We start from the raw sequence: 66,927 nt of genomic DNA, 5'->3' as shown, positions 1-66,927 counted from the left end.
ATGCGCAGCACTTTAGCCTTTTCGAAAAACTGCGTGTTTTGAGAACTACTCCAGGTACATTTGTAAATACCTTTAAACGTACACTCTTCACATCGACAGTTTTCAGTTTAGCGTGTCATCGGTGTATAATCGTATAAGCTTAAGGTGAAGATGAGCCGAAGCCAAACCTCAAATTTTCAAGAGCACAAACCTGAAGAACTTAACACCTGTTTAAGCTGAAAACTTCTCGCATAACTTATGATCTCGCCCTAAAAGCCATTGGTAACCATGTGTGTAGCTCATTGTTTCTAAGAATTTGAATGGATATACACGTTGTTTTACAACTCTATGGTGAAGAAAGGATCATTATCTACCTACCAGTGATGTTGGTTTGGATGTTTATTCCTTCACTTGCTCAGAAACAGCGAGCTACACACATGGTTACCAATGGCTTTTAGGGCGTTATCTCAGAGTATGCGAGACTTAATTGATTGGTTACCACCAGCTAGTGACCAATCAATTAAGTTTTCAGCGTAAACGGATGTTTGGTTCTCCAGATTCGTGCTCTTGAACATTTGAGATTTGGCTTCGATTCATCTTCACCTTAAAATTGTTGAGGTAGTTCCGCTATCAGATGTACACTAGCCCAGGGTTTCTCAACCGGTGGTCCGCGGACCCCTAGGGGGCCGTGAAGAGTTTCCAGGGGGTCTGCGAAGCATTGAGAGCAAATTTTCGTTTCTCCTAATTGATGAATAAATCTAGCGTAACAATTCAAACGGGCTTATCATCAGATCATGGACTCAGAGAAAATTCGAAGTGAATATTGTTAACCACATTTTCGATTCCTATTTCTAAGTATTTAAATCAATCTATATGATTTCAACATGCTACCACTACAGGTTAATAATCGAGGTTATTTTGAAACCTGCTAAACTATGTGAAAAAATACAAGTTTCAATGCTTGGCCCATTTTCGATTTTCAAGCGAGCATTAGTGTGCAGTGGCCCAAAGCCCTTTTGGTTTTTAACGAACGAGCAATAGAGAGTTCTAGGACTCATTGTAGGTGTTCTTGATGAAGAGAGATCCGATCATTGGCCGTTTTAAGCAGGAAACCAATGAATGATTAGGAAAAAAGCAGTTTCGGCCGTTTCAAAAATCGGGTTTATAACAGTAAGTTTCATGATTATGTTGACAATGTTTGCATAGTTTGTGGATGTTGGGAGATAGTATCGAATTGTATCAAACCTCGATTTGTTACAGTTTGATCATTGGCCCTTTAGAATTGTAACGCGAGAAATAAGATGAATCGATTGTGCGATATTTGCCAGAAAACCATTCGCCAGAAAACTATTCGCCAGAATGACATCCGCCAGAAAGTACCATGTGCCAGAAAACCATTTGCCAGAAAGTACCATTCGCCAGAAAACCATTTGCCAGAATGTACTAGGGCGCCCTCCACAGTATAGAGTCCTTCCTGTGCTACCCGGAGCAATGGTGCAGGTGACCTTGTGTTTCTCCGAGATAATCGGCTGCCCTTCTTCAGTCTCTATCCTGAGGCTTAATAAGGGTGGGATTATGAATATGTTGACAATTAATTTAAATTATCACCTATATGGATTCGCATTATGCGTTTTACACAGTGTATTCTGTGCTCTTTCGCCTTTGGCGACTTTAAATAGATACCGATCTGGTTTTTTCGTTGCTGTTCTTTTTCGTGCTGAGATTGCAAAAAGCTTAATCCTGCCTAGTTTGGGTAGTGGCTACGGTTAGGTTAGCTCAGATCAATCTTCAGCATAAAAGAACAGCAACGATCAATCTTTGCAGACTCATGCAAAATGGTGCAGCCCAAGTGGCGCTAGTTCAAGAAACCTACTTTCGTAGAGGAAACTTCTATCTAGGTAACCTTGTGGACCCAGTTTTTGCTACTTTCAGCAAACTTGAAATGGCAAACTCGCGCTCCATGCCCCGCGCATGCGTGCTCGTAAATAAAACAATCGTTGCTACACTCATTTCTGAGTTGACGACCAGAGATGTATGTGCTGTCACAATTGATGTTTCTGTTGGTGACCTCAACAGGAAATACGTCTATTGTTCGGTATATTTACCACATGATGAACCATCCCCAACGGATGACTTCAAACGAGTTGTCGTACACTGCGTAACAAAAGGCCTTCCGCTGATTGTGGGCAGTGATGCCAATGCTCATCACATCATCTGGGGCAGCTCAGATATCAATTTGAGAGGCTCCAGTCTGATGGAATACTTGAGTAGTACAGACCTTGGATTACTTAACATAGGCAATCGCCCAACCTTCATGGTTTCTAATAGAGAAGAAGTGTTAGACATAACGCTCTGCTCGAATAGAATCAGTCACGAGTTGACGAATTGGCATGTATCAGATGAGGAATCATTATCTGATCATCGCTACATCTTCTTTGAACATTCAAATGTAACTGCGCAGACTTTACGTTTTAGGAATCCCCGGTCAACAAACTGGGAACTCTATATTGAATTGGTTGCGACAAAATTTCATGGATATTCTCCGTCCATTGAAAATCCAAGTGATCTGGATGATGCCGTTGATACTACAACATCCTACATTATGGAAGCTTTTGAAGAAGCATGTCCTCTGCGGTCTATGAAGATTACAAATTGGACCCCATGGTGAAATTCCGATCTGACTAGTCTCAGAATACAATGTACAAAGAGTTGGAATAGACGCCGTTCAGCTGGATCAGAGTCGTTCAAGTCGGCTCGCAAGGCTTACAAGAAGGCTGAACGATCCGGCTGGAAAAACCTTTGTACAAATGTTTTCAGTTTGAGTGAAGTCAGTCGGCTGAACAAAATCCTTGCAAAATCTAAGTGAACGAAATTCGCTTACCTAATGGTAACTTTACTTCTTCCGATGAAGAAGTTTTAGAATGTTTATTCAATACACACTTCCCCGGATGTGTGGACATAGCATCTACGGATGAACCAAATGTCTTTTCATGTAGTTACGAGTCTCTGGCCTCGGCTCGCAGTATCGTAACTACTGAATCGATTCAATGGGCACTTAATAGTTTTGCTCCTTTCAAATCTCCAGGAGCGGATGGGATTTATCCTGTTCTGCTCCAAAAGGGGTTTGAGTTTATCAAGCATGTTTTGAAAAAGCTACTTGTAAGCAGTTTTGCTACCGGGTATATTCCCAGATCCTGGCGCGATATTACTGTAAAGTTTATCCCGAAAGGAGGACGTGCGTCGTATGAAGAAGCGAAGAGTTTTAGACCACTCAGTCTGACCTCTTTTCTTCTGAAATGTCTGGAACGCATTATCGATCATCACATCCGTGATGTTTATTTGGCAAACATGCCTCTTCATGTGAATCAACATGCTTACCAATCTGAAAAGTCCACTGTGACTCTTTTACGCTTCGGCCAACTCAAGGTCGAAGCTTGTTATCGCATGTCGAACTCAAATTGAGGAACTGAATTCAGTCAACTCTGTAAACCTTGTATGGGTACCTGGCCATTCTTCCATCGCTGGAAATGAATTGGCTGATGAGCTAGCTCGCGATGGAGCATCGCATGACTTCATTGGCCCTGAGCCGGCTATTCCAATTTCGAAGTGCTGGGTAAAGCTTCAGATAAACTCTTAGGCGGCAACTCAGCACAAGCAATATTGGAATAGTTTGGAGTCATGTCGTCAAACAAAATTGTACATTACTGAGCCATCTCCAAGGGTGGCGAAGTACTTAACAAATCTGTCAAAGCAGAATTGCAGTCTCTTGGTCAGAGCGTTGACAGGCCACTGCCGACTCAACTATCACATGGCAAATATTCAGCGTGCTGAATCATTTGTGTGTGATAGTTGTGACTCCGATTATGGAACTTCGTATCACCTGATATGTAACTGTCCAGTTTTTGCGCAAATGCGATTCCAATTACTTGGTAAACACTTATTAAGTGAAACTGAATTCAGAAGCCTGAATCTTCAGGACATTCTGTTATTCTTAACCCGCTGTGGTAATGAGCTATAGGCTCTCTTTACACTCATGCGTTTTGCAGTGCCCTTTTTAAGGCGCTGTTCGAACCCATTGTGGTATGGAGCTATATACTCTCATTTCGCTTATGCGATCTTCCCTCTTCAAGGGACCCCACTCCTATTTCCTCCCATCTTTCCCTTCCCTTTCCTCTCCCATCGGGTAGATGATGAAATAGGCTCAAATATGGCGTTGGCACAAATCTCCCAACTGGTGGGGAACGTGCCTTTGGAGCCGGCCTTCTGATACCTGATACCATTCGCCAGAAAACCATTTGCCAGAATGTACCATTCCCCAGAATGGACGATCCCCAAGCATTTTTTTTATTTTTTTTTTCAGGTAAATCAAGTTTGCAATTGTAGGAGAACTAATCAAGCCACAGCGTTAAAACAATTGGAAGATTATTGTTGTTTGTATACTCAAAAAAGTACAGGATCTCTTGGACACCATCTCCAGTTGACTCAGTGAGCCAGCTTCGAATATCCATTATGGATAGTGTGGTTCTAGTATTCTAATTGATGGACTAGGTACACATGATTTCTCGAGCGTTCAACGATCAACATCAACATTTGAGTCTTTATAAATATGAATTGAAGAGGCAGCGCTTAATCCTGAGAAACCATGGAAGTAGAAAGAAGAAAACGTACCATAGAATAACAATTTCATTCATTAAAAGCTGCTCCACTATGTATGAAAGATACTGGCAATAAAGTAAGGTTGTTTATATTATATTTATTTCCCTGTAAAATGGTATTATGGTTTGGAAGACTTCACAAGAGATTCGCCCTTCTTTTCAGCATAAGCTGTTCTTCAAAGTTTTGTTTGCTTTTTATGGACTAATTCATTGAATATTTACGAGATTTCAATATACGTTGCAGCTATTGTTATACAGATTTTATAACATGAGATTAAACTTTTATAATTCGTGAATTCCATATGATTTCCTACCTGAATTTTTCAGTTTCAATTAAATGTTGTTTTTTATATTATTAAGTTTTATAGGGAATTGTGGTTTGAAATATATCACAAGTGGTTCTCCCTTCTTTTTATCATATGCTGTTCTTTAAAGTTTTGTTGTTTTTCAAGGACTAGTTCGTTGGATATTTACAAGATTGATTCTAATTAATGCCTCCACTCAAAAATCAAAGTTACATTTACTATAACTACTTTGAGGAGCATTCAGATAAATAAGACAGTTGTAGAATTAATAAGAACATTCTACATATGAAGAATGGAGAATTCTTATTTACTCCAAACCATATCAAGTAGCGATAGACAATGACTCTTTTTTGAATACTTTTTCATGTACTGAAATTTAGGCGACCATTATCACTAAAAACCTTTTGGTCTATTTTTACCCGAATGTTGTTCCCTCGAGTATCATTTCCCCGAAAGCCAGTTACCCGAATGACACTTTTCCACGCAATCCATTCTCCCGAATGACCTGAAATTAGTATGGCTCGTGGTACAGTACTGACCCGATTATGTCAGCTCCCGATTTTATCTACCCCCGATTTTAGTATTGGAATGGCCGTAGGTCGGATAGACTAATAAAAACACGTGTGTGTTCTATGAACTACAACGGGAAAGTGAAAATTTATTTTCTAAAAGCTTAACGCTAAGCGCTACATGCGCGTAACCATAGCAACATGCTTTAATTCAAATGTTCATGGCATGCTGCGTTCAACGTCGTCATCTCCTACACTCCTCCTCGACGGAAGGACCCCAGCAGCTTCACGGAAACCCCTCATTTTTACGGACTGCAAAGGCTTCGTCATCATATCCGCAACCATCGCATCAGTCGGACAGTAACGAATGTCGATTTCACCATTCTGCAGCAAATCTCGAACAAAGTGGAATTTCGTCTCGATGTGCTTCGAACGGCGGCCAATGGTTGGTGAATTCGATTGTTTGATCACCCCTTGGTTGTCTTCGTATACCACCACTGGTGATGTCACGTTAACGTCGAAATCGCTCAATATTCGGCGAACCCAACGGAACTCTTGGAGGCACTCGGCAAGTGCCACGTACTCGGCTTCGGTGCTACTGAGTGTGACACAAGTTTGCTTCTTCGAGCTCCAGCTAATCGAACCACCAGCGAAACGGAACAGAAAACCAGACGTCGATTTTCGGTCACTAGTGTCGCCGGCCCAATCAGCGTCGACGTAGACCTTCAGTGCTGATCCATCTACTCCCAGGACCAACTCGTCGTTCAGCGTGTGCTTCAGGTATCGCAATACCCGTTTTGCTTCCAGCCAGTCAGCTTGCGTCGGGCAGCTGGTCTTCCTCCCCAGAATGGAAACTGCAGCTGCAATATCCGGACGCGTGTTCACGGCCACGTACAATAAACCACCAATCAAACTGGCGAATTGGTGATTATTTGGCAATTTGTCGGCATCTGTCTCCTCCTTTGATTGTGTGTGACCGGGACTGAGAGGAAACTTTGATGGTTTGGCATCCGTCATTCCGAAACGCTCCAACAGTTTTCGGATGTACGTTGACTGATTCAAGCTTACGCCTTCACTGGATCGGTTCACCTCGATGCCCAGGAAATGCTTGATGTCTCCCAACGACGTTACTTCGAAATGCTGGTTTAGCTCTCGAATGATTCGCTCATACTCTTCTTCTTCTTCGCAGGCAACGACCAGGTCGTCAACGTACACCACCAAGTAGGTGCACTTCTTCCCGGCTCGACGAATGTAGAGGCACGAATCGTTTTTCGATTGCTCGAAACCCATCTTCTTCAGGACTGCATCGAACGTTTGATTCCAAACGCGGGCGGATTGCTTCAGGCCGTACAAGCTTTTTCGAAGCATGCACACTTTGCCCTCGTCCTTCGTAGGTAGACCTGGTGGCCTACGCATGTACACGGTTTCCTCCAGAACCCCGTGCAGGTAGGCTGTCTTCACGTCGGCGTGTTTGACGATCATCTTCTTCTGGCTAGCAACCGACAGCAGAACACGGAAGGTGACCTGCTTGACCACCGGGGCGAACACCTCGTCGAAATCGGTTCCGTACTTCTGTGTGAACCCCTGTGCCACCAGTCGAGCCTTATAGCGCACAACGTTGCCACGTTCATCCAGCTTGCGCTTGAATATCCACTTGGATCCGATAGCTTTCCGATCGGCGGGGAGGTCAGTCAGCTCCCACGTGCGGTTTGCACGAAGCGATTGCAGCTCCTCCTCAATTGCAACTTTCCACAGTGCACTTTCGGGACCGTTGAGCGCTTCTTCGTACTGTCTAGGTTCAGGTGGCAAATTGTGTACCAAGCTACTGGTTTCGCGGTACCGAGCAGGAGGTACACCCTTGGTAATGCGCTCCGAAACGCGCACCGGAGTGGCTGGCTCATCAAACTCCTCGTCGAAAGAATCTTCACCGGATTCATATTCAGCATACGAATCGGCATCGTCATCATCAGGTTGAAGCACCGATTGCGTATCACGCGGCAACGGTGAATCGATCTCGATAACATCGGTTGGCTTGATCGATTGCTTGACTGGCTTCTCTCCATCTAAAAACGTGCATCTCGGCTGAACACCACCTTATCGGTGGACGGATCGATGAAACGGTACGCTTTGTGCTGATTAGAGTATCCCACCAGCGTCATCTTCACCGCTTTTGGCTCCAATTTGGACCTTTTCTCCGACGGGATATGCACGTACGCTTGGGTGCCGAAAACGTGCAGGTGGTCGAGATTCGGTTTCTTGCCGTACCAGGCTTCGTATGGAGTCATCTCGGTCGATCTCGTGGGCAGAAGGTTTTGCAGATAAGCAGCGGTGTTAACCGCCTCGGCCCAGTATCGGTATCCCATCTCACTGTCGAGCAGCATACAGCGTCCCATTTCCACCAAGCTCCTATTTTTCCGCTCTGCAACGCCGTTCTGTTGCGGTGTGTAGGCGGTCGTGAATTGAGGCGAAATTCCTTTCAAACGGTAGAATCGTCCAAGGCGTTTGGACTTATATTCGCCTCCTTGGTCGGACCTGATGACTGTTGGATACCTGCCGAAACGCGTATTCACCATCTCCACATACTCTTCGATTTTCTCGGCGGCTTCGGATTTGCGCTTCAAAAAATACACCACCGTAAACCGACTGTGGTCGTCGATCAACGTCATGAAGTAACGAGCTCCTCCTGGCGTCACGGTGTTCATCGGGCCGCATATGTCGGTGTGAATCAAATCCAGCACCTTGGTGGACTGCGGACCAGATTGCTTCGGAAAGGGGAGCCTCGCCATTTTGCCTTCCAAGCAGCATTCGCACGTTGCGGTGACACCACAATCACGTACGGAAACGCCAGTCGCGAGCCCCTCGCGTACCAGCCGTTGGATCGCCTCGATATCACGGTGGCCAAACTTGCGGTGCCAGTCGTGCAAGCAATTTTTGGTGTGGTTTGTCGCAACGGTCTTCGAATCGTGGCTGCATACATTCAGGTGGTACAGACCACCACCCTTGTTTGCCACTGCCGCCACGCGATGGTTATGCTGAATGACACACATGTTGGCGTCGAATGTGACCAACGCACCCATATCGGCCAGTTGTCCCACAGAGACGAGATTTGCATCGAGCTCTGGAACGAGGAGCACATTTGATAAGATAATTTCTTGTTTCTTACCTTTGTCGTCTTTGCAGAATAGATGGCCGGTTCCTTTTCCAGCGACATCGGCCACGCGACCATCGGCAAGAGTGACGGACATTCCCGAGATTGGCTTCAGTCGGTCGAAGAACGATTTGTCACTGCACATGTGACTCGATGCACCCGAATCGATGATCCAGTTGCTTGTTGATTGCATCGCAGTAGGCTTCGGGTTGGCTGCGAACGCAAACGGCAACATCACCACCCCATCGTTGCCCTTGGCAACCCGCGCTTTCGGTTTTGTTTGCTTGGCGTCGTTTTTCTGCTTCGCGTCGGTTTTTCGGCCAAGCGAGGGGCAATTTTTCTTCATGTGCCCTGGTTGCTTGCAATGGTGGCACGTGATGGACTTGGCTTCGACGCGCAAAATGGACTCACCTTGGCCGGATCTCTCGCTTCGCTTGAGGGCTTCATCCAGCAACTTCCTTTTTACCATGTCCATCGTCAATTCGTCTTCGGGGCGGCTCTCCAATGCGGTCGTCAGAGTTTCGTATGACGCCGGCAGGCTTCGCAGAATGAGCACAACCGTCAGTGTGGCTCCCAATTCCAGCCCGGCGTTCGCCAATCGTTGGAACAAATCCTCCATCTCGTGCAAATGGCGTTCCATGTCGTCGCCGTCCGAGTAGGTGAGGTTGCAAATCCGCTTCAAGATGGACACTTTCGATGTGAGGGAGGTTTTCTGGTGATGGTCCCTGAGCGTCTCCCAGATTTGCTTGGCGGTGGTACACTTACGGATCAGTGACTGCTGCGTGATTCCGACGAACAACGAAATCGTCCCTTGCGTCTTGGCGTCTCCGTTTGTCCACGCCTCGGTGACTGGTTCTGGCGCGTCTGTGGTCACATACTTCCACAGTTCCTCCCGCATCAGCAGGCTTTTCAGCTGAAAACTCCAGCACTCGTAGTTGTCGCTGCCAAGTCTCTCCATGCTGAACTTCTCCATTTCGTCGGTGACCGGCAAATCCAATTGCGGCGCGTCCTCGAACAAAACTTGTGGTTTTCCGGTTCTCACTAACCGAAAAAAGAACTACTTTTTCTCAACTTCCGAATGGCCCATAACCTATTGGAATGGCCGTAGGTCGGATAGACTAATAAAAACACGTGTGTGTTCTATGAACTACAACGGGAAAGTGAAAATTTATTTTCTAAAAGCTTAACGCTAAGCGCTACATGCGCGTAACCATAGCAACATGCTTTAATTCAAATGTTCATGGCATGCTGCGTTCAACGTCGTCATCTCCTACATTTAGCACCCTTTTTGACCCGATTTTGTCAGCCTAAAATTTATATTTATTTTATTTAGACTAAACACATCAATACTAGCAATATTCGATGCATAAAGTCAATTATGACCTTGGCCACGTCTATACAATTATCTAAAGGTCGAAATTTTGAATTTTAAAAATTCTTAATAATTATCTATGAAACTTATCAATGTTACCTTGGATTACGGTACATAGAAAAATGGAAGTAAAAAATAATGTTTATATTAACGAAATCATAAAACTAAGTCCCTAAGCGAAATCATAAAACTAAGTCCCTGAAGCGTTTCATACAGCTATCGAGTACTCAATCTTTGTTCATAATTATCATAATTCCGACTACTATGACTTTGAGAATTTCTTTGATTATAAAAATGCCAATTATAACGGCATCAAACAGAAATTGAATAGAATAGATTGGCAATCCGTTTTGAAAAATCAGGAAGATTTGGAGTATGCAGTTACGGGTTTTTATTCAATTTTGTCGGAAATTATTCAGATGGAAGTTCCACTCTTGCGGAGACGTCGTAGGAATGGGTCAAAAAATCCTGTTTGGATTAATAAGCAAATAAAAAATTTGAAAAATCGTAAGCAAAAGGCTCATAAAATTTACAGACAACAAAAAACTCAAGAAAGTTTAGAAAATTATTTGTATATTGTCAACCAACTTAATCAGGCCATATCCACTGCACTTGAAGAGTACAACACAAAAATTGAAAATGATTTAAAATCTTGCCCTAGGAATTTCTTCAATTATGTTAAAACTAAGATGAAGTCTAACAACTTTCCATCTAAAATGACATTGGATAATAAAGTAGCAGATAATCAAAATGACATTTGCAATCTCTTTGCTGATTTTTTCCAAGAGACTTATACAAACTTCTCGGATAATGACCGTGATTTTGAACACTTTTCAAGTTTTCCTGATTTTACAACCGATGTCGGCGTTAGTCAAATACAGGTACAAGATATTTTAACAGGACTGAAGAATTTAGATTCCACCAAAGGATCAGGGCCTGACGGAATCCCACCTGCTTTACTGAAAAACTTAGCCAATGAATTTACAGCACCATTATTTTGGCTGTTCAACATGTCACTTGAGAAGGGCAGATTTCCAAAAGAATGGAAAAGGTCATTTCTTATACCCATTTACAAGTCTGGTAAAAAATCTGATATTCGAAATTATCGTGGAATTGCTATTATTTCATCCATTCCAAAACTATTTGAATCAATCATTAATAAAAAAGTATTTAGCCAAATAAAACATAGGATAACGAATGTACAACATGGTTTCTTTAAAGGTCGTTCTACTACAACGAACCTTTTGGAATTTGTTAATTACACTTTAAATGCAATGGATAGAGGTAACCACGTCGAATCACTTTACACCGACTTTAGTAAAGCATTTGACAGATTAGATATTCCTATGTTGATTTTCAAGCTAAATAAAATGGGAATTGCAATGAAACTCCTCAACTGGATTGAATCGTATTTAACAGATCGCCAACAAATAGTAAGATTTGAGGGAAAACTATCCAAACCTGTTCATGTTACATCAGGAGTTCCCCAAGGTTCACATTTAGGCCCATTGTTATTCATATTGTTTGTTAATGATATTTCATATGTGATAAAACATGTTAAAATTCTTATTTATGCTGACGATATGAAACTTTTTATGGAAATCAATAGCAAAAAAGAGAGCGACATTTATCTGAATGAAATAAGTATATTTGATAAATGGTGTAGTAAAAGCTTACTTAAATTAAACGTCAAAAAATGTAATCTAATCACATATAGCAGAAAACGTAATACACCACAGATTACTGTATTTTTAGAAAATCAAGACGTTCAAAGGTGCGATAAGATTAGAGATTTAGGTGTTATATTAGATTCTAAACTTACATTTACTGACCATTATAATACTATTGTCCACAAAGCAACCAATATGTTAAGCTTTATTAAGCGTTTTAGCTTCAATTTTCGGGATCCATATACGATTAAAACCTTGTACATTGCTTATGTAAGATCAGTTTTAGAATATTGTAGTATTGTGTGGTCCCCACATATGAAAACACATGAGGATAGAATCGAATCAGTACAGAAGCAATTTCTTTTATATGCCTTACGCAAATTAGGCTGGACAATGTTTCCACTGCCATCATACGAGGCTCGATGCATGCTTATTGACATCCAAACTTTAAAGGAGCGTCGCGAATTAGCCATGATTTCATTTGTCAATGATATAGTATCGCATCGTATTGATTCCACCAATCTCTTATCTAGTTTGAATTTCTACACGCCCGCCAGACAGTTGAGGAATCGGAATTTGTTCGCATCAAACAATCATCGAACTAATTATGCCAAGTTCGGCCCAATAAATCAAATGATGTCTCTTTATAACCAGCATTACACAGAAATTGATTTGACCATGTCGCGAACGAAGCTTAGGCAATATTTTAATTCCCTTAGATATAATACAACATAGTATTAAGCAAACATGTAGTCTACAATTTGATTGACGAAATAAATAAATAAATAGATAGAAGTTCTCCAAGTAGGCGCTGCAATTCTAAGTAAAACTTTCCCGATTTTGTCAACCCTAAATGCAGCATAGGGCTGAAAAAATCGGGACATTACTGTATTAGGATAGGACCAACCACCTTCTACCCCCGGTATGTTCAGATCTGCTATGTAGATATGCCTGGACGAGGGAGTATTTCCAGATGCGTGGAAGAGGCAGAGCCTGTTACTATTGCCAAAGGCGGAGAAACCACCCGGTGACCCGTCGGCGTATAGACCAATATGCTTGATTGACACGGTGGGGAAAGTGCTCGAGAAGATCATCCTCAACAGACTGTCGAGGTACACCGAGGGCTAAGCCCTCGTAGGTGGAAGACATCGTACTTCAATGACGAAGTACTTAGGGAGGCGCTCCGTCTCGAGCGTAACCTACTCGGTCTAAGCGGGGACGAACTGGTAGCGGTGCTTTCGTGTGCATGCGATGCGACCATGCCTAGGAAAGTCCACCCTAGAAATGGGAGACCACCTACGTACTGGTGGACTCAAGCAATTGCGAACCTGCGCCGTGCCTGCCTACGGGCCAGGAGACGGATGCAGCGAGCACGTACCGAGCAGGAGCGTGAAGAACGACGGGCGGTGTTCATCGCTGCCAAAGTCGCGCTGAAGTCCGAGATAAGGGCAAGCAAAAAGGCCTACTTTGAGGGACTCTGTCAGAGTGCCAACGCGAACCCGTGGGGTGATGCCTACAGGATCGTTATGGCGAAGACAAGAGGTGCAATTGCTCCTAGGGAGCAATCTCCACAGATGCTGGAGAGGATCATCGAGGGGCTCTTTCCGCGCCACAACCCTAGCCCATGGCCTCCTTTTGTAGGACAGCCGGGGATTGGGGCTGGCGATGAGGATAGAGTAACCGATGAGGAACTTGTAGGGATTGCGAAATCCCTAAGCATAGGGAAGGCACCAGGTCCGGACGGAGTTCCAAACCTGGCCCTCAAAGTCGCAATCTTGAAGGCTCCCGGTATGTTCAGATCTGCTATGTAGATATGCCTGGACGAGGGAGTATTTCCAGATGTGTGGAAGAGGCAGAGCCTGGTACTATTGCCGAAGGCGGGGAAACCACCCGGTGACCCGTCGGCGTATAGACCAACATGCTTGATTGACACGGTGGGGAAGGTGCTCGAGAAGATCATCCTCAACAGACTGTTGAGGTACACTGAAGGTGTAAATGGTTTTTCAAGCAACCAGTTCGGCTTCCGGAAAGGGAGGTCCACCGTAGACGCTATTCTGACGGTTAAGAAAACCGCTGAGATAACACTCCAGCGTAAGAGGAGGGGTATTTGCTACTGCGCAGTAGTGACTCTGGATGTAAGGAACGCATTTAATAGTGCCAGTTGGGCGGCTATTGCTGATGCGCTCCTGCGTCTGGGGATACCCGAGTACCTGTACAAGATTCTCGGAAGTTACTTCCAGAATCGGGTATTAGTCTATGACACAGAGGTGGGTCGGAAGTGCTTTCACATAACCTCAGGAGTCCCGCAAGGTTCCATCCTGGGTCCGGTGTTATGGAATGTCATGTACGACGAGGTGTTGGAGGGTGTGGTCATCGTTGGCTTTGCCGACGATATTACGCTGGAGGTCTACGGTGAATCGATCGAAGAAGTGGAATTGACTGCAGCCCACTCGATCGCAATTGTGGAGGAGTAGATGAGCTCCAGAAAACTGGAATTGGCTCACCACAAAACTGAGGCTGTTGTTGTCAACAATCGAAAGTCGGTGCAGCAAGCGGTGATCAGTGTAGGCGTGTCCCGGATGATGTCCAATAGCTCTGCGGTGTACGCCAGTAAGCGCAAGCTTCTGGCCAGTGTCGCCTCGTCCATACTGAGGTATGGTGGCCCGGCTTGGGGCACGGCTTTGAGTACCGATAGCTACCGTAGCAAGCTAGAGAGTACTTATAGGCTAATGTGCCTGAGGGTTGCGAGCGCGTACCGTATCGTGTCACACGATGCACTCTGCGTCATCACCGGTATGGTGCCTATTGGTATCTTTATCATGGAAGACATAGAGTGCTTCGAAAGGCGCGGCAAAAGAGGCATACGCAGGACTGCCAGACTGGCCTCCATAGTCAAATGGCAGCGTGCGTGGGATAGTTCCACCAAGGGAGTGTGGACTCAAAGGTTGATTCCGAGGTTAGATATCTGGGTCAATAGGCGCCATGGAGAACTAACATTCCACCTGACACAGGTCCTTTCGGGCCATGGTTGCTTTAGACAGTATCTACACCGTTTCGGTCATGCGGGTTCTCCCGAATGTCCAGTTTGTGCAGGTTAAGAGGAAACGGCGGAACACGTTTTGTTCGTGTACCCGCGTTTCCGCACAATGCGTGACCGCATGTTTGCCATATTTTGGTCCAGAGGATGTGTGAAGACGAGTTTGGCTGGAATGCTGTTTCATCGGCTATCACCCACATCGTCTCGGAACTCCAAAGGAGGTGGCGAGTGGACTCGAGGAGTGACTAGTGCAGACGCTAAACAACAGGTGGTCCAAGGGTTCGCAGTCGGCTACGTAGGTCATACTGGTGCCCTACGGTCAAAATCGACCCTTACAGCGATTAAGTGGCCGCGGGGAGAACATCCTGGTAGCGCTGCTATCGTGGCGCCGGCCTACTGGGTTGGATACGAGCCTCTGGTTGTTCGGGGCAGGTGGAGGCCCCTTCGTCAGCAATCCCAGCTGGTGCTAGCTGATAGGGCCTGAGCCTTCAGTAGATCAAATTGCGAAGCCCGCAATATTAGTTCTTGATTCCTGCGGTGCAGCTGGGCGCGGGCGTAGTGGTCGACCCTGCCCGCCTTCAGCGGACAATGGGAGGTGAGGACCACCTGGGAAGCTGGCAAAGCGCCAGCATGCTACCTTGGTGGACCCCCCTAAGCGTGTCATTGATGTTCGTTGCTGCATGGCTACGCAGCTAACCTGGAGGCAGTGCCGTAGCGTGCGGTTGGCCAGGTTGGCACCCGCCAAGGGCGCCAGCCTACAGGGGGCGCCAAAATGCGTGAAACACTTGGTATTTATTTTGAAGATATTAAATTAGGGAATATTGAATATTGAAAAAATCTTATCAGTAATAATTTCAAAAGAATTATTGGACATAATATACAAAAATATGAAAGTCGCTTGCGCTACCTCAAAATCTTAATATTTTTGGATCATATTTGAGGTATCCCTTTTCACGTGATTCAAATCCAGAAGAGCACATGAATTTTTGGTTTTGAGAACTTTCGAAAAATAAGCCGCACCCTAATGTGCATGAATCTAATATAATCCTGAGCGGGATCCACGAAACTCTGGGCAGATTTTCAACAGAAAATTGGTCAAGATTCTCTCAAAATCAAGGACAGGATTCTAAGCAAAGCTCTCGCTTCGTATTGATCGGTCTTACACATAATTTCAAGTGTCATTCTGAAAAAATGTTGAGTAATTTTTAAATCTTCATTTGATTTTTACTGCTCGAAAATTCCCACAGCAGACATAATTTTAGAATCTATAATACATTTTTAATAACCAAAAGAATGTTCTATACAAGCTGAAACTCGTTTGGTGTTCCATAAAAGATTGTAGTAGAATGGTTGAATGTTACTTTTCACACCTCTTCGATATTTTTTAATAAGATTTGGCCTGGCAGTGATTGAGATTTTTCATGTTTATTTGTTTTTTTTTTTCATCGAAAGTATATATGGTTAACTTTCTTCTAATAGATCCTCGATTAACCTTCTCATCCACCGTGGATTTCAATTAAAAGGTTCTTAAAAAACTTAAAATTTTTGTAAATACTTCCTTTTTATTTGGTATCTTACTGTGAAAACAGCTTTCAAAGACAATGGTTATATCGATTATCATTTGAATAGAAAATTGAGGGCTACTCTTTGATGTATTCCAAGTAATTTACTATTGATTAGTTACAAAATTTGTGATTTTCACATTGCTGTTTTGCAATAACACTTCTAGAGGAAAACTTGACTAAATCTACGCAAAATTCATAAAAAAAAGTTCTTTTCAAATCTTAAACAATTTTCTTCGGTTCCTGTACAAATATCTTGAAAAAAATGAAATATATTTGAATTTTTTTCTTTTCGAATTCTATTTCCTATATGAACTATAAATTTCTTCGGAATTTTCAGAGCACCTTTCAGATAACATTCAAAAGTTCTCAGAAAATTTTCATTGGACAAATAAAAAAATAAACATATTTTCTTGGCAGATTTTAGTCAATAGTGTAATGCGTTCTTAAGAAAATATTTTAACTAATTATGAATTTTTTGATGATTTTCATAAAAATTCTTGTAGAAATCGCTCAAAGTGTTTCAAAAATAATTTTTGATGAGTTTTGATTTAGGGGCGCTAAAATGGAGGTTCGCCAAGGGCGCCATGATACCACGCTACGGCTCTGCCTGGAGGATGCGATGTGCAATAGCCCCTCTCCGAAGCAGTGCCTTCTTGGTGGTCCCGGAGAGACGAAGGGTTTGGCGGCAATGGAAATGGTTTAGTGGGTCGGGGGTGTAGTCCTGTTTACTGCTTGCATGTAGTAAATGGTCCCCAACCTCACACTCCCGGACCTTGGTCCGGAGTCTGTTGAGCAGATTATCCCCCCATTGCTTAGAAGGAAAAAAAGGGGGTCGCGGCTCTGAAAAGGTTGAGAACCACTGCACTACACTGACGCAAATTTCAAAGTTTTTGCTCCCCTATGCTTAAACGATGTCAATTATGATGAAAATGATCCTCCCACAATTTGAAGTGATTCGGAAGAAATTTGGTTGTGCACACGTCATTTGAAGTTAACATGGAAAGTACTATGGAAAAGGCAAACCTTTTGTGCTCAGCCCGCTAACTGCTCGTCATAATAATCTATGGAAAAGTGAACACACTCATCTCATGTGAAAACTTCCCAGCTCCAACTTTGCCGAAGACCACATTTCGATGGGACGTACGGATAATTTGTTATTACAGTAATACCTCGATATAACGTAACTCGATTTTCATTTTCGTTACGTTATATCGAGGTTACGTTGTATCGAAGCAAAATATTTTTTTTTTCTAATATTCGTTCAAAATGTACGGTTTGATGAGAGAATGGATCAAACATTGATTTTCTTGACCTAGCAGGCATTTTCAGCCTTTCTCACATATATTTTTTTTCGATATTAGTCTTTTTTTCAGTTTTACATATTCTCCTTTTAAGTATTTTTTTTTTCTATTTTCATCTCGATTGCAGTAATTCTTAAGGAAACGTATTGCCGAAAAAAACTTTGAAGAAATCCTTGAACACTTGAAGAAACACTTAAAGAAATTCATAAATGAGACCTTTCAGATATCTTTGAAAAAGTTTATGTTGAGCAGTCCATGAACATTCTAGCAGGAAATTATAGAACTTAAAAAAAAATTGTTGTGATAAACTCGTGGTAAAATTCTTATAACAAATCCTTTGCAATTTCTTCAATTCAAGAATAAATTTCCCAAGAATTATTTAAAAAAATATATACGAGAATTCACAAAAAAAAACACAAGAAACTCCATTAAAATCAAGAATAATCTTTGAGGGATTTTCCATAAAAAAGTTTCTGAACGAATACATGGTGAGATTATCGGCAGTATTCTGTGGAGGATCTGCGGAACTTGATCAGTTTTTGGACGAATCCCTGAATATATTTTTGTAATGAAAAAAAAAATCATATAAAAATCTCTAGAATTATTTGAAGAACTCGCTGAAAAAAAATCGAGAACTTCCTTAAGAAATTCCTGATGGAACCAGTGAAAAATTTTGTTCGACATAGAAATCATGAAAACACTTAAGTAGTGCATAGAATGGTTCTTTCATAAATATTTGGTATGTATTCGAAAGTTCTGTAGAAATTTATAATCAAATTGCTGGAGATATTCCGAGAGGATTGTTTTAAAGTTTTTGGAAGAATACCTGTAAGATTTTTTGAAATACATTCTAGAACACTCTCACTTTATATCCTGGAGAAATTATTTGCTGAAATTTTTAATTAAAGATACAGTATAGAATTCACAGATATATTAAAAAAAACTATTGGAGAAATTAGAAATCCTTGAATAAAAAATTCATTAAGTTCAGAATTTCTTGAAAACAGTTCTTGAACATTCTAAGAAATTCCTGGAGCAATGTTTGAAACAATTTTTGGTGAAATTCAATGAGAATTTTCTGATGAAATTCCCTAGTTATCCTTAATCCGGGAAACCGTTAAGTCAATACTGATCCAATGTTCCTAGAAACTCATATAGAAATCTCCGAAATCCCTTTGAAATAAAAATCTGCTGGAATCCCTGGAATCGTTTCTGAAGAAAATCTCAGAAGTTTTTAAACATTATAGGATGTCCCAGGAAGTATGGGCACGACTTTGATAACGAGAATCAAAATATTTTTTCAAACAAATCAATATTTTTATATTTTTGTATATTAGCTTGAGGCAGTTTAAATGCTGCCTGTGAAAATTTTGTTTGAATAAATAAACTTTTACATAAAAATGTTTGATTTGAGAAAATCAATTCTTATCTAGCCAGACCCTACTTTTGTGTTTTATTGGAACTTAACTTGTAATTGAGATTTTCAAAAAATCCTGCGATGTGGTGAGTTCAAGTACATTGTATCTTAGACATTCCACAAGAATTTTTGTTTAACATTTCATTTGGCTTTGCTAAAAAGACATTTGTCAAAATGGTAAAAATAAAAAAAAAAGTTTTTTTTCCACACACGATAACTTTACGAAGTCATAGTTTTTCAGGTATTTTCAATATAAAAGGATGGATACGCAACAACAATTTAAGGTTTTCACATGTTTTATTGGAAATACACGGATTTGATTTTGACCCTTTCAAAAATCGACCACAGCTGAAATCGGATTTTTAGTTCCCATTTACATTTCATATACTTAAGTTTATAATTTCGAATAATATAAGTAAAAGTCTGATCCATTATTGTATCGACAATGATTAATATATTTTTTCAGATTTTTATTGTACGTTTTTTTATGAGCCACATTAGAAGAATTTGTTCACTTTTCCATAAAATATTATGACGAAGAGATAGAGAGCTGAAAACAAAACATTGGCGTTTTTCATAGTAATCTCCAAATAAACTTCAAATGGCGTGTGCACAATCTTCCGAATCACTTCAAACTTTGGGAGGATGCTATTTACCATAATTAAAATCGTTTAAGCATAGGGGAGCAAACATTTCAAAATTTACATCACTCTAATGTATACTTTACCCGGCATGATGTACACATGAACAGGCCCGGATTTGGGGGGGTGCCAAGGGGGCAAATGCCCCGGGCCCCCAGATCAAGGGGGCCCCCCGAGGAGTGGCATACAAGAGTTGTTACGATTGTAAGACTATATATGTAGAAGTATATTCTATAGGACTTTTATCTGATTTTTTTTAGTTTCAATGCAAATCCTTCTTTTCGTTAATGAAAACCATTATGGTTAGATTAAAAACTTGGAAATATGTCTCGGCTTAATATAATATAGCAAAATGTCACAGCTTTCTCGAAAGATACTTTCAAGATTATAGTGCTCTATGTCCTGGAGTGATCTCAAAAAGACGAAGATACTCGATAATTTATAAATTTTTATAATGTCACTATCAGGGCTCTGTCATCCTATCAAATACATCTGAATATTTACAGGAAATTCAATGTTTCCATATTCTGATGTACTGTTTTCCATGCATGTGTTAGATTTTTATAATTTTATATTAATATTTGCATAGTTTTGATAAAATTTTGAAATTTCTCTCTGAATTTGGTGAAGTTTTGCAATTTTTACTACTAAAATAGATCCAAATCTACAGAGTATGAACACAATTATATTTCCCTTGGTCCCTGAATAACTGGGCCAAGTGGATAGATTATCAAAATAGTTTTGCTAACACAATTAATAAATTCGCTTATTGCTTCAATAAAGACTGTCATTCAAAATTATTGAAGCGAAATATTTGAAGCAACACTAAAAAAATATTTATGTAATATTTGCTATTATTATCCAAATTTTGATGAATGAATGAATCTAGTTTTAATTTCAACTAAAACATTTTTAATTTTTGGACTTGAATAAGAACAATGCAGTCAAAATTTAATATTATCATCTATTATGTACAATTGTATAGGTATTTTATATAGATGATTTATGTTACGCAACATTCACGAAGTGAGTATAATCAAATTCGAGAAGTATTACAATTTTTTGGAGTTTTGCGGATATTTGATTTTTGTTTCGGTAATTTCGGGTGAAATTGATAATTTTTCTCGGTTTTTTCTAGTCTGTTTTTCATGATGTTGACAATGCCAATCACTTAAATGCAGGAAAACAAGTACGATAGTGAGCTTCATTGGCTCAGTTACCGAAATTTCCATACAGATGTGATTTTAGTGCTGAAAGTCATCTCTGAAATAAAAATAATCAGATAATTCTCTTTCGGGTTGAATTTGATCACTTTTCAAAATAATTATTGTTAGGTTTGAAAACAACTCTACATATTTAATCCTTCAAAACTTTCAGGTTGACATCATGTCTAAATCCTTGTTTAAAATTAGAACTTTATAGATGTCTGCCAATGTCGCACCGAAAAAAAAATGGAATTTTACATTATTTTCATTTGAACAAACATTCCTTAACGTAACAAATAAAAGCTCTATTATTAAGAAATAAAATCGTATGACATTGTGATCAATTTCACCCGAATTTACGGTATACTAAAATTTCATATGCTTTGTACCAAGGGCCCCCTTCTAGAGATCTGACCAGGGCCCCCTGAAGCCCAAATCCGGCACTGCACATGAACGAAGGATACTAGGTACTCTTTACTGTCTAAATAATTTAAATAGCGATCATGAACATTTTTTTTCACTGCTTTTGACATTGGCCTTACAGTTTTATTATTACACAAACACAGAATACACACTTTGCTTCGGCTATTTTCATGCTTATCCATGATTAATCACTGCACCACACAATATCGTTGAGGAACTCTAAAAGGATTCGATTGCGGAACTGACTATTCTCGCTATTCTGACAATCCACTATTAAACATTACTAAAGGACCTATGTACAAATGAGAGATTCTCTCCTCTCTCGCTCTCTTTCGATTATAACAGTGGAATACTAAAACTTTTGAGAAGTTTTTCACTATAGATTGAAGGGCAAATACCTTGACTAGCGTTTCATACAAAAAACGCAACAGAAAAGGTAGATTTGACTCAGTTATTGATTAAAGAGAATGTAAACAAAAAGAGCCTCTCAATGTTAGATAGGTCCTTTAGAAACGTTGCGCGAGAATTATGAATTTTGTGAAAATCTATGCCTACTACAGCTGTCCCCAGCAAAGATTAATAACAAAATGTTAAGAAATTCTGATACCTAATTATCGTGCTGCATCAATACCCGGACGCCTAAGGTGATACGCATATTCAAATGCTTGTGTATAATTGGGTAATCGTTGTTTTATTGTGTATTGCTTTTGGACGATAACTATAAGGATAGAACTTGAAAATTTTCACAATATTTACAATGAATTTATTTAAAATACCATAAAAATTAAGATAATTCTGCACCATGTCTTGTCCACAAATCCGGACACATGAATCAAAATCCGGACATCGTTGCATCAAATTCCGGACATTCAAATAAGTACAGCTCTTTTTCACATTAAACTTAAAAAATATTAAATATACCTTCTAATCACGATACACAGGTTGATAGATTTGTGAACATAATATTTTTTCTCTGTTGGATGATCCTGAAACATCATAAAACGTTGTTTTTGAAGTCTTCAAAATATACTGTGATGTGTGCATTATTCCTCATAGTATTTACACATAATTTGCACTCATTTTCCGTTTATATTGTTCAAAATCACAGTGGTATAGCTTTTGACCACTTTTCCCAGGTTTTCGAACAATTATAATATAATATTTTCTTGTTGAACCTTGCAAGAATTGATGTTAAAGCACTGTATCTGGATTCAAAACCACACGTATAAGTATCCGGACAGTCTGCTTCTAGCACTAAATATTGTGTATTTTCAGTAAATTCTTCAAAACTATTGAATTTATCAAGAAAAAACACAAAACGAATCACTACAGAACATGTATCACAAATGATTAGGACGTAAAAACGCGTGATTAATTGTCGAATTGCGATGGCGCATTGAGTAGAATTCCTTCGGTTTTCTTTAATTTTGAAAATAAACGCATCCGAGTGAAACTGACTTTTGTTTTTGTCATTACCGTTGTTTTACAAGGCTAACTTGATGTCAATTCACGTTACAATGGTCAACAGTAGTTAACATCAATCGTAGGAATAATATTCTCACATTTTTAAAGGATATTTAACATTGAAATAATTGAATTCCACCAGAGTGTCCGGATATTGGTCCCGTCCGGATTTTGATTCATCACGGTATCAACATTTGATAACTGATTTTATTCTCATCGTGTTCGTTGAACAACAAAGTAACAATAAATTCTGTTATCACTGAGTTGAAGTTGATAACTAAATGCGAATCATCATCGTTTTTTTTTTTGAATATTGTGGACACAAATCACAGGAAAAAATTATAGAGAAATGTGTTTTGGTTTAGTTTAAACGCTCCCTACAATTTTGGAAAAATATATATGACAAAAATATATGACACATGCTTCATAAAAATGTTATGGGAGAGATGTGTGATAACATATTTTATTATCAACTTGTTGTCAAACGTATCTGTCATGGATACAATGATAACAGATTTTGTGAACATTCGGTTATCATTGATAACATAATATCAAAATTATAAAAGCGATACAGATAAAAGCGTGCCGAACAACATAAAAAATCAACTGCTGACTGCCGTTTGGATTATATCTATCTATATAAATAAAAATGGAATGGTGTTTGTATGTCACGACATGACTTAGGAACGGGTCAACGGATTTGAATGATTATTTCTCCGTTTTGTTCGTCAAGGGTTCCGACGTGTTTGTGTGTATAAAAATCCCAGGATGTTCACCGAGAAAGTCGGAAAAACATGCTTGAACGGAACTGTCTTTTCGTATGAGACGATCCACAGCGTTTTTCAACAGCCTACTTGATGGCAAGACAAAGTTTGACGGGTCCACTAGTATATATATATGTCTATGAAAGTGGGACAGTGCATGTATTAGGAAGAAGAAGGCGTTTATTGTAAACTCAGGCAAATGGACTATCGATAAACGTTCCTATGTTTATGTCCCTTATAAAAATTCGCCACAAGAAATCGGGTTGAAATTCATAAATTTGCCTTATGAAACCAAATTTGAAAACAAAAATAGTTTTCACGGCAACCTGGAATCGAACCAAGGACCTTGCGATCGATAAGCTCGTACGTACACCCCGCGCCTATCGACGCCTTGGGTGATGCTAAAACGATACATAAAACGTTCGTATTGCGATAATCGTTCTGTCTTTCATAAGGCAAAATGTATGAATTTTGATAGTCCAGTTCGCTGCGTGTATATTCGCTTGCTATCATCACAGAATTTCTTGTATTCGTGATTGAACCCTTTCACATCGTTACACTGCAATAGCTCTGTTGGTAAGCGCGTGGAGTTGACGATACAGAAATCGTTTGTTCTATTCCAGACATGTTTTGTTTTTTGTTTTCGTTTTATTTTTTTAAAAAAGGCTCATAATCTGTCGAAGACACGATTCATATTTTGAAGTCGGCTCAGAGCTCCCGTACAAAGTTTCGACGATAACGAAGGAAGCTTATTTGTTTGTCATGACGCCGAGCCTATGTGCCGAATCACTGCGGCAAATAGTCATCCAACGCTGGTTGAGTGACGATGACGATTCTTCTTTTAGTTTCGTCGTCGACTTTTTCCATTTGACGGTGACGATTGTCTACCCTGTGCTTTATTTTTTTCAATTTATACAACAATACGTTAATTTCATATTTTTCCACAACATTTTCAAACAAAGTGTATTATTTTTATATGCATAGTAAAGTATATATTAGAACATGAGTAACAAATTTCGCCATCACAGTAAAATCTGTCATTATTTTGATATTTGAAAACATTAAATAATTTATTAGAACAACTTAATATCATTTTTTTCCATAATAGCTCATTTTACTATTTGTATGATATTCATTAAAGATTTTAAAAGCAAAAGTTTTTTGCAGGAAAAATATTTAAGTCAAAAAACTAAAATTATTATTATTTTGATCTACTCGCGAATAGCTTATTTAGTTATTATTTTGTTATCAATATCTCGATCTAAACATTCAAACTTTAGATGAGCGTCGCGAAATAGCCATGATTTTATTTTTTTTAATTTCTTTATTACCTAGTATCATTTCAAACATTACATTCATTTCTTATATCGAGGTGTTCTGTGTTATTGGACAACACTACCATCACAGAACAGATGAACGGATAGCCATCCTCGAACAATAAGTAATTTTCGGCTAGAGCACGAGAAAATGTAAAGAAGAGTAGGCGAATAAAACATTGTTTTCTACATGGGAAATTACAGTGCAGGATATTTGACGTTAACTTCGTCTAAATGATCTGCCTCGCTCGTATAATTTGTTCGACACCGTTGATTCTCCATGGAGCCCTTGAAGCCTTGCAGTGCACCTGAATCAAAACATTTGGCAACAAAAGCCCGACACGCTTTGAGTTGCAAACATGAACGATTTTCCGCTGATTTATTGGCTTTTGACATCCTTTTGGTTTAAATTATCTTTGGGGATAAATAAGCAAAATGGTGCGGTAACTGGTAATATCCTTTATGTGCGACTAGAGTTTTCGACCTAAAACAACAACTACTAACCTCTCCCGCTCGCTTGTTGCACGGTGAATGATCGAGATCCGGATGGTAGGAGCTCTAGTTTGAGGTTGGAAAACCAGGATATATGAGGTTAGTTTCATTGGAACTTTCGTCTGAGCAAATAAATCACGTTTCAGAACATTCTCCACTGCCTCTAAAAATACCATTGGGTAGAGAATTGAATTCTCTACCATTGGACCTTATTCAATTACATACATTACTTCATTTAAACGGCGAAAATAAATATTTTGTTCCGAATGTTTTAAACCATTACTCTCGGAAACTACAGGGGATAGACAAAATGATTGAGATAGGCAAAATTTTGCCCAAATTCAAATGCTTATAACTTTATGAAAAATGGATAAAATTGGATGCATCTGGAAGCAGTCGACGGCAAATTTGGTCCAGTTTTAGGAACTTTCTTGGCCATGCATATTGGCCACTGGACACCGGAGATGTTCCGGATTTTCTGAGGTCATGTCCAAATGTCATTTTTTCTGTCGCTTCTATTTTTGTGCGGTGTAAAGTTCGATAGATGTTTGCAATTTTCCTAGAAACTAGAACTAATAGGAAGTTGAATGCCACCGGACGCATTAAGATTGGTTGGAAATCTTCAGAAATATGACCATTTCCGTAAAACTGGTTCTTGAAAGCATGGTCAGTCATGTTTGTATTTCCAATTATGTTAATATTATACGGAGCTATATCCAAGCGGACAGCAACCTTAAAAATGATGATTCCTGCAGCAAATTCAGAACCATTAGATGCACAGACTACACTATAGAAGGTTCCAAGTACCCTGGGGGAAGTGGTCAATTAGGAACATATCCGGAACCATATCAATATGGGCATCAAACTTCATGATTTTTAAAGGTTATGCTTTCCGAAGCATTTCCAGCATCACCGGCTGCCATGACCACTTTATAGTAGGTTCCAGGTGCCCCGGGGAATGTGGCCGATTCGGAACATGTCCGTTCATCTGTTTAGAATCACATTCTACCATAAACAGTAAGATCCATGGGACTTGGAAAATGGCGATCATTTTCAGAACCACATGATGTAATAACCACTCTATAGTAGATTCCAGGGGCTCCTAGAGATGTGGCCAATTCGAAACATGACCTCATCCCCCAGGGCCCATGGAACCTACTATACAGTGGTCGTATAAATAAGTTGCGCTGTAAATACTTCTATTAGCATCACCTTCAAAAATCTTGATGTTTATACCCATATTGATGTGTTTACGGGCATGTTTTGAATTGGCCACATCCCCCGGGGTACCTGGAACCTACTATAAAGTGGTCATGGCAGCCGGTGATGCTGGAAATGCTTCGGAAAGCATAACCTTTGAAAATCATGAAGTTTGATGCCCATATTGATATGGTTCCGGATATGTTCCTAATTGACCACTTCCCCCAGGGCACCTGGAACCTTCTATAGAGTGGTCTGTGCATCTAATGGTTCTGAATACGCTGCAAGAAACACCATTTTTAAGGTTGGTGTCCGCTTGGATATAGCTCCGGATAATATTTACATGATTGGAAATACAAACATGACTGATCATGCTTTCCGGAACCAGTTTTACGGAAATGGTCATATTTCTGAAGATTTCCAACCAATCTTAATGCGTCCAGTGGCATTCAACTTCCTATTAGTTCTATTTTCTAGGAAAATTGCAAACATCTATCTAACTTTACAACGCAAAAAAATAGAAGCGACAGAAAAAATGACATTTGGACATGACCTCAGAAAATCCGGTGTCCAGTGGCAAATATGCATGGCCCAGAAAGTTCCTAAAACTGGACCAAATTTGCCGTCGACTGCTTCCAGATGCATCCAATTTCATTCATTTTTCATAAAGTTATAAGCATTTGAATTTGGGCAAAATTTTGCCTATCTCAATCATTTTGTCTATCCCCTGTATAATCATGACGAAAGCAGCATAACCAAGAGGACGAATTGTCGTTTTGGGATCGATTTTTTTTTCCACCAATGGATGATGTAAGTGAAGCAGAAAAAACAGCTACTCCTCTGATGTTTTTTTTTAGACGATAGCAAGGTTGATTAATTCGTCACGGTGTTATATTATTTATATTCCTTGAATTAAATCAATATAATTCTACTTTGCTTTGGCACCACTAGTTTGGAATGTAAAGAAAAGATTTGTCTCCGAATCCTCAGACTCAGCGTCCGACATGACACGTTGCATAGCGCATCAGATCCGCTATCCAGCCGGAGTACAATAGCTGACGTTTGAAATAGAGAAAAGATTACTGAATTCCGGTGGTCTTGCTCTGAATTTTGTATGATGTTAAACTTGTCATCTCAATTTGAAATATAAAAAATCCTTGAAGTTTAAACACAAAAAGAAAATTCTCACCATTACAGTCGCATAAGTTAAAAAAGGTGAAAAAGTAAGGTACCGTGGGGCAAGTGGGTAATGGAATTTGCATAGTTGAGATTCTTCAAATTCTAGAGACTTTAAATTGAAACAAATGAGGTCGTGTATATTTTTTAGCTCGACTCCCACCAAATATAAGCAGCATGCTGAAATTGATTTTTATAAAAAATTGAAGAAAAAAATACAGACATTTTGTTTTGAAAATGTCTCTTTACTTTTCACTTGCCCCAAAAGTGGGGCAAGTGAAAAGTTTACCGTTTTGAACAATAAATTCAAAAACAAACTGTTATATTCACGATTTCTATTAGCATTAACATTTATTATGGCTTCCAAATGAACAATGACATAGGTAACATGCAAAAAAAAGGAAATGTTATTCTTTTCACTTGAATTTTCTTCTGTTCAGTTATGTTAGTTGAAATGATTCGACAACATTATAACTGCAACATTTCCATTGTTAGTTCTTACATTATAGGACAGCAATTGCATTTCTGCTATGTAGAATTTCAACCGCTCGTTATTTGTTTTAAGAAAGTCGGATATGACGTCGGATAACTCTTCGGGAGAAATCAAGCGGAATCCTTCAATAACGTATTTAGAATCTTTTTATGTGGATAGACCTATACCCCATTTTTATGTTTTAGACTAGCTTTACAAAGACATTCCACGAGATTTCCGTGTGTTCTCCAATATTGCAACTTTTCAGTCAACGTCTTCCTTTTAATTGGCTGCCCGAAGTAGACATATTAATATTTTAATGTTTGGCAACATCTTTTAGAGAAATTCCATGATTTCTAATAGCGTTTAACGCTTGAGTATAGTGTTTCTTGAATTTTCAGCACGTTATGTTTTTCTATGATAATTGCGAACCATGTTTACTTATGGCTACTTAAAGAGAAAACACAAATTCAATCTCTAATAATAAACTTTTCACTTGCCCCACCTGATAAGAAAATTGACGGTGTTTAAATTTAGTTATTTTTAGGTCTACGTCGAATTAATTCTAAAACTTTTTTTATTGCAGTTTGAAACTGTCACAGAGGATAACTAAAAAGTGGTAAAGAAAATTATTTTCCGCAACTTTTTTCCACTGAAAATATTAAAATAAGATTGTACGCCGCCAACATGTTACGGAGTAACAGTAGACAAGTTAACAATTTTTCGCTCTATTATGCAATAATGGTTGAAAAATCTCAGAAATCTCTTACCTATCGTAATGTTCTCAATGGCCTCAAAGGTTTACGCATGAGTTTAAAACGTTAATTCACATATTCAGTAAAATATATCAATTGTTTTCACTTACCACATTTACCCACTTGCCCGCGGTACCTTATATGGTTTACCATCTAGAACCAACATTCTTCTTCTGCTTATCATAGAAAAGAATAGATTTGAAGGAATGTTATCGAGAACTATGTTTAATTTCTATAATAACTTACTACACTCATTGTTGTTTAAGAAAAATAAATAAAAGTTTGTAAAAATGTACGAAACTTGCCTGATATTATTTTCTTACACACTGTACTGCACAGATTTACTCATTGGCCGTTTTTACTTACAACATTGTTAATTTTGGTGGCTTGTATCCAGACTTTTAACTCTTCGTTTGACCTGAAATTATCACCGCAGATAAATAACTTAAAATTTGCTCAGTTGGAAATTACCGGCATTTCATAAACAAACTTTTGAGTTATCACAAAACTCAGATTTAGACGAAAATGGTAATATTTTGAATTAACAATAATTTTCGATTATTGAGATTGAGAGCAATATACTGTTCTGGAAATAACATAAATTTGGTTTCTACATTTCAGTTTTTGTTTTCAAAACCGTTTTGAAACGGAAGAATAGTCTTTTTTTTTTGCAAAATTTGATTTTTGCGATAACTAAAGAAATGTGTGTAAAATTTGAGAATTTTCAGCTAAGTAAATTTCAAGTTATTTGTTAACTTTGATTAAAATTTCAAGTTAATAGACGCGCTAGAAGTCGAGACCTAAACCTCCAAACTTGACCATTTAACAAACTCTTATCTCATTCATACCGTAAAATGGAGTGGTAAGGACTCGTGGGATTTTAAGGGATTGAACTTTTCCATCAAGTTTGACAAATCACAAAAACGTCGAAAGTCGATATATCAGTCATCTGAAATGCTTGATTTGTTCGGAAGATTGTGAGCTGCATTATGTGATAGGAGATGTCTATTAAAATAAAGTAAAGTGGAGTCTAGATATTGAAAACGATTCAAAACATTTTTGTTCGAATTTTATAGGCAAAATACATTTAACTACAAAACTATGAAACAATATAGAGAAAAATATGTGAGTAACTTAGAACATAAGTATATTTAATTGAGATCACAACGCAGACAAAAACTTTTGAAAAGTTTATCTAGATTTCGACTTTTAATATTTCTCATGGAAAAAGTATATTTTGTAAAAGTTAAGAGGTCTATTTTTTGTTACTGAATATCACAAAAATATCTAATCTCAAAAATCGGTAGAACTGGTAGAAGAATCTTGATAACAACGTATTAAAGTGAATATGAGATTTTTCTTGATACTTTTTCCAAAACTGGTAAAATGTTTGGAAAGTTTGAATGATTCTTTTATTTGGAAATGGTAATGAAGCCATTGATCCTTTTAGTGGTAATCCTATGATGTTATTAATAACAATAATATTTTGTCATTTCTCAGAATCTATAAATCAAGAGTTGCGCGAAGAGTAAAACCAAATCTACCTATCGAACTGTCAAAACGTCTGTCTACCTATCGAGCAGACCAGCAAAAATAAGGGCTATTTTCGAAGACGAAAGAGAACAATCATTCAAAGATGCCTTTTCGCGCAACTCTCTGTACTCTTTTTGAGAAACTTCGTGGCCTTGTCGGGCACTTATACAGTGAGCGTTAGATTTCCGCTCTATACTGGAACATTTTTCTTCTTCAGTATTTTTTTTACCATGCCACTGGGTATTGCATGCAAATACTTTTTAACTGTAGTGTTTTATTTACACGGCAAATTTGCCATTTCCCCTATTAAAACTAAAAGCTTGTTGAAATAATCCTTATATTATAGAAAATTTATACAGTTGCTCTAAATAGCTTATGGGATTCGTAAATTGCAAATATAAAGGTGATAATTCTGTTGCATTTAAGTATAAAAATCATTTCAAGACAAATTTACGATGTATTGATAGTTTCCAAAAAGGATTAATAACTATGAAAAATTCAGCAGTTAAAATAAAACGGTTGGCGTTTGCAGCAGTTCCGAGTTCAATAATGTTGATGTATAATCTGATTAAGGTTGAACATAACTTATGAAATTGAATGAATGCACCAAAGTTATTGAGCAAATGATTATTTTTTGTGCCCTCAATGTGGTTTTTGAAAGTTAAATTCTTATCTAGCATGAATCCTAGATACTTAACTTCATCTGACCAATTTATTGAAACCCCTCTCATCGTGACAACATTTTTACTTGAAGGTTTCAAATAAAGAGCTTTTGGTTTATGTGGGAATATTATTATTTGAGTTTTCCAAGCATTAGGAGAAATCTTCCATTTTTGCAAGTATGAAGAAAAAATATCCAAACTTGCAATTGCAAAATCGACTACAGATGACACGCAGGCTTCGTTTTTTGATGGAGAGGCCTGTGTCATCCGGAAACAAAGATTTTTGACATCCCTGAGGTAACTCAAGTAAATCAGATGTGAAAATATTGTATAATATTGGTCTCAAAAGGCTACCTTGAGGAACACCAGCTCTTACAGGAAGTCTTTCAGACCTGGAGTTCTGATAATTAACCTGAAGTGTACGATTTGAATTTGAACTTCGAATTCTTCTAACAATGTATGTTGGAAAATTAAAGTTTTTTTAATTTTACGATCAAGCCTTCATGCCAAACACGGTCAAATCCATGATTTCATTTGTCAATGATATTGTATCGCATCGTATTGGTTCCACCAATCTTTTATCATGGTCTACACGCCCGCTAGGCTGTTAAGAAATCTGAATTTGTTTGCATCAAATAATCATCGAATTAACTGTGCAAAATTTGGCCCATTGAATCGAATGATGTATCTTTATAATCAGCATTGCACATAAATTTATCTGACCATGTCGCGAACAAAGCTAAGACAATATTTTAACTCCTTAATAAAACATAGAATTAAGAAAACATGTAGTTTACTATTGATTACGAAAATAATTAAGTAATAACACGTTTTGTTATTCACTGTTGCCTATTTTTTGCTATTATTGGTTATTACAATGGCAAATAGGATATTATTGAGTTTTCATGCCATACAAACTTAGTTATTATATATTTTAACTCTTATTTCAAACAAACAAAGAACACATTTTGATATTCAAACAATCTATTTTAATGGTAAATAAATTCTGTAATTCTTTTGCAATCCTCCTTTTCCCGGGTAATGCATATTCGTGATAGCAAAAAAACACTTAAGGGTTGTTACTGAACCTTTAAAATTTCATTGGCTAAGTAAAGTACATCGGGGCACCTTCACCTTTACCCGGCTAGATGAAATGCCAAGCTTTGAACATAATTTCAATAAACGTGAAAAGACTTTTCTTCCCTAAAAGTTTGTTTCAATTAATCACTTAATGATCATCTGCTAATCTACTAAATAAAATTTCACTATGATGCCTCGCCATTTCAACTTGCCCCGGTGTACCTTAACCTGTAACCTGTAATTTAGTAACGAATTACTCATGATTCTATATCCATTCGAAGACAGTAAACCAAGTTAACCTCCAAACCGTTTCACCTTAACTAAAATCAAGCAAACACATCTACCTAGCTTTAAGCCAAATGAACTCAACGAGTGAGAAACAAAACCTATACAAAGATCGTCGAATAGTTCATCGTAGATTGGATTTATTTACGCACATCGCACTGATAACCGACTGCCAGTGTGGAATAAACCGGTGGGCGATACACAACCTGTTTGGGTAGAGGCGCTTATAGTTGGAAACTTGGGAACTTTTTGCATGAGATAACAGAGTTAACGGCGTAAAATAATGGAAATCCTGAAAGACGTTTGCATCGAAAGGGCACCCCATCGATTAGAAACTGCGTATGGAGAGATATTTACGAAAGGTGCATTGCAGTTTCTACAGGATCTGTTCGCCGAATTTGATTGCGAGGTTGAAAAGGTGAGGCAGCAAATTTGAATAATAGAATCAACCATTGCAATAACATTCTGATATCTTATCGCGTTCATCGTTCAATTGATGCATTTGCGTAGCTGTTGAGACGGAGGCTTGAGCGACAACTGAACATCAAGCAGGGCAAATGGAAACCAGAATTTAGGAACAACAGCGAAGAATTGGATTGGAAAATTAACGACCTACCCGTGCGGCTCAGGAATAGAAAATTGGATCTAGGAGATGTCAGTCCAGCAAACACGACCAATTTCGTCGATAGCTTGTATGCCAAAGTCCAAGGCATTCAGGTCGACTTTGATGATGGTCATTGTCCAACGTGGAGAAATACGGTGCAAGGATTATACAATGTAACTGCAGCGGTGCACGCCAGGCTACCAGGGTCTCCTGCCAATATTGAAGATTGTCCCATTTTGATGCTCAGACCGAGAGCTTTCAACATGATTGAACACCACTGTATGGTGAACGGAAAGCAGGTTATCGGACCCTTGTTTGACTTTGCCATTCTGATGTATCATAATGCTAATTTAATGGCTGAGTTAGGAGTTGGGCCTTACTTTTATTTATCAAAGGTAAGTCATTATTCTAGGGGCCCAAATAGCCGTAGCGGTAAACGCGCAGCTATTCAGCAAGACCAAGCTGAGGGTCGTGGGTTCGAATCCCACCGGTCGAGGATCTTTCCGGGTTGGAAATTTTCTCGACTTCCCAGGGCATAGAGTATCTTCGTACCTGCCACACGATATACGCATGCAAAAATGGTCATTGGCATAGTAAGCTCTCAGTTAATAACTGTGGAAGTGCTCATAAGAACACTAAGCTGAGAAGTAGGCTCTGTCCCAGTGAGGACGTAACGCCAGAAAAGAAGAAGAAGTCATTATTCTATATCCTGGCATTATCTGTAGCTCACATAGGGGGAAGTGGGGAAGTTTAGCCACCTTAAGAAAAAGTCGATAAAAGTGTTGAAAATATCATGGAATCTTCGGATTGTTGCATGATTTCCAACAATTTTCAGATCAATGCAATTCGCATAATTTTCGTTGTCTTGTTAAGTTCACAAATAAATGAATGACTTTTCAAAATTTATCATTTTTCGAGTCGACTTTTTCCCAATAAGCACCCTATTTTTGGTTGTAAAGTTATCTCATATAATCTAAAAATTCATTTATTTTTTCTTTACGTTCGAAAGATATTAGTATTTATAAACAATTAAAAAAACCATTCGGGGCAAAATGACCAGTTTTTTTTTAACGTCATTCATTTATTTTTATTTGGGTTCTGAACACTGACTTATAACTTGCCCATTGCTTCATTTCCTTGTCAGCTTTGGGGTTGCATGTTGTTAAAAATTAAATTCAAACAATTTATGCAGTTTTCAAGAGATTCACTCCATTGGCGAAACTGCCCCGACTACCCCTATAAATCAAACAAAAATAGAAAAAGTTATATAAGCCTTTAAAATCAATCAATGAATTGAGAATGCAGATTGTTTTAACCAATATCAGATAAAAATGCAGAATCCATTTGTTATTTTTGCTGCCATTCAATTTCATATGTTTCACTTATAATTGTGCTTACCATTGACGTTTTTCTTTCTGATCACATGCCTCCAATATACTTGCTAGATTGTACCTCAAACTTTATAATTTTACTTCAATTTAAAATCATATTCCCAAATGTGTTTTTTTTTTGTTTTATGCGAATATATAACCCAATCTCGGACTGACTACACATATCAATGGTCACTATTCCGTGATTGACCGAAGTAAGTGAAGATGCACAAAGAATCAACTAGAAGCTCGACTGGGATTGGTCATAATCTTATTCAATGTGCATAATTCAGTGCCTCTATTATACAGGGTCAATAGCGGCGCCGGTCACGTCCTCGTAGTCAGGTAGGATTGGGGGAAGTAATTTTAAACAAAACAATTATTTGTGAGATATAAATATGCTTATTTATATCCCTTTCGGGACGGACCATATTTGAGTGATCATTTCAAAATTTACCTTATAAACTCATCATCTCGTAGAACAAAACTTTCTTTATTTTGGCTGTTCTATCAATCTATGAACTTTTTAGGGTCAAATTCAGACCAGCACAATTGTGCTGGTCCGTCCCCAAGGCGGTCAATGTTCGAAAAAAAAAAAATATTTATTTTTATTTTCTTTTTAAATTGTTCCAGTCATACCTTTTTGAAAAATTTTGGACCCGTATTTTTTTATTTCGTCATTAGGGTGCTCTTTCGTGGAATAGGGTGACCCAAAAATTCAGAAATAATTTTGTTTTTTTTAATGTGCATTAAAATTTAAAAAAAATACTTTAATTACATGTGATTAATATAGATGATTTTTTATAAATGGATCGAAAACAATGTACGAGATATGAAAATACTTCTTATTCTCTCTAAGATTCAAAGCATTAGGTGACGATGACGTTTATCGCTTTAATTCAAGAATTAGTCTACGTCATAGAAAAATGGGTAAACATATATGTGTGAAAACTTATTGTCTCAACCAAACCATCTTGGTTATGCTATGTTTGTTTATATCCTCAAAAATTGTATAAGATTTTTTCTCAAAAATAATTTATGGAATAAAAATTAAAATTAAAAATAATTATAAAGGTTCGAATTGTTTAGTGGAATACTAATAAATAAATGAAAACCGAATTTAGTACTGTACCATTTAATTCCACTAGAGTTTGTATCTTTTGACAGATATGCGTAATTTGACCCATAAGCTCTATAAGGCCGTTATCAGTGTCATGTACTAGATTCGAAAAGTAAGATTATTTTTTTAGAGACACTTGGACCCTTGCCCGACAGCTTAGACGTTGATTACCAAGACGTATTTTTAAGCGCAAATAATTACCATCAAATTTCTTCTTCTTTATGACGTTACAGAAGCCGGCTTCTCATGAGAACTTCCACAGTTATTAACTGACAGCTCTCTTTGTCAATCGACCAATTTTGCATGTGTATATCGTGTGACAGGTACGATCATACTCTACGCTCAGGGGAGTCGAGAAAATTTCCTTTACGAAAAGATCCTCGACCGGCTGGACCTACGACCCTCAGCATGGTCTTGCTGAGTTTACTATTATGGCTACCTAGCCCCAATATCAAATTTACTTTATTTTATTTTTTTGCTTGAAATTGAATTTACGTCATTATAATATTAGTTTTAAGTACTTGGTAGGAGTGAAAGAACTAAGACGGATAGTTAACATATAACAGGGAATTCAAAAACCCTTTTAAAAAAGCATTGTCAAAATCAGGTCATTAACCATATTAAAGCATGAATTTGATCTTTGGAATTGTTACATATATTTCAGCTATCTGAAAAATTACATGAAGCAATCAATTTTTTTTCGAATGTATTCTATTATTTGGAAATTATCAGATTTGAAAATAAATAAACTGACAATGCTTCTAAAAAGACAATCCATACGACAGCTGCGATCAGCAGGCTTTTTTGTTTGCCATGAATTTTTAAAGTTGCACAATCGGTGTGACCGTTAGATTACAAAGGAAAATGTAAAGCTCTAAGGGACGATTCAAATATGACGTCCATTGTTTTTCGGGATTTCTAGACCCCCCTCTCCCATCTTTCACGCTTTTTGAATACCTAATTTTTTAACCTAATACCTAACCACACTTTCATTGACCCCCCCCCTCCTCTAAATGATGAAAGTAATTTTTTAATGACCCCTGACCATACTCGTAAGTTTTGTTTTCCTTTTCGATTCGGTTACATGGGTACTTCTAGCTGTCAACCCTACCATGGAAAGTTTCCTGGTAAGCATTATGTACGATTATGACCTTCGAAGGGAGCATCAAACGAATCAACGGACTAGCATGCAACGCCTGACAAAAAAAACCGAGCTGAAACAGGAATTTAGCCCACACTTCTTTGATCGATACAGCTAGTTACTTTGCAACACTATACACACGGCAATGAAGTCCAGATTTTGTTGTTTTTTATTTATCTTTACCGCCTGAGGCGGAATTCGATTAAGTGCAGATTTTAATTTTTAATATATCAGTCTCAACAATAATCTAGGCTCCATAACTTCATGCATTGCTTTATAGTTAAATTGAGTATTTCATAGTACTGCAAAAGCTTGAAGTTTGCCAGTTTAAAACGCATTTCGTAGATCAACATAATAAACAATATTTTTGCAAGTCCCAGCATGGGCTGCATTCAACAATAGTACGCCATTTAAAAGACTCTGCAGTTCAGAAGCATATAGTAAGTAAAGGTTTTAAGCTCCAGTTGTCCAACTTCATAAATATTATAGCAGATATTGAACCAGCATGCATTGTAGAACACCGAAATGGATTATCGATTATCATGGTATTGACAGATTATCAAAGCAAAGGGACATTCAAATATTACGTCCATTGTTTTTAAGTCCATCTAAATCCTTTTTATGCTCACTATCACGCTTTTTCCCAAGCCCCTAGTACATGCACTGTCACACCACAGACAAACAGACGTAACACTTAGAACAAATTTCAATCAAAATCATAGTCACGGAGACATGTACGCCCAATGCTAAAATCCTTGTGTTTGGCCGATGGGCCAACAGATGGCGGTAGTGTGTAAACGTCAAACACGAACAAAACCGATGCGAGCGCTGCGGGTGGTGGATTAGCCACCTACAATATATTTGAATTGACCGTTAAAAAGGTGGTCGATGGACATCAATGATAGTGTGACGTCTGTTTGTCTGTGGTCACACTTTCGTACACCCCACTCCCCTAAATGATAGACGTAATTTTTGAACGTTCCCCAAAAATTTAACTGCTTCTTAAACTTTGCCATAGGCGATTTAAGACAATAAATGTGATTCCCAATCTATTTCAATATGGACTTATAAAAAAAAGGTTTTAAACCAAAGATATGGTTTTCTGTTACATAGTTTTTGTACGGTACATAATTTTTATGGTTCGTATGTAATCACTCATTCATGTTCCAATACTATATTATGCACTATTGTGGACAATAGAACCAGATTTAACCACTTAACTTGATCAAAATACTGAAAAGGAAAACTGGTAGTCCTCAACGAACATCGACCGGGTAAGGGCCGGCACCAGCACAATTGTGCTGGTCCCACTTTGTCTCTCCAGAAATTTTTGCTGTGTGAATCAATTCACATTTGGTCTTCATCATTTCAAAGAATGACTCTTTCACTCTCGATTAGTATATGTGCATACCTAGAAAAAACGAATAGTTGAAAAGTTGCGACAGATAAAACTTTTTCAATTCTTACGATGTTTGTTTACATTTTGTTTACCCTAACACGATGTAAACAAAAGTTTTTGCGCTTAATTACAAGTATCAATGATAATTCAATAATCGAAATCAAAAAAGTTTGGTAAAACAATGATTTATTGGCTTTAAGAATCATTCAATGTCATGGGTGCCGAACAGCACAATTGTGCTGGTTCGTCCCGAAAGGGATATAGAATTTTAGTTAATATGACAAATTTCCATGTGGAACAAAATTAATGCCGACACTTGAAGTGACGAACTAATCAAAGCTTGTTCAATAATCTTATATTCGTAACATTCCCACCGTTGCAATGATATAAATATGTAGTCATACATATTTAACAGATTTGAAAAAAAAACATGAAACGAGCTCACCAATTAATCCTCTATTTTTGAATGAGCAGCCACAAACCACTTTCAGTTTCACTTAAGGCCTAAGTAAAAATGGTGCAACTTTCAAAACTACAAAAGCAGTTTCCAGCGTTAAAATCAACAATAAAAATATTAAAATCGTACAGCACTTTAATTTTCGAAATAAAACAGCTGTGTTTTTATTTTTTGGAAAAAAGCAAAGCAGAAAACTGCTTTTACAATTTTGACTTATGCTTAATTTTTACTTAGGCCTACACAAGCTAACTAAGAAAGTAATCACTCTGGAGACGCGGCAAAAATAACACGTTTGCTTATAAGCGCTTAGGCTTCTTTGAAGCCCTGCCCAGCAGAACACTGTTTTTCGTCACACCAATCTGTCATAAAATGGCCTACTTACCTGCACTAAATTATGCAGTGAGGTAATAGTCATTACGCAACTGAAATCAGTTATTATTACGCAATACTTTTTGTGTTTGTTGAACTTCTCTTTTACTCTCTCGCTATTCTTATGCAGCGCATATAAGTACGTAACTATTAGCGCTGCATAAGAACCGCGGGAGAAACCCCAAGAATTACTCCGGGATTTTCTCAAGGAATTCTTCACAGAATGCGCAATAGCAATTCCTCCGGGTATTTCCTCCAGAAAAAAATTCCGAAGATTTCCTTCAGAAATCCCTCCGGGGGTTTCCTCCAGTAATTCCTCCAGAATGAATTTTCTCCAGGAATTAATCCGGGGATTTTCTCCAGGGTTTCTCCGGGGACTTTGTTCATAAATTTCTGCGGGAATTTATGACAGCAATTCCTCCGAGAATCCCTCCAGGAATTGCTCCGGAGATTTGTACCAGACCTTTATTCGGGATTTTTCCCGAAGATTTGCTCCAGAAATTCATCCGGAGATTTCTCCCGGGAATTGCTGTGGGAATTTTCCCTAGAAATTCCTCCCGTGCCTAGGATGTCCTTTGCCCGTAACGCGGGTAGATCACCTTTTCGAGGTGCGTTACGAGGTAAGATCTACCATATTGTACTCTTGTTGTGTTCTTGTTAATACTTACGTTAAGTTACGGTCGGAAGAGTATAAGAGAGTAAAAAGTCACTAAGACCCACCTATTTGTCCTAGATGATGAGGAGGTCGAAGTGGGAAAATAACTCAATCAGGAAATGAGGCTAGGTTTAATTCATGAGACAAATTCTTTCCGAGTGCAAGTGCTTATATTTCGATATTTAGGAGGTAAACGATGCCGAATCAGTGGAGTAGCAGACCTCCTACCTAGGAGAAATTTGCCGAGAATTCCTTCATGGATCCAGGAATTCTTTCAGAATTTCACCAGAAAATCCTCGGAGTTCTTCCAGGAATTCCTTTGGAGATCCTCCAAAAAAATTTCCAAAATTCCTCCTGGATTTCCTCCATAGTTCCTTCAGGATTTTTTTCGAAGTTTTTCTAGAAAATATTCTGCAGTTCCTCCGGCAAATCTTTCGGTGGTCCTCCAGGAATTCTTTTGGAGATCCTCCAAGAATTTCTTCAGAGTTCCTAAAGCAATTACCCTGGAGTTCTTACAGGAACGTCTCCGGAGTTCTTCTAACGATTCCTCCGAAGTTTCTCCAGGATTTTTTTTCAGATATCTTCCACGAATTACTTCAGAGTTTCTTCGGAGCCCCACCGATAATTTCCTCAGATTTTCATCATGGTCCCTGCAGCAATTCCACGGAAGTTCCTCCAATAACACCTTCAGAGTTTCTCCAAAATTCTACCGGGATTCTTCCGGGAATTCCCTAGGAGAACTCCTCCAGACTTCCTCCGGGAAATAATCCAGAGTTACTCCAGGAATTCCTCCGCGCTCCTTCCAGAAATTTCTCTATATTCCTTTAGCAATTCGTCCGAAGTTCCTCTGGAGCTCCATCAGGGAGTTCTCAGCAGTCCTTCAGGAAAAATATCTAGAGCTGCTCCGAGAATTCCTTCGGAGCTCCACCGCGAATTCTAATGAAATTTCTCCGTGAATCCAGGTGCTCCTTCGGAGTTCCTTCGGGATTCTGCTGGTTCAATCAATTCACTAATTGTTTGTTTTAGTTGACTCATTCGGAATGAATAGGAAAAAAATACAACAACACGTGTGTGCGATTTAGTCTATTTAATTTTGACAGGTCCATTTTTGGTAAAAATTTTGACCAAAAAATGGACCACCGGTGAAGTTGCCCTTATGGGCTTCACGAAGCACTGCCTTTATGCGATCATGCTACCCATTTATGATAAATATTATTTGTTGTTATTTATAACGTGGAAAAATCATCATGAAAATATGAATATTAATTTTGATGATGATGGTTATCGGATTTCGAACACCTCTATTTAAAAAAAGACGTGGATTTAGAGGCCTTCCTTAGCCGAGTGGTTAGAGTTCGCGGCTACAAAGCAAAGCCATGCTGAAGGTGTCTGGGTTTGCTCCCGGTCCGTCCAGAATCTTTTCGTGATGGAAATTTCCTTGACTTTCCTGGGCATAAAGTATCATCTTGACCATCTCTATTTTTCGATGATGTCCGGTATTGGGTGCTATCCAGTACTGGAAGATCTCCCCCTATACCTCCTATATATGCCATCCACATTAGTATGGAGTTTGAGATTTCATGAATTACATGCTCTACTTTTAAAATAACTAATCGCTCTACGAATTCGTTTATATTTGTGACTCTTAGGGTATTAAAATTTTCATTCATATGTTCGCAGATTGAAGGCCCGAATGAAACTCAGTTGTGGAACAAAATTTTCACATGGACTGAGCATCGACTGAACCTGCGAAGTGGAACGATCAAGGCCTGCGTCCTTATCGAAAACATTCTTGCGGCCTACCGCATGGAAGACATACTTCACTCTATGAAAGAACATGCAATTGGATTGAACTGCGGCATTTGGGATTACTCGGCGAGCATCATTGCCAAGTTTGGTGACAAACCGGATTTTATGATACCTGATCGCAACAAATATGTTAACATGGGCCAACCTTTCTTGAAAAACTATATGACCTTATTGATACACATTTGCCACAAACGTGGAGCATTGGCGACCGGTGGAATGGCTGCCAAAATTTTACCTAATGGAAAAGGATCAGGCAATGTGTAAGTAATACATTTTACAATATTTCTTAGTTAGATTTTTTCGATATTAAACCATAGAATTTTATTACAGCATCGAAGAAATTGTAAATGGCGTCAAGTCAGCAAAATCTGTCGAAATTGCCGCCGGCGTGGACGGGTTCATGATCTATGATTTGCGAATGGTAGATGCGATCAATGAATTATGGGACTGGAAGTGTCCAACTGAAAACCAACTGCATTGTCTTCCCGATATTGATCATGTAACAGGGTACAGCCTAATCAAGATTCCAGAGGGTGGTGTAACGATGCAGGGATTGAGGTAATACCTTAACAATACACTTGATCATATAAACTCGAATTATTTTCATCCAAACTTTCTAGTAACAATATTACAGTGGCCTTGTTATTCATCTACCATTGGTTGACCGGAAGCGGAGTGTTCTATTTGAATGGGGCCGTCGAAGATTCCGCAACAGCGGAGATATCTCGTTCGCAAATATGGCAATGGATTCGTCACAAAGCACCAATTGAGGATAAACCGGACGTGCACGTTACTAGGGCAATGGTTTACACAATGCTGGAAGGCATTATTGCCAAAGCGTACAAAACCTGGTGCACCTCGATACCGGACAGGAAGCGATTGCTTTCGTCAAAATATATCCTGTTGGAGATTATTTCATCGCGTAGCTATATTGAGTACATTACAACCTACCTCAGCGACAGCCACAAATTTCGAACACTACATAATAAAAACGATGGACTTGAATCAAATTGTAAAGTGAAAAAATGGTAACATATTAGGACTGTTTGTTGAACAATAGTAACATGCGGGTTAAATGAAACACTAAATTTAGCCATCTTGCCATTCAATAATCTGTTATGTTGATAGAATAGTAATATCATAGCAATACTAAGGTTTGTATATGTATATTCCTGGTATAGAATAATTGTTATTCATTTTAAAAAAATAATGCTCAAGATTGAAACGATGTGCAAAACGGAACTTCGACTGTTAATAAAGAAACGACAAATAGGTAACTACATAAACATACCTTTTTATATCACTGAGTGTCGTACAAAGCATTGTTAAATCCAATTTATAATTGTTCATGATTGGAAAATTTTAAATGTTAGGTAACGTCATCGGGAGTGTGAATGGGTCTAAAACGTATATGTCCAAGTTCATTTTTGTATTACTCGTGCAATTTCAATTAAAATATTCTTTTAAGTATGAGAATACGTTCATGTGCAACTATTTTATTATTTGAAATTCGTAAAAGCTTTTTTCGCTGATTTATTTAATATAATCTACTAATTGAATAGCTCTACTGCCCATACTCGCAAAGCAGTCCCATTTCAATTTTCATCATTTTTGAGTTTTCTTCATGAATCATGTTTATTGTTAGTGTACTTCATGGTATCATACTTAAAATTGTATTTTTGTATGGACAAAATGCGAAAAAAATACCAAATCATGTGCGTCCCATATTGAAAGTACCCGCATAACAGTCACACTAGTAGATTACGACGAAAATTATGTACCCTTATTCCTATTTTGATTTCTGTAATCTTGCATCGTAGTTTTCATCCCATAAGAAAAAAAAAAATGCTACAAATTACAGTGTTATAAACTATCTGCACTCCATAACAAATGTTGTTTTTCATGTTTGTCTAGAATGCTTCTTTTGCGATGAGTGATTGAAACATATCTAGTCCTTATGACAGTCTAAATTAAAAATAAGATATATAGCTTCCCTCTAAGTCAAACCTATAGCTGTCATAACTTTTATCTTCTGACCAATTACCTAAATCTCCGGTAGGTTCATCTTTCTAACGACATGGAGAGGAAGCTTTTTGGGCTAACATGGGAATTAGTATACCACCACTGGTATCGTCGACTGGTCAAGCAGTACGTTTAGCGACACTAATGGTGATAATTAAGAAGGTCCAATGAAAAGCCAGCATTATGGATATCTAAGAAATGTCTAACAGCTTTGTCGAAATCAGGCTAATCAAAACTTACCCGCTTGAGTACCTGTGTGTCAGATACTACAACATGCTGCAGGTGAATCCTAACTACTTTTCCTATATGGTCGGCCGCAACGCATTCATCAAACCCAGGAATGTCTTGAGGACTGTCACTATCACCACCATATTATTTTATATTGTATAATAAGTATTGCAATTAAAATATGAAAGCACTATAGTAGCAAAAGGAAAAGTCCCTTGGAATCCATGATAAACTTGGCAATAAATGTGTCAAGATGTGCGATAACTAAGTAAGCGAGTCCCAAGTAATGGGACTGGTATGCGGGTATATTTGAATTTGAAGAGGAAAGTACTCGGATAGAAAGAATTGAATAGAAAGTACCATTAAAATTGTACTTCACAATTCAAACTATTTGCTGTGATATTTCAGATTACGTTTTGACCCATGTTCCACCTCTCTGACCCATTGTCACGGTAGGAATTTTATGGACGTGACAAAATTGATAAGCTTACGAAATATAAAAAAGGTGTACTTCTGGTAATACGCATCGAACTGTGCAATACGGAGCTTCTTAGCGAATAAGGTACTCAGAAGACAGGTTTCTGTTAGGTACATTTTTTGAGTAGGCAAATGATTCTCTTTCAATGTTGGTTCAAATAAATGGTTGAAAAAAAAATGTATTTTTTGTTTTTTATTTACCACAATAGTGCAATCTCAACTTATTTTTATTCATATTAGTAATGGACGTTCCCTTATGAAAGAAGTGGGCAGCATTAACTCTTTTTCGAACCAGTATGGACGAGCAACAAAAGTAGCAGAAAAATTCTTCATTTTTGTTGTTATTATATAATAATATTATTATAAGCTTTATTAGATAGATTTTCAGTCTGTGACTGCATCATCTGCATCATTTTTACAACGGCCCTTATTCTTCGCAGCTCCTAATTCTGCGCACATTTATCAGTTTATTTGTAAGATCTTTGTTATAAATTTATTAAACTTATATTGCTGCAATAGTAATCAAAATGTAGACGAAATTGTTTTTTTCATATGAAATCGCATCTATTACTCTAATAAACATAAAATAGCTTTGAAAAAAAACACTTTGAAAAACTTAAAAAAAATAATGAAAAGACTATGGAAATATCGAGATATGGAACATTTTTTTTTTTTTTTTTTTTAAACTTTATTTGAGTGTATTTTAACACACGAGGGCTAGTTCTACACTTAAGATATGGAACAGAAATGCAGGATCTTATAACATTTCAACGAATATCATCACCCCGAAAGTCAATACCCCGAATGGTCAAGTACCACGAAAAAAACAATACCCCGAGATCTATTACCCCGAATATTATTTCCCCTAATGGACCATAACCCCGAATTGTTTGGCACGAAAAATTAAGTTCCGACAAATGAACATATAGAATAATAAGTTTAGGTTAAGCACGTCTTCGTTGGATGTCATTTTTATTTAATTGTCGCTTACACATATGACAACTAAAGCACCTAAAATAGAAAACTCCTTCTCAGCAGGACGAAGTCTTTTCTACTTCAAGATATTTTTTACTCAATGATACTATAACAACGGTACTAGGAAAATATATGATACATATTTTGACTCTAATTTTGATGTTAACATTTCTTTACAAACAAAACTTGATATTGACAATGCTCTTGAAACTCTAACAAATTCCATTGTTGAAGCCAGGAGCATTGCAATTCCAAAATGTGAAGTAAAATTTGAATCCGACGATGATCTCAAACTCTTGATCCGTCTTAAAAACGTGAGGAGAAGGCAATTTCAACGCACTCGCGATCTTGCTATGAAAATTATATGGCAGGATTTGCAGAAAGAAATCAAGAAACGTTCATCACAAATAAGAAACAAAAATTTTGAAAATAAAATTCCTCATTTAGACCCTGGCTCTAAGCCCTTTTGTAAATTATCTAAAATTTTGAAAAAAAAACTCAGAAGCCAATAGGGTGCCGGTGCCATTAGTTCAACCTCTACTATATGGGAAAAATATAAAAAGAGTGATAAAACTATTTTTTAACATAAAATCGCTTGAGCCACCATTGGTACACGGGCATTTTTTTAAAATTATCGGACAGGTTTGGGCCGGAGGTTCTCCGATTTGCATGAAATTTTCACCAGAGGTAGATCTCGTGGATACATGACCAAAAGTGAAATTCAAAAAAAATTATAGTGGCCTATTTTCCCGGAAAACTCTAGATGAATTTTCACGATTTCTCTATATACCTCAAACTTTGAAAATTCATATCTCCTAAACTATGCATCGTAGAACAAAAGTTTTTTTGTGAAATCGAAAGGAAATTTTCTCAGCAATCTATTAAAAATATAAAAAGGAAAACATTTCTCGGAAAATTTTTCACCATGGAGAAAATTGTCGGAAAAATAGCGGAAAAACTATCGTCTGTATCATGAAAATTTTTCAAAAAAATATTTTTTGTTTCATCAATCCATACTCTAACTTTCGTCCATAGACGCCAAAGTGGTATCTTTTACCGTTTAGGCGACAGAACTGAAAAACCGATGACCACCCGCACGCTTCCTATAGGAAAATGTGTTCTATTGTGGGCCTCATAACCGTGCGCTACCGGCGGCAGTAATTTACACGCATTGTAGCTAAGTGTAACACAGTGAACCATCCTTTCCTTTCCAGTCAGAAGAAGCTTTTCGTCAATCGGACCACTCTCCATTGGTCAGTTGGGTGTTTTGTGTGCCCTTCATCAGCAACGTTATTTAGTATTAAAGATAACAGCCTTTATGAAAGCCGCACGGGAAGTTCTTGTTACAATCAATCATTACGGTAACGTTTGAAGGATTAAATCTCAAGATCCACTTTCTTTGAAAACTTATGGATATATTGTTAATATGTTGTTTCGGCCAGGACGTCTTTCCTACGTTGTGTCTTTTACGATACAACGGACGACAAATCAAGCGAACGGCTTCACTTTAACAGATTTATTACCACTGAGAGGCAGCATGCCTACTCGGTGGAGAAACGAAAGAAACTACATTCTTACGAATTCAATGGGTGCGTCTTACAAATTCGGACAAAGGACAAACATTTTAAAAGGGCCCAAGAGGTCTTGAGTCTTTTTTTGAGAAACGTTGCTGTTGAGCCCTTTTTAGCCCGCCCACGCAAACTAACCCCACTATCAGAAAGATTGGTGTTAGCTCTTCCTTATAGTGGCATTGGTGAGCGTGATCGAGTTGAATTGGGTTCAACAGCGGCTTGCAAAGCCAATGTTTACCAATGTCGATGTGCCATTTTGAAATGTTTGTCCAGGAATGATTGTTTACATTCTGATTCCGTTCGAATGGCATTCGGTATTGAGTGCTATTGAGTTCATTCAAATATTACGTAACGCAAAATTTGTCAGTTTTAGACCCCTCCCTCCCCCTGTTACGTTACGTAATATTTGAACGATCCCTAATGAGCGTTCACTGACTGGCAGTCCACACCACGGAATGATTCAGTGAGTAGGAATCCTCTCAGTCAGTTCAATGCATTCGGCGAATGGATGCTAAGTGCATTAACTCGTGCCTCGCAGATACAAGTGTATTGGTATTCACTTCTCTTCGCGTTCCTTCCGATTGTCGCTTTTACACAATAGGTTTGCCTGTAAAAGGGCATCTACGGCTATAGCGGCGCTTTCGAGGATGATGTCTAACAGCTCTGCTGTAATTGCCAGCAAACGCAAGCTGCTGGCAAGCGTGGCGCTATCCATAGGGGAAGACGGGGTAAGAGCGCCCGCCGGGGTAAGACGGACCACCTTCAGTTTGGCATGAAAATGGCAATTTTCCTAAAAGTTCACCAAGCACTTTCCATTAACACAAGATTTTTTACTTTACGGAGCATTTAGTGTGATATTTACATCAAATTTTTCATAACAAATGTCAAAAACAAAGTTTCTGCTCGTCGATTTTGAATTTGATCTAAATTTAACAGATGCTCACTTAAGGATTTCGGAAGGGATTTTTTTGGAAAAAACATATTAAATTACCCGTCCATGCTTTAACAGAATTGTAAAATATGCTTCGGTGAAGTGAAATACAAATTGTAAATATTAAGCTTTGAAATAAGGCCATAGTTGTGAAAATTGCGCAAGCGGGGTAAAACCGACCACTGTTGACGGGGTAAGACCGCCACCCCTAATTTATACCAAATAACTGTATAAACCATTTTAAAAGTTGTAACTACGTTGTACATTACTGTTCAAGTAAAATGAAATCAATTTTGTGAAAAACACAAGCCAAATCCGCATATTTTTCCAAAATATCGGTGTTTCAAGGTAATAATAAGTATATGTTTAAGTTTTTTTTAAATAATTAACCCTAAAAATGATTCAATGTCCACGTTAATCAATGTAGAATTCATAAAACATTATACTTTTTAGAATTACAGGGAATAGATATATTTTTTCGCAAAATTGTGTACGAAATCGTGGTGGTCGCTCTTACCCCGTGGGTGGGCGGTTTTACCCCGTCGCTAAAAATAATCGTGATAAGACAGCACTTTTTTAAAGCTTCAAGATATAAATATTTTTTAGAAATACGACCCCTGTGATATTTTTTGATCATGCCTAAGGCTTCAAAACACGACATACTGCGTCGAAAAAGGATTTATTGATTCTTGATTTTGACATATGAATTAAATTGCTTAGGCGGGCGGTCTTACCCCGTCTTCCCCTACTAAGGTATGGAGGACCAATCTGGTCAAAAGCGCTTAGAACGAACAGAAACCTAAAGCGGTTGGAAAGCACGTACAGGATAATGGGCTTAAGAGTAGCAAGTGCATACCGGACGGTATCTAAAGAGGCCGTGTGCATCATAGCCGGGATGACGCCCATCGGGCTCATCATCAAGGAAGATGTTCAATGCTTCAACCAAAGGGGTACCAGAGGAGTCCGCGACACGTGTAAAGAGGAAACGCTCAGAAGCTGGCAGCAGGAATGGGATAACTCCACTAAGGGTAGATGGACCCATCGACTAATACCAAATGTGTCAGATTGGTATGGTAGAAGCCATGGGGAAGTGAACTTCCACCTGACGCAGTTTCTGTCAGGACATGGTTGCTATAGACAGTACCTGCATAGGTTCGGGCACTCAGAATCTCCTGCGTGCCCCAATTGTGCTGGTGTAGAGGAAACAGCGGAGCATGTCGTGTTCGATTGCCCCCGTTTCATTGTTGTGAGAGGTCGCATGCTCACTACATGCGGAGGGGACACGTCCCCCGACAATATTATAGAGAGAATGTGTGCGGATGCCGAGTGCTGGAATGCAGTAACTACGGCTGTCACTCACATTATGTTAGAATTGCAGCGTCTATGGCGCGCCGACCAAGAGTTGGCTGCAGAGGATTAGCCCTGCCGAGGCTGGTCCCTTGTAACATTGTTTAAGTCGGCTAGGAGAAGCAGTTTGCCTAGGCTACTTCTGCTACACGTGTTGTGCTATATGCACTAGACAGTTTCACAAAAATCAAAATGTCTGGGATTAACCAGTCACCCCCAAGTCCTAGTTGCAATACTAAAACAAACTACCAGACAAATTTTCATCCAATTTGGAGAAGAATAGGAGGTGCCTCAAGTCGAATTTGTGTTTTTTGGCTATTTTTTACATATAAAAAATTCTAAAGAGAATTTGGAAACACGAAAATCAAAATAAATACCACTAGTTGAACGTATTATTAGTACTTTACAACTTTTGAGAACACTGTATGTCGATTAGAGATGGTTTTGACCTCATAAAATTGATTTCTGTCCATTAAAGTACCTGTAAAACATACATTTCTCTACAGTTTTTGTTCTACGAGATTCTTAACCTCATGCCTAATCATAAAAGTTCAATCGTAGTATTATTCCTTTGTCATTTCTGAACATTATTGTAGTACATCATTTTTGTATCCGAATTACAGATAAATTGTAAAAAATCATCGGAAATACGACATTCCTCATTCCCCTGCATTTAGAGCTGGTGCCAAATGGCGCAATTGCTGACATGTTACAAAACTGAACATAGTAGCTTTGCTTTTTCAATGATGGATGATGATTGAAGAAAACAGCTATCAAATGTCGTCAACGCAGTCGTGTTTCAAACAACATTTGCATTTGATGCCAAGCAATTACAAATGTGCTATAGTCCCGAGGTCAAGCTTCTCGACTACCGATCTTGAGGATCAGAGTTTGATTACGGGAGTTCATTAAGAGTGTTGTTTTTTGCCGACCAAATGACTTGAGGCCAAAAAATTTAATCACGATTCGTTGTTCAAAAGTGCATCTTGTGGCTGAGTCTTAATCAATAGGACTCACAAAAATCTCCCACTCCTAAGTGAATGAATAGAAATGCTCAAGTAGTGATTTGCACCTTTAGTACTTTTTCTCTGCTGCATTAATAAACATTGGTTACACTCGAAAAAAAAAAAAATAATCATAATTGAACTCCGATCCTCAAGATCGGTAGTCGAGAAGCTTGACCTCGGGACTATAGCACATTTGTAATTGCTTGGCATCAAATGCAAATGTTGTTTGAAACACGACTGCGTTGACGACATTTGATAGCTGTTTTCTTCAATCATCATCCATCATTGAAAAAGCAAAGCTACTATGTTCAGTTTTGTAACATGTCAGCAATTGCGCCATTTGGCAGCAGCTCTAAATGCAGGGGAATGAGGAATGTCGTATTTCCGATGATTTTTTACAATTTATCTGTAATTCGGATACAAAAATGATGTACTACAATAATGTTCAGAAATGACAAAGGAATAATACTACGATTGAACTTTTATGATTAGGCATGAGGTTAAGAATCTCGTAGAACAAAAATTGTAGAGAAATGTATGTTTTACAGGTACTTGAATGGACAGAAATCAATTTTATGAGGTCAAAACCATCTCTAATCGACATACAGTGTTCTCAAAAGTTGTAAAGTACTAATAATACGTTCAACTAGTGGTATTTATTTTGATTTTCGTGTTTCCAAATTCTCGTTAGAATTTTTTATATGTAAAAAATAGCCAAAAAACACAAATTCGACTTGAGGCACCTCCTATTCTTCTCCAAATTGGATGAAAATTTGTCTGGTAGTTTGTTTTAGTATTGCAACTAGGACTTGGGGGTGACTGGTTAAATCCCAGACATTTTGATTTTTGTGAAACTGTCTAATATGCACTGGTCCCTTCCCGAAGAAATACCGTAAGGTGGTTCCGGGGAGATGAGGGTCTGAGTCCAAGGGTCATGTCGATGCACTGTTCACCACTTGAGCAATTCTAAATGAATTGCTCATGCACAGTGCATAGGCTGGTTTTAGCGGGTCGTCGTTGGTGCGTCATCCCCGCATTCCCTGAGTTATCTTCTCAGGGGATCTGTTTGCAGATTTCCCCCTTGTAAAAAACAAAAAAAAAACAAACAAAAAAACACAATAGGTTTCGACGCTTTCATGCTACACTCCGCCTAGGACGGTTCAGCTATCACTGAATGTTCGATAGCAGCAGATTTTTTGCTATTTTTCATCTGTGGCGTTCGGGTGAGTGAGTGAATTTTCCCATGCTTGCTGAGGATCAGTTCCTATTACCTATATTATTAAATGTTAGGATCGTTTTCAATTAGAGACTGTTGGTCTCAATAGTAAAGGTTACGAATAAAGGACATACAAAACACCCAACCAAAAGAGAGTGCTCCGATTGACGAAAAGCTTCTTCTGACTGGAAAGGAAAGGATGGTTTACTGCGTTACACTTACAATGCGTGTAAATTACTGCCGTTAGCGTTAGCGTTAGCGCACGGTTATGAGGCCCACAATAGAACACATTTTTCTATGGAAAGCGTGCGGGTGGTCATCGGTTTTTCAGTTCTGTCGCCTAAACGGTAAAAGATACCACTTTGGCGTCTATAGACGAAAGTTAGAGTATGGATTGATGAAACAAAAAATATTTTTTTGAAAATTTTTCATGATACAGACGATAGTCACAGCGTAACAAAAATGACACTTTCGCGTGTCTCAAGGATCAAATTATGTGTCTCTAGTAGATTTTGGGTCGCTGAATCTGATGCCGTTCTCAGAAATGTTCCAGCACGTCACAATTTTTAGCTACAGGTCGCCAAAGTTGTATAAAACACTGGTTTTATTGATGTTTACATAAAATTTTAAGTATGATTTATAAAACTTTTTTGTGATATAATCTACCAAACATGCTAAATAGGACTTGAACTTTCAGTTTAGATACAAATCAGTTGAAATTTTACGATAAAATTTAGGTTAAATCTATTTTTTTCAACATGTTTGCAGTCTTCATATAAAATTCTTTGTTTCTCTTATATGGCATAATACAATACTTTTCTGAACCACCAAAAAATAACATTTTACCATCGAAAATATTATGAACATTGTTGATAATTATTGTTCAATGCATAAAGTTTGAATTCTGTGACAAATTGAGCAAACGAATTGCCGTACAAGTTGGAAAACTTGCATGCAAGTTGGCTGAAACAGTCAAATTTAGCATTTTCAACCGTCAATATCTCAAAAACTAGACGTGCCATGATATTTCTGAAAACGGCAATGGACTCAGCAACCCTCAATTTAGTAAATAGCGGTATTTTGGTTCTTGAGACAAAACCGTGTTCCGCAGTGTAGTTTTTCCGCTATTTTTCCGACAATTTTCTCCATGGTGAAAAATTTTCCGAGAAATGTTTTCCTTTTTATATTTTTAATAGATTGCTGAGAAAATTTCCTTTCGATTTCACAAAAAAACTTTTGTTCTACGATGCATAGTTCAGGAGATATGAATTTTCAAAGTTTGAGGTATATAGAGAAATCGTGAAAATTCATCTAGAGTTTTCCAGGAAAATAGGCCACTATATTTTTTTTGAATTTCACTTTTGGTCATGTATCTACGAGCTCTACCTCTGGTGAAAATTTCATGCAAATCGGAGAACCTCCGGCCCAAATTGTCCGATAATAAAAAAAAAATCCCCACACGTGTTCCAGTAGTTGCGCTAGTGCTCCAGTAGTAGACGTTCGGGAATGATACAAGGAATTTTAAACAAAGTGGTAAATTTTTACACAGGTTTAACACGTTTCCCTTGGAACGGCAACTAATATCTTTCAAATGAAGCATAAAGATCATCTCTGGAGCTTTTCTTCATTTTTATAGATTCATTTTAAAAACTGCTACCACCCGTTGATCCATTACTGGAACACGACGGCAACTATTGGTGCAAGGGAGCAAATTTTTTGCATAAACTTAATTATTTATATGAGTTTTTGATAAAATAAAAAGCTGAAATTTGGCAAATCGACTAAACTAGAGACGATCTAACCACCAAAAATAGCACCTGACGTTTTTATCGAAAAATGTACGTTTTATTGCATAGTACAATCTACTGGTATATTACAACTATTGGTACCGGTACCCTACCGTCATTGAAAGAGGAAAACAAATTATTACTAACTAATTGCGTAAAAGCTCAAAAACTTGCTATGCAGTTTGGAAGCGCGCAAAATTTTAATTTAGGACTTACTAGTCCAATTGAAAATCAAGTTACTCCGGACTTCGAAAATATTCTCAATCAAAAAAACGTTTTCGAAAATTCCTGGGAGACTGATTTGGAAGAAGTGAGAACAAATATTAAAAATTCAAAAATATGAAAGCTCCTGGTGATGATGGAATTTTCTACATCCGCATCAAGAAACTTCCAGAGAGTAGCTTATCATTCTTAGTTGATATATATAACAAATGTTTCCAATTAGCATATTTTCCTGACAAATGGAAAAATGCTATGGTTGTACCAATTTTAAAACCAGACAAAAATCCTGCGTCCAATCAGTTTGCTTTCCTTCATCAGTAAACTTTTTGAAAAGGTCATTTTAAACAGAATGATGTCCACATAAACAAAAATTCAATGTTTGCCAATGAACAGTTAGGATTTCGCCATGGACATTCGACCACTCATCAACTGTTACGTGTATCGAATTTGATTCGTTCCAACAAATCTGAAGGCTATTCTACTGGTCTTGCTCTTCTAGACGTAGAAAAAACTTTAATTTTCCAACATACATTGTTGGAATAATTCAAAGTTATCTATCAAATCGTTAATTATCAGACAGTTAATCAGATTACGAATCAGTTATCAGACAGATCAAACAGTTAATTATCAAAGGTTAATTATCAGAACTCCAGGTCTGAAAGACCTCCTGTAAGAGCTGGTGATCCTCAAGGCAACATTTTCGGACCAATACTATACAATATGTTCACATCTGACTTACCTGACTTACCTCAAGGATGTCAAAAATCTTTGTTTGCGGATGACACAGGCCTCTCCGCCAAAGGACGAAGTCTGCGTGTCATCTGTAGTCGATTGCAAATAAGATTGGAAATTTTTTCTTCATACTTGCAAAAATGGAAGATTTCTCCTAATGCTTCCAAAACTCAACTAATAATATTCCCACATAAAACAAAAGCTCTTTATTTGAAACCTTCAAGTAGACATGTTGTCACGATGAGAGCAGTTCCAATAAATTGGTCAGATGAAGTTAAGTGTCTAGGGCTCATGCTAGATAAGAATTTAACTTTCAAAAATCACATTGAGGGCATTCAAGCCAAATGTAATAAGTATGTAAAATGTCTCTATCCCCTTATTAATACAAAATCAAAACTTTGTCTTAAGAACAAGCTTTTGATATTCAAACAAATTTTCAGGCCAGCCATGTTGTATGCTGTACCAATATGGACTAGCTATTGTAATACCAGGAATAAAGCTTTGCAGAGAATTCATTTTCATTTTGCAGCGTTTGGTGGGGCAATGAGAGTGCAAGTCAGTCCAAAGCCGGGGACAGGGATAGGTAATGGCCGTAATAGTCAATGCGGACCGCTTGAACACCATCGGATAGGAAAGGGAGGGTTGGGGTAGGGTATAGGGAATTGGATAAGACTTGACACAATAATGCGATTAATGCTGCAAAATTTAAATGTGCTGATAGCAACTTAATTTGGGTTTTGAAATTTGATTTGCTTATTAAAATTTAAAATAGACTGGCAATTGTACAAGTAAGGAAGAATGTGCTGATCGTTTTTTTTATGAATTTTATAAACAACAAAATAAGAACAATATGAGAGTGATGCTAAGGACTGCTCTTACAACGCTTTAGTAGTTTTGATAATGGTTGAGCATTACTATAAACAACGCAATTCAATAGATGGTGACGACTTTACAAACTTTATCTATTTTTATCATGTACTGAAATATGATTGAAAGTACTGATTTATATAAAGATATTTGATATTAATAGTTCATTTGTTTGTGTGATTCAACAGTTAATAATGAAGAATTGTAACTTACTCTCGATGATAATACTTACTTGACCAGGATTATACTAGTTTTAAGCACCCTTTTCGAAGCTATTCTGTCCAGTTATCCATGTACTGCTTGCAATCCTGAAAAATTCTTATTGTGCATGCTCATGCATAATATTAGTAACGATCATAATCATGTAACAAATAAGAATGTTAGAAAGAGAGAATATAGGGACAGTGATTAGTAATGAGTTGATTATGTAGTTTTGTTAAAGAATTCAACAATGTAACAGTACTGATGAGTAGCTTCAAAAGAATGATTTTACAGCATAGCTGAGCCTTTCGGATCGTAAGACCGATGTATAAAAATTTGTTTCGAAATTGTCCGCGTGGTCTACTAGTGCCCCTGTTAAATAAGAATCAGTCATAGACATACATATCGAATGTTCGCCATGACCCTATGACCAACATTTGTATATGTATAGACTTAGCTGATGTGGCTTTTCTAATAGGCAGTTCTTTCACTCATTGATTGTCTTCAAAACCTTGTCAAGTATAGAAAATTGATTTTATTTCATGTATTACTACAGTGAAGCTACATTGTACTTGTTAAGTATTTTACCGTATTAATTTTACCGTATTAAATTTTAGACTTGTTGATTGTTCCGTTGTCTACAAGATTATCTTTATTTAGAATCATTTTTACTTACAAGAAGTCTTACAATCATTGAATTGCTTATGTTCTAAAAGTGTTCTAAAAGAGGCGGTACTTGGAGTTAACTTTTGGTATGTAAATATAAGCCAATCAGAATTTAGCACTATGCATTATAAGCGAAAAGAAATATAACCATTGGCCTCTTGCATCGTGAGAACGATGCACTTGGCGTAGGCAAGGAGATCGAATTACGCTATTGCATATATCGATTGTCTGGAATGATCGTTGGCGTCAGAGTGTAGTGACAATGACATGGGTCATTGCCTGAGTTGTAATTTGGAAAAGGTTGGCAATAATTTGGTTTGAATGTTAGCATGATATGAATGCTTGGGAATTGTGAAGTAAGGTTTTTATGATCGTGGGAAGGTTCAGCATTTCAGTTGATGTGAAATTTAGTTTTACTGTTTTATGCTTTTCACACTCTTAAGGATTTGTGAGAGCTAGGAAACGTTCTGTAATTTGATATTCTTTATGAACATCGGAACATGAACATGTTCTAATGCTTGAGATGAATTATTTATGTTTTTTGAATATTAACTTTGTAATGCAAGTCTATCATGCTACACCTCCACCCTTCGGGAGAGTAATGTATCGAAGAAAAATTACTCGTGTATAGCTATGCTCCAAATACCGTTTACATAAAAAATATACTTATTTGATCCTATCGAATTTCAAGCTTCTTAGTGTTATTCTAAGAAATTTTACCTACCCCATTTGATTGTCATTTTTTTTTGTGTTTTATTCTCTTTTTTATGGGTGTTAGGCTCGGTGGATCTCTTTTGTATTAAAATTTATTGTTAGTTATCGATACAATAATTAAATCAAAACTTTGTGTTTTTTTTTTTTTTTATTTTTATGCTTTAATAAGTCGATTTTTGTGAACTGTAATATTCTCATTATTTTGTGTCAAATAGTGATTAATTTTACAATTTGGGTCATTGATTTCGACTATTTTATAAGGTCCTGAATAAAATGAATCAAGTTTTTTTCTGTTTTCTACGGTTAAATATACTAAATCTCCAATATTTAGATTTATTGGGTTGATAGTTTGATTTGCTTGATTTGTTCGTATTAATTTTTGATCAATTAATTTTCTTCTAGCGATTTCATTTGATTTCTGAATTTTAAATTTAAGTTCATGATAATAGTCCTCGTAATTATAAAGTGGTTCTATGCCTTTTTCGTATATTTCGTTGGGTAGTTGAGCTTTTCTGCCAAAAACTAATTCAAATGGTGTAAATTGATGATCTGAATGTGGAGTGGTGTTATAGGAAAAACTGTAAAATTTTAACCAATCATCCCAATCTGTATGGTGTTCATTTGTAAAGATCTCAGATATTCATTCAAACATCTGTGATTTCTCTCTAATGAACCAATAGTTTGGGGATGATAAGCCGTTGAAAAGTTTTGTTTAATTTCCAAAATTTTGCAAATTTGTTCTAAGGTTTGATTTTTAAATTCGGTTCCTTGATCTGACCTCAATTCAAGGAAATTTCCGTACACTAATATGAAATGATCGACTAATGCCTTGGCAATGACATTAGCTTCTTTGCTTGCCGTTGGTATTAAAACAACATACTTCGTTAAATCACATTGGATTGTAACTATGTATCTATTTTTGTTATTACTTAATGGAAGTGGTCCAACTGTATCAATTGAAATCACTTCAAATGGTGTGGAAGGTGTTGTGGTAACTATCATATTTTCTTTAGTATGTTTAGTAATTTTATTTTTTTTACATAACTCACAGGATTTTACGAACTGTGATATGCAACCTTTCATATCCTTCCATTTATATTTTTCTCTTATTTTGAGATAAAGTCTATGTTGTCCAATATGACCTCCTAATGGGATCTCATGGTTAATTCTTATTATTTCATGTATTTCATTTTTATCCGTTATGAATTTTGGCGGATTGTAAATTATTATTTGCACGTGTCTAACTTTTTCATTTGTTATTTTTTTGAAAATATTTATAGGCCATAACTTGAAAAGTTCATTATCCGAAGATAAAGCAATCTTTTTAATTTTCATCGTAAGTAATAATTTTTCTAATTTCAGAAGAGCAAACTCAAGTGTTTGACTTCCGTTTCTTATAAACTGTTGTTGCACTGATGCAACATGTTTTTTACTGTTCTTTGAAAAAATTATCATTTCAAGAACATTGTTATCATAACTAATTCTTAACTTATGCAATTTGTTGGTAATGCTTGGATTTTCAGTTACGTAAGTAGAGAGGTGATCAGGCTCTTTACTAACAGTAACCTTTGGTGTTTCTGCGGGTGTTGTAGTTTGATTTTGTTTACGGGTCATTGCTCTTGTATTAACCTTCAAAATATTTATTTTTTTCAATTCTTCAGACGTTGTGACAATACGTGACAGTGCGTCTGCGATTACATTAGCTTTGCCTTGTATGTATTCTACGACAAAGTCAAATTCTTCTAAGTCTAAACGCATATTTGTGAGTTTCGAGTTTGGATTTTTCATTCCAAACAGGAATACTAGCGGTCTATGGTCTGTTCTTACAACGAACTTTTTTCCATACAAATAAGGTTTAAAGTAGTTAATAGCCCAATGTATCGCTGTTAACTCTTTCAAAATTACTGGTTTATTTTTTTCTCCTTTCGTAAAGGTTTTACTTGCGAAAGCTATCGGTAGCTCGCTATTTTCAAATTGTTGAGACAGTACTGCTCCACAAGCAATGTCTGAAGCATCTGTCGTCAAAATAAATTGTTTATTAAAATCAGGATATTGAAGAATCATTGGTGACATTAAATAATTGCGTAATGATTCGAATGAATATTGACATTCATCCGTCCACATAAATTTTGAATTTTTCTTAAGTAAATTATTCAAAGGACTAGCAATTTTTGCAAAGTTTGGAACAAATTTCCTGTAGTAATTGCAGAAAGCTACAAATCGTCTAACATCATCCGCATTGGATGGAACTGGATAATTTTTAATTGTATCAAATTTAGAAGGATCAGGTAATATTCCTTTATCAGTTATTTTGTGACCTAGATAAGTCACTTCTGATTGAAAAAATTTACATTTACTTAGATTGAGTTTTAAATTATAGTGTCTCAATCTGTCAAAAACTTGTGTAAGATTCATTAGATGGTGGTTTACTGAACAACCAATCACAATGATGTCATCAATATAAATAAAAGCTAATTCGGGTGTCAATCCAGCCATGGCGATTGTCATCATACGCTGGAAACTATTTGGACTTATATTTAATCCAAATGGTAAACGCGTAAAATGATAATGTCCAGACTGTGTTGAAAACGCTGTGAATTTTCTTGAGTTCTCATCTAGTGGGATTTGATGAAAACCAGACATCAAGTCCAACGTGGAAAAATATTTAGCTCTTCCCAATTGATCCAAAATAGTATCAATCCTGGGGAGAGGAAATTTATCAGCAAGGATTTTTTTGTTAAGCTGTCGAAAATCGACAACTAAACGCCATTTCTTGTCATTAGTATCCGATTTTTTCGGTACCAACAAAATTGGAGAATTATATGGGGATACTGAGTGTTCGATAATGTTTTCACCCAGCATCTTATCCACTTGTTTCTGAATTTCATTGGTTTGGGCATGTAAGTTTTTGTAATTCGGAATATATATCGGACAGTTGTCCTGCAGAGGAATTTCCTGAGTATAAAAATTGTTAAAGGTTAAAACATCATCAGGTAAACTAAAAATGTCGTGATATTCTGCAATGAGGTTCTGTAAACCTTTTACTGCATCTAAAGGTATTCCAATAGTTTTAATTTGATTCAGAATGTCTTGCTGACGATTCTTCTTATTTTTAATACTACTATTAATTTTCATTATATGGTAATTATAGAGTGGTTCCATTATAGGTTGGAATCGTGAATACAATATATGTACAGGATTTTCTGTAGTGTTGATAAATTTAACATAAGGGTTATTAGATGATATGATAGTATTTCCACAGAAAACGCCTGGCAATATTTCCTGTGAATGCACAACCATATCGTATGTATATGGAATATTTATAATTCGCCTAATGACTTCACTTCTTTTCGGTAAGATAAAGCCATTGTTTAAGTTGTCTTGAATTGGTATAGTTATTTCTTCATTATTTACATTAAACTTAAGTAACCAAGACTCATAATCAATTATGCATCTATGGGAACTTAAGAAATCGCGGCCTAAAATGCCGTCTGTCATAATAGGGAATTCATCATTTACAAGGTGGAATTTATGCTTGATGCACAGTCCTCCTTCAAAATATAGGTCAGTTACTGCTGACGCGATGGTTTCAACCGTGTCATCAGTGATACCTGTTAACTTGATCTTCTCCGTTATATTTATTAGATAGCTGGGGTGTATTTTGCTACGTTTGAAAATAGATATGTCTGCTCCACAATCTATTATGAATGTGTTTGTAGTGTTTGTCATCTGAACATTGACCGATATGAAATTGGACGCGTTCAGATTCATCGTGAGTACGGGAACAGACCTGTTGTTCCTAAAAAATGATTTGGAACTTGTTGAGGTTGTTGGTGTTGCCTTTGCGGTGGCATCATGTTACTTGGCACCATACTTACCGGTTGAGGCAATGCACCGTTTGGCGCAAATTGACTGGAAAGCATTGAACCATCTACCTCATTCATATGATATAATCGTCTATTACCGGAATGGTTCCAGTTTTGTTGTCTTGGATGTTGATGATTGGTATTTTGGTAATTGTATCTTAAAAATCTGTTTGATGATTGTTGAGGAAAATTTGGTGTGGTTTGACGCGTATTATTACGTGTGAAACCTCTAAAATTACCTCTAGAGTTGTTGCCATTGTTGCGATTTTGATAATTTGATTGATAACTTGGCTTATTTTGAGGAAATTTCTTTCTCATCTGTAACATTGACACAGATGGTTCGTTGTTAAAATTCTCGTTTTCCACAACGATATTCAATGCCTCAGAAAGCGAATCAAATTTTCCAACTTTCAAAAGCATTTTTGTTTCCTGCTTCTGTGATGCGATAATCAAGGATTGAATGGCAGCCTTGTTTGCTAATTTTTTTGCTACTTCATTAGGTACTTCTTCTCTAATGTAAGCTTGTTTCAATTTATCTGCTAGTATGTCTACTTCCTTGGTAAACCCAGAAGTTTCTTGGCCTTTTTTTGGTTTAATATTTTTCAAGTTAGCGAGAGCTAATTCTGAACTGCTTTTGTCAGTGCAGTCAGCAGAAATTTTATCCACAATTTCTTGGTAATTAGCCGGAACGCCAGTAAACAAATCTCTGGCCTTACCAGTCAACCTAGTCAAAATGAGCTGGATGGCAGGGGCTTGCTGATCTGCTGGCACTATAGTTTGCACCAATCTGATAGCATCAATAAATGATTTTACACCTCCTGGATTTCCATCGTAAGAGGGAATCAGTGATGCTAATTCAGATGCTGTTTTTATGTTCAATGCCATTTTAACTTTTTTTGAAATCTTGATCAGTCTAATATTGAATATTATTGCGTAACTAAGTGATTTTAATGATATTGGTTTTGAATATTTCTTAAGTTTTGTTTCTAGTATATAAATTATTTCATCATAATCAAGACGTGCTGCTTTTATAAAGAAATCAACATGTCTATTATCTAAAACATCTTCATATTTCAAAAGAGTTTGTACGACTTTATTGTATATGGTTTTAGTTAAAAGAATTTTATCCTTTAGAGTACTTTTAAGGTATCTTCTAAAAGGAGATTTTTTTAAGTTTGTTTTAATATTATGTAGTTTTCCAATTAAATTTTGTATTTCTAATTCAATTCCACTCATTGAAAACTTTTAAAGTTGATCATAAGGTTAATTGCATAATAAAAAAAAATAAAATTTTTCTTTTATGGTTTTTCGCTCAGGGGCAACCATGTGATTGGATCGTCTCCTGGCAAATTTTCAATTCTTGCTATCAATTCTTCCCACGTACGGGGGTTGTGTTTCTTTCAAAAGGTGCAAATGGTTCTGGACCATTACCCTTTTCAACTTCATTTAAAAATTTGAGAAAATCTTCCCATTCAATGTCATTCATTTTAAAATTTTAATTATAATTCATATAGTTAAGAAAAATATCAATACCAAATGAAATTTACTAATAAAGGCATAAACTTTCATTTATGTTCACCATATAAATCATAACATATTATTTCTTAATGGGGAATATTCATTCTTCTGTTATTTTCCAATATAATTATAAAAGTAGATTTACAATGCACAATTCACATATGAAAATTATTAATTAATGTTAGTAATCAATTACGGATTTGATACGCTCACCAATAGTTGTCTTCCTACGGGTAATTCTGCTCATCGCCATGTTCCTGGCTCTGGCACGATCGTTGCACCTCGGTCACTGCTGCTGCTTGTTGATGTTGTTCTAACTGTACGTTCTCATCTTCGTAGGGGCAGCTCCATGTTGCCGGTTTGCCCTTTGTTGGGGCGGCTCCAAGTTGCCGGTTCGCCCGTGGATAATTAATTTTCGTTTTCAATTCACTGCACCGCGGGATTTTCTTGTGTCACGCGATTCTGGTTTTCCGCACAATTTGAAGATTATTTTGTTCACTTTACTGGATCTCGTTACAATTGTTCAGTTTATTTTTATCGAATGATTTAAAATGTTTATTTTTATTCACTGCACTTGATTTCTTACTCAAACTTTTTCCAGTACAGCAATACTCTTAGCTGCTTTGAGTGCATTTTTTCGAGTGTTCTTCTTTATCATGTTGTAAACCATTATCACTGTTTGGATACCAACCATCACCAAAATTAGCCACAACTTTAATGCATTTTCCTCATGGAACTGTTGATGGTTTTCTAGGAGATTAGTTATTTGAACATTTGCGTCGCCTTCGTTGGACGACTTTGATGCGCCTTTTCCCATAATTGAATCTCACTTATCACTTGAATCTCACTAGCACTGTTTGAAAAACTTCCGATTTTTGTTTTGTTTTTTCACTTGTTTGCTTCATGCAAAATCAATCACTAGATCATCTAGTTGGTGATCAATAATAATCCACTTCGGACTCCGAAAGATTCGAAAGTCACCGGTCGCCATTTACCGTATTAATTTTACCGTATTAAATTTTAGACTTGTTGATTGTTCCGTTGTCTACAAGATTATCTTTATTTAGAATCATTTTTACTTACAAGAAGTCTTACAATCATTGAATTGCTTATGTTCTAAAAGTGTTCTAAAAGAGGCGGTACTTGGAGTTAACTTTTGGTATGTAAATATAAGCCAATCAGAATTTAGCACTATGCATTATAAGCGAAAAGAAATATAACCATTGGCCTCTTGCATCGTGAGAACGATGCACTTGGCGTAGGCAAGGAGATCGAATTACGCTATTGCATATATCGATTGTCTGGAATGATCGTTGGCGTCAGAGTGTAGTGACAATGACATGGGTCATTGCCTGAGTTGTAATTTGGAAAAGGTTGGCAATAATTTGGTTTGAATGTTAGCATGATATGAATGCTTGGGAATTGTGAAGTAAGGTTTTTATGATCGTGGGAAGGTTCAGCATTTCAGTTGATGTGAAATTTAGTTTTACTGTTTTATGCTTTTCACACTCTTAAGGATTTGTGAGAGCTAGGAAACGTTCTGTAATTTGATATTCTTTATGAACATCGGAACATGAACATGTTCTAATGCTTGAGATGAATTATTTATGTTTTTTGAATATTAACTTTGTAATGCAAGTCTATCATGCTACAGTATTAGGTATTATTTTATGTTTTTATCACTATTGATATTATCAAGGCCAGAATTCCCAGTGAGAGAAGAACTTTATAGTACTAGAACACCATAGAACAGACCTGCTAGACCTTTTTGAGCCGCGGGCCAAATCACAGAAACAATTTCGTGTCGCGAACCACATTTAAAAAAGACAAATATTTGCATAAAATCTGACAAAAGTAAATAAATGAAGTTCATAAAATCTGACAAAAATCAGTGAATGACGTAAATTTCATTTGGAGAAATCGAAAAATAGATATTCCTGCTAATCATTCTGCTAGATATTGTGAAATTTTCTTTCAAAAATATATAATAACCTATTGCAGAATATTTTGAAGAATCTTCCTCAAAAATGTTGGATTCTGTGTGTATAATGCCCAAGATTTTATAAAAATCATACTCCGTATTCTCTCAGAACCCGACCCGATATGTGCTAAAATCCTGATCAAGCTTTTACAAAAATCTTGGTCAGAATGTTCAGGATTCTAAAAGTATCGTGCCTAGGATTCCTTCAGAATCTCATTCAAAAATAACTTCGAAATGCAACCTTGAAATCTTTGAGAATGCTAAAAAGTATTTCAAAAGTAAGCTGCTCAAAATTGTATTATAAATTCGCTTAGGTTTCTAGCAAAATGTTATGTAGTGGTATATTGTAATTTTACCCAGGGTTTTGAAAAATTATGTATTGAATTCGTTTCACACCAGAAGTCTATGGATTTCTGGTGAAAATTCTGTGAGAATCTTGCCAATATTATCCGTGAAAGTCGTGTCCAGAATGCTTAAAAAAAACTGTTTGGTTTTTCAAGATTTTGCAAAAATCCTGTCTTTTATAATCTTTTCAAGGAATCTACGTAGTGTTGGTAAAATTTAATTCCAGGATTTTGTGAGAATATTAGCCTATGATTAAAAAAATATGTATGAAAACTTAGCCTTTTGTTCAGGCTGCATTTTTTAAATGCCGAAGGAAGTCATGGTAGAAACATTGTCGAAACACACATAATTTCAGATTAAGAATTTGAATTATTGTTAAAAATAAGTAGCAAAGAAGATTTAATAGAAACAAAACAATTTAAATAAAATATTAAGTTGAAACTAAATTGGAAATTAAATAGTTTTGGTATGTTCTAACTTCGGATTAGTAGTAGCAACGGGCCAAATATGAGAAGAATCTTCGAACCCTCCGCGGGCCGCACAAAATGAGGTCGCGGGCCGTACGTTGGGCAGCCCTGCCATAGAAGATCGCTAAACATTACCTGATCATGGAACGGCTTTTTGCTCTATTTTTTTAAGTAGAAGCTATTGAACTCCCTTTGCTCCTATCCGCAACCCGGTGCACGCGCCCTGTTGGGTTTCGAAAACCTTGTAGAAGATTGTGCTGATTGTGCTCCTAACCCACCCTCAGTTCGTAATCTTCTCGCCAGCTTGAAATTATATTTTCCCGAAGTGAAAGTAATTTTGATGAGTGATAGCCGTACTATGCAGTAGTTTAACCAGAATCTTTAGGTCAGAAGATAATATCAAAATTTGTAACTTTTTACCATTGCTTTGAAATTTACCCAACATCTAATCAAAACTACTAACGACAGCGATCAATTATCAAAACTCATCGCTCCCTGGAAAATATAATCTAAAGCCCAGGGAATAAAGCATTGCAGAGAATTCAATATAACATTTTGAAAATGATTCTGAAGCTTCCTCCCTGGTATAGTACCAATGAGTTGCATAGAATGTCCAATGTTGAAACATTGGAACAAATGTCAAATAAAATAATTAATAATTTCAAATCTTTACAATCTTCTATTGCCACGATAAATGCGTTATATATTAAGGTTAAGTAAATTAAATAGTTATTTATGCAACAAGTTGCAAAATAATGATTTTTTCAGCACGAGTTAAGCATGAGCATTGATGACCGTACAATTCGTAGTTGCTACTCCGTGATTGACCAGAATAATCGAAGTTGCACAAGGAACCAACAGATGTAACTTGGGAATAGCTTTCCATCTTCAATGTACACTTTCGAGAATCCCAAACATCATAAAGCCAATAACGGCGCCGGCCACGTCCTTACGGTCATCGGGGAAGGGAAGGATAATGAGTGTGACGTCCATTGTTATTAGAGACTGACATCACCTCTGCATCTTCATGGTTGTCACAGGAAGGAATTTGTTAGTGGGGAGGGTTTAAAAACTACATAATCAGGATTCACCTTGGTATGCGATTTTCGCAGCCTCAGTTCAAAAAATTACACATAAGAGTCTAACGATAAGACACTAGAGAAAACGTTAACCTATTGTAAGTCAACACTTTTAGTGTCGAACCATTCAAAGGTATTTCTGTAATAACATATGATTTTTTCAGCACGAGTTGTACATTTATCCAACGAGGCTCGCTGGCTATTACGAAGAAGTCCGTTTAAGCTGGATCATTTCCGAAAGCACAAACAAACTTTCAACAGAACCACGTGGGCTTACATCCATGTGTAGTAATTTTCAATCGCGTAGGCTGCGACATAGTAGTATCTACGAATGTCACAAATTTTCTCGTTCACATCATACAGACCCATATTCCCTATTGGAGGGCAGTACAGATGCGTACAGTAGCGGGTTATGCTACGAATGCTGGTCGATCCGTTGCCAGACAAGTATTGTCAGATCCGTCTGAAAATGCAGTATGCCTAAATGGATTTTTCGCGGTATCCATGCAAAATATCCTAGATTTCGGAAGCAGGGCGTATTGGAGCGCATTCGGATGCGAATAGAATGCACCACTACCGAAGTTAGATACCGTGTACGCACCAAACTTTGCGCAGTTAAGAAATTATTATCGTATTTTTGCTTCAAATAAGGCTAAAATATGTATCTTTTTATTCAAACTTCTGCCAACCATAGGCTTTTAACCCTTCAGTAGAACGCGTGATTTAAAAAAATAAAAATGATTCACAAAAAATTTAAAAAAATGCAAAAGGTGATGCAACACCTTGTGCCTAACATTGCGCACAAAATCTAAATTGTTCCTAACTTTGCGCATGATGTGCCTAACTTAGCGCATGCCTTAAATTGCTCGTGTACTCTAAATAATTTTACTTTTTTACTGGTTTTGTATTAAATAAGAAGGTTACAACTAATATGAGTTTCATCAAGAGTTTTTCACGTGTATTTCAATTTAATTTATTCAATCACCTCAAACATAGAGTGCCCACGAATAGTAATTTACTCTGTTCTTATTTTTTTTATAATACATATATTCACAAGATTACAATCTGAGCAATATAGTTTACAGCCGCAGCTTATGCCTATTTGTTATAGTACGTTGCTTTATATAACTTATTCTCTTGTTTTTTTTTTTTAATTCTTAAACTGAGAGATGTATCGTTGATCTCTCGCGATTAGTTATTTTTTTTTATCTATTTGCCGCCAGTACGGATATTCCATAATTGAACGCTTTTTTCTAGACAATTGGAGCTTGAATCATTGTCCTTCAACTGGGAAGCCAACCTTTGCGCTATCAATTATCCAAGTTTACAGTAATAGTCTCCTGTGTTATCACAGTGGA

General features: G+C 37.2%; 1 protein-coding gene across 1 annotated transcript; it reads left to right on the top strand.

Annotated features, from left to right (window-relative positions):
• The first annotated feature begins 32,604 nt into the window (after positions 1–32,604).
• Positions 32,605–44,253, top strand: LOC5576999 (malate synthase). The gene is made up of 5 exons (XM_001663052.2): positions 32,605–32,844; positions 32,937–33,425; positions 41,222–41,610; positions 41,681–41,908; positions 41,971–44,253. The coding sequence occupies exons 1-5, from the start codon at positions 32,710–32,712 to the stop codon at positions 42,380–42,382; spliced, it is 1,653 nt and encodes a 550-aa protein (XP_001663102.2). The 5' UTR covers positions 32,605–32,709; the 3' UTR covers positions 42,383–44,253.
• The last annotated feature ends 22,674 nt before the right edge of the window (positions 44,254–66,927 follow it).

This window comes from Aedes aegypti, chromosome 2, assembly GCF_002204515.2.
Source record: "Aedes aegypti strain LVP_AGWG chromosome 2, AaegL5.0 Primary Assembly, whole genome shotgun sequence".
NCBI lineage: Eukaryota > Metazoa > Arthropoda > Insecta > Diptera > Culicidae > Aedes > Aedes aegypti.
The sequence above is the reverse complement of the archived record's forward strand: the minus strand, read 5'-3'. Positions and strand labels throughout refer to the sequence as shown.

Excerpts from the sequence above, each read along its gene's own strand:
- LOC5576999 (XM_001663052.2), top strand. The coding sequence starts at position 32,710 with ATGGAAATCCTGAAAGACGTTTGCATCGAAAGGGCACCCCATCGATTA. Across the intron at positions 32,845-32,936 it reads TTGATTGCGAGGTTGAAAAG|CTGTTGAGACGGAGGCTTGA; the intron begins GTGAGGCAGCAA and ends GCATTTGCGTAG. Across the intron at positions 41,611-41,680 it reads GGAAAAGGATCAGGCAATGT|CATCGAAGAAATTGTAAATG; the intron begins GTAAGTAATACA and ends ATTTTATTACAG.